The 72089-nt window shown below is 45.5% G+C and overlaps 1 protein-coding gene across 1 annotated transcript; it reads right to left on the reverse strand.

Moving 5' to 3' along the window:
* Nucleotides 1–1523: 1523 nt before the first annotated feature.
* On the reverse strand, nucleotides 1524–58606 carry LOC124613126. The gene is made up of 7 exons (XM_047141742.1): nucleotides 58520–58606; nucleotides 51999–52022; nucleotides 45503–45714; nucleotides 19413–19536; nucleotides 18435–18587; nucleotides 10015–10190; nucleotides 1524–1719 (listed from the first exon to the last, which is right to left on the reverse strand). Exons 1-7 carry the CDS (start codon nucleotides 58575–58577, stop codon nucleotides 1612–1614), a joined length of 855 nt encoding a protein of 284 aa, XP_046997698.1. The 5' UTR covers nucleotides 58578–58606; the 3' UTR covers nucleotides 1524–1611.
* Between the last annotated feature and the right edge of the window lie 13483 nt (nucleotides 58607–72089).

Genomic DNA, 72089 nt, shown 5'->3' on the forward strand with positions numbered 1-72089 from the left:
TAGTATTTTCATTTATTCTTCCATTATCGGAATAGCTTCGAAGTTTTCACACCTTGACAACAGTACATATATCAAGTTCATTTTGTTTGTCAGTGTCTTGTTTAGCGTAACCGTCTTACTGAGACGTCATACACAGCATAGCTCCATAAATAACGGAATAAAGGGGGTCCGACTTCTTTCAAGAACAGAGTTTTCTTAATCCCCAAACATGTTTCATCACGGTTGCAGCATCTCCAGTGGTTATTTCGTTTATTTTTTCTAAAATATAAAGGTACATGGAATACATGTGTATTTTACCTTTTTTTGACATGACGTAACCGGTTTGGCTGTCAAAAAAATCAGCAACAAGTCTATGTTAATACGAGCAACATTTCATCTGCAACACTTCCATCTAGAGCAACCCCTGAATTGAATTTTCCTTTCGAATACAACCTTTAAACTATATATTTCCGTAAAACCGTAGCATGTGTCCCTTCTTGCCCTTCACCATTGTTGTAGGTGACTTGTCCTGAGATGTACTTAGTTTTTATTTGGCTGCTAAATGTGTTGTTGTTATTGTTTTTATGTTTAAAGTGACCTAGTGCCACAGGTAAAATTGGGTGGTGTTGCTGATTTATAACACGATTTATTACGTTTTCTCGTGGTCAATAGCTAATTGAAGGGCTTATTTCAATAATGCTTCTGAAATTAATGAGCCAAACAAACAGAAAGGAAGGTTCATCTCTAGCAAGAAGCCATATGATTTAATATTTCTGGTATCTCAACTGCAGATTTTTCAGCGCTCCTTTAACTTTAGGACTCTGTATCTCAATATGAACAAAAATGGACTTGTACCACCATGGAAATAAGCCCTTCAATTGTGGGTGTTACCATGTTGCTGTGGCTTGCATACTCTTTTCCCTGCAATATATGTGTCAGATGCGTTGTTGTCAGTCGTTAATTTAATTATTTTATTTTAGATTGACGCCCGCTAAGTCTGAATTTGTTAAGACATATTCCCAATTTCTCTTTGTGTGTGACAGAAAGAGAGAGAGAGAGAGAGAGAGAGAGAGAGAGAGTGAGAGAGAGAGAGAGAGAGTAAGCAAATGTATTGTGTGTGGTTTGATAGTTGACTTAGAGTGTTGAATGATGTTCTGTTTAATTCATTATTATTTTCTCCGAGCACGAAATAGAGCTCAAAATTCTCTTATAATAAATTGGATAAAAACTGTAGATAACGATGATTTTCATAGAACTAGTAGCGATATGTTTTCTGTCATTGATCATAATCGCTTCCATTTTCCACGTTTCAACGATATAGAGTGTGTTCCGTTTGTAATTGCAGAGGCTTAGTAGGGCAATAAATCCATGTCTTGTTCCTTTACTTCACTGATTTCATTTGTGTTTTGGAACTGTAAGAGTTGTTCACATTCGTTAAAGAAGATTTCTGATTTCGTATTAACTAGTTCATCGTTTCCACTACCAATTTCAGTACATGTAGGTACACAAACACACACACACACACACAGGATAAAAACTCTGTCTCACATGTGAAACACGTTGTTCATTCTATATTGACATGTCATGCACTGGAACACACTTTGCAGTATCTTTTATTCAGGATGTACAGTATCAACACCCGATGGTCTTTTCGTTGTCCTTGAAGTAGACATGCAAGGAGATGACTCCCACTTTGTCGACCCAGTCCACCAGGCAGTCAGGAGAGTGTGGAACAGTCGGCTGCAACAAAAAATTGTACTAGAGAGCACATAAAAAAATGTGGATTCTGATGCAGTCTGCATGAAAGCATGACAATTCCACTATAGAACTAAAATTTTTTTCATTATTTCATTATATTCAGTCTGACCGCTGATGTGCAGAGGATAACGTGTTACTAAAGAAGACTTCGTTTGCTCTTTCACAGGGCAGATTGTATGTACTTCAGCTCAAGTGTCGACCCTAATCTGAACCTGGGTTCGAGGTTGGGGTCCAGCTGAAGTCGTGAGAGAATGTTGAGCACCCTTCAGCTGGGAAGGGCCCCAGACCGCGAGTATCTGTTGTTAACTAGCTCTCGTCCAAGTCTGTGGTGACATATTAATAGTTTTGTCCCAATGAGTGATGGTAAGTACGCTGCTACATGTGTAATAATATCAGCTGCCTTCACGCCTCCGCCTGTTAAGGTGGGCATAGCCTACGACGTGCTCCCCATTCCGTCCCCTCCAGAGCTGTCGGCGTGCACGGCGCCACTGCCGAGCAGTGCCTGCAGAGGGGCACGGCCAGGAGCGCGCGCCTGCACATCGTGCTGCTCAAGTAACTTTACACTGCACAATGTGTGCACTGTGTAACAAGTAGTGTGGAAGTGTGGATCACACACACTGAAGACTCTATAAGCATCGTATTCACTACTTTGATTGACTTCACGTAGCACACATCAATCGATAATAGCATTTTCTCAAATATGGTGTTCAAAAGTCAAACAGTAAATAGGTTTTTCAAAGAGTAAATATTTCTCCCTAATTCACGTAATACTCTTCAAATCAATTAGTATCTCGCACTACACACTTTCCAAAATAGCCTTTATTCTTCCTTAGGGTTCAAGCTATCTCCATATCAAATTTTATCGAAATAGGTTCAGCGGATTTGTCATGAAAGCGCAACAGAGTTACTTTCCCATTTATAATGTTAGTACGGATAAATCCTTCAGGTAGGATATTTCCTTTTCGGTCATCTAATTTTGGTTAAAGAAAGCCTGTACGGTGCCCCAAGCTATGCTCAAGTTACCTGTGAAATTCGCTTGATAGAAGATGGCGATTTCAAACAGAGACATGATAGTTTTATGTACTCTATGTGATCAAAAGTATCCGGACACCTGGCTGAAAATGACCTGCAAGTTCGTGGCGCCCTCCATCCGTAATGCTGGAATTCAACATGGTGTTGGCCCTCCCTTAGCCCTACTTAGGTGCTGGAAGGTATCTTTGGGAGTGCTCTGCTGAATAGAGGTACCGATGTCGGTCGGTGAGGCCTGGCACGAAGCCGGCGTTCCAAAACATCTCAAAGGTGTTCTGTAGGATTCAGGTCAGGAATCTGTGGTTCAAAATGGCTCAAATGGCTCTGAGCAGTATGGGACTTAACATCTTTGGTCATCAGTCCCCTAGAACTTAGTACTACTTAAACCTAACTAACCTAAGGACATCACACACATCCATGCCCGAGGCAGGATTCAAACCTGCGACCGTAGCGGTCACGCGGTTCCAGACTGAAGCGCCTAGAACCGCACGGCCACACCGGCTGGCTCAGGAATCTGTGTAAGCCAGTCCATTACAGGAATGTTATTGTCGTGTAACCATTCCGCCTCAGGTCGTGCATTATGAACAGGTGCTCGAGCGTGTTGGAAGATGCGATCGCCATCACCGAACTACTCTTCAACAGTGGGAAGCAAGAAGGTGCTTAAAGCATCGATGTAGGCCAGTGCTGTGACAGTGCCACGCAAAACAATAAGAGGTGCAAGGCCCCTCCACGAAAAACACGACCACACCATAACACCACCGCCTCCGAATTTTACTGTTGGTACTACACACGCTGGCAGATGACGTTCACCGGGCATTCGCCATACCCACATCCTACCATCCGATTGCCCCGTTGTGTACTGTGATTCGTCACTCCAAACAACGTGTTTCCACTGTTTAATCGTCCATTGTTTACGCTCCTTACACTAAGCGATGCATCGTGATGCGTGGCTTATGAGCAGCCGCTCGACCATGAAATCCGTTTTCTCACCTCACGGCTAACTGACATAGTACTTGCAGTGGATCCCATAGCAGTGTGGAATTCCTTTGTGATGGTCTGGATAGATGTCTGCCTATTACACATTACGACCCTCTTCAACTGTCGACGGTCTCTGTCAGTCATCATACGAGGGCGGCCTGTACGCTTTTGTGCTGTACTTGTCCCTTCACGTTTCCACTTCACTATCACATCGGAAACAGTGGGCCTAGGGATGTTTAGGAGTGTGGAAACCTCTCGTACAGACGTATGACACAAGTGACACCCAATCTCCTGACCACGTACGAAGTCCGTGAGTTCCGCAGAGCGCCCCATTCTGCTCTCTCACGACGTCTAATGACTACTGAGGTCGCTAATATGGAGTACTGGCAGTAGACGGCAGCACAATGCACCTAATATATATGTTATGGGCGTGTACGGGTACTTTTGATCACATAGTGTATTTATTATTACTCGCAGTACAGTTATTAACAAAACCCTGTAAATGCTACAGGTACAGTATATTTTTTTAACTTACTTTATTTACCATGTCACAGTAACTTAAAAACTTACCTGGGTAAATCGGATTACTAGGAAAGAGGTGTCGAACCGAATTGAGGAGAGGTGAACTGCACTGCACAAAGTGACTGAGTGACGGGACAGATTAAAAGGACAAGTCCTGATGCATCAAAGAATAATCGGTTTGATTATGAAGGGCGGTATAAAAGACCAATGTTTGAGTGCAGAGAACACATTCAAGTGTATGTATGTTGGAACAGTGATGCGCGCACGAAGAGGTTTGCGTACGGTACACTAACGGGGAGAGATGTATCAAAACTGTCTGCGGACTGAAGAGCACTGCATCTAGTGCAGGGTGCCAATTATTGAACTATATGAGAAAACCGTAACTTAATTACAAACTACGGTGTGTGCACAATTTATTCAACATGTAAACGTCACTACAGATATCTGGATTTATATTATGACGTGTTACATCTGCCTGCCATCATTTGTGATGATGTGGCGAAGACGAATAGCGGTATTCTGCATGACCCGCTGAAGTGTCGGAGTATCGGTGCAGTCGATGACGTGCTGAACGGCTGTTTTCAGCTCAGCAGTGCTGTACGCCTTGTCCTTAACATAGCCCCACAAAAGAGTGTCGCATTCGTTCAGATCCGGAGAATACGACGGCCTGTCGAGGCTCATGCCAGCGGTCTCTGGGTACACTAGAGCCAGGATGCGGTCTCCAAAGTGCTCCTCCAGGATATCAAACACTGTCCTGCTTCGATGGAGTCGAGCTCTGTCTTGCATGAACCACATCCTGTCGAAATCAGGGTCACTTTGGATGAAGGAGGTGAAATCGTCTTCCAAAACCCTCACGTACCGTTCGGTAGTCACCTCGCCATCAAGGAATATCGCACCGATTATGCCGTGACTGAACGTAGCACACCACACAGTCACACGTTGAGGGTGAAGAGACTTCTAGATCGTGAAATGCGATTCTCAGTCCCCTAAATGCGCCAATTTTCCTTATTGGCGAACCCATCCAAGTGAAAGTAGGCGTCACATCATACTAATTTCCTCCATGTCCCGCGACCAACCGTGCAGTTTCAACGTCCTAACGCAAATAGATTTTATGTCATATAGTTCAAAAACTGTCCCCTGTACATCATTGTTATCGAGTGCGAGTGAAATTTTTACCTTGAAACGATAGTTCCTAAAAGTAGAAAAGTCTCCTCTCACCTGCACTGTTTCCCTCTTGTCCTCTCTTACTGCTACCATCTCATTTATTTCTCGCCACTGCTGCTGTCGCTTCTTGCTGTTACTACTTCTCTCTTCCTCGTTGTTATTGTCAGAGATTATGTCTCTTATTATCACTGGCTCTCATCCACTGCCACTTTCTACATTTCTTCATTCCTTTCCCACTAGAACTGTCTCCTTCATTCTTTTCCTAACAGTGTACTGTAATTGTCAACTGTGTTCCACTGCTACTGTGTCCCTTTCTTTCTCTCACACTGCCATTGTTTCCTTCGCTCTTTTATACACACGACCAGAGTCTACTATCGTCCAGTATCTATTTTATTTCTTCCCACTGCAGCTCTCTCTTGCTCTCTCAGCTAATAAAAGCGTGAACACGTTCGTATGCTATAAGTTTTGGGAAAATTTATATAGGCGCTGAGAAAGGTATAATAGATACTGAGAAAGATACAGTGGAGCAGCTGGTACCCACTTCTCGGTCAGTCTTTTAAAATAGGGGCACACTAGCCTTTTTTTAGGAGTACTTTTCCGCTGGTTCCCTTATTTCCCCTTCCGCAGGAGGGCATGTGACTCATATGACAAAACTTTGTGGATCAGTAAGATTTTGATATACCACGATTGTGAAATTGAAATAACGCAAAACTAATTTTGCATCTCAGAACGGATTTTACGTGCACAAATATTTTGCGTGTGTTTCTGTACTACAGGGGGGGTGGGGTTCCCAGAGCCCTCCTGATGCTAACGGAGACACTTTACAGCGTTTTTCTGCGTGCTACGTCACTTTATAAACTATGTTCCCGCCTCACAACGGATTTTACGTGCGTATTTTACATATATAATTAGAGTAACTGTAAACGTCTCTATCTCGGAAGCGGATAAAGATATTAATAAAATTTTCGAGATTCTTTGCGATTGAGATTTTAGGAACATATCGTAAAAATTTCTGTCACTTGCTGTGCGTAGGCGTGTTCGAATCCACAACTCGATTCTGGTACCAAAAAAGGCACACAGAATTTTTTCCGTGTTTTCTAAGGAACCGCTCATAAACAAATGGGGCCTCCACAAGCCCCGTAAGATTAAACGTAGGCCACATCAAATGGAAAAAGAGCCAACTGATTTGATCCTTTTATTTAAAGAGAAATAATTGTGTGATATCATACTTTCACGCTGTACTGTAGTATGGTGACACTAAGACGATCCTCCTGTTGGGTATGCAAATGGGCCCTTGCGCAATGGCTATCCAAAACGCTTCACCCTGCCTTTATATGACTAGCAGAAACAGAAGTATGAGCCCCGGAGGAATCCAGGTTTTACCCGCGGCCTTTTGGAACATATGTGGCAGCACAAGCTGTCGCTTGCGTACCGATATCTACTCTGGTTTGTGAAACCTGTGTAGTCGATGGCGAAACTTGCATTACATTTATTTATGCAGCAACGTCATCGACTTTACGAGTATTGAAATGGATTGAAACAGTTCGAGGAGCAGCATCGAAAATTGGTCTAACGATAACATGATCTTAGTATGAAAATAGAATTCTATAGACGAAATTTACTGGTTAAGAACCGAACAGTGAAATGATAACCTTATGTAGTAGTTGAGGTTCTCAACCAAAGGGCAGCTGATGCGAAACGCCAGAGGAAATAACGAGAAAATAGCATCCAACTATTTTATGATGCATATTCATAGATAATCTAAAAAACATATTAGTCGCTTCGTCAGAGTAGTGTATCTGGTGTGTGTAGGGAGCAATCCAAGGCGCCGAGAGTCCCTATTTTAGAGCTGCCGAAGTTCAACTGTTCCACATTTTCCTGCGATAGAATCTATAAAGGATTATTCCATCTGGTCTATTATAGGGTTGAGAGAGGACATATTTTTAAAGTAGTACTGTAAAATACGTACTTGATAGAGCAAACGGAACCATAGTAGTGAAAATTGTTCATAAAATTGTAATTAGAGAATTCCTATACTTCAAAATATTGTCACGTAGAAGAAAATGTAATTAGATGAATGACGAACACTAACTTCACTTAACGAAGTTTTATTCAGCACTTGGACATACAAGAGCGCGGAGCGAACTGCTTCCGGCCAGAGCACATACCGTATAAATACAGCTACAAATGGTTCAAATGGCTCTGTGCACTACGGGACTTAACTTTTGAGGTCATCAGTCCCCTAGAACTTAGAAATAGTTAAACCTAACTAACCTATCGACATCACACACATCCATGCCCGAGGCAGGATTCGAACCTGCGACATGACGCAATGCAGTCCACGTGGATACATCGTCAAGCACAGAGACAAAAAAATAGAAAAGATAAAAGGCTATATCGTATATAAATAGAAAAATTATACTGTCGCTCATAAAACTATTTAAAGAGTCTACTTTTAATGTAATACTGTTACCCGTGGCTGGGTTCGCTTATTTAGTTTAGTTTTTGCTCGCGCGTCGAATCTTAGTTAAAAAAAAACTACAAAAAGTTTTATTTATTATCAGTTTTTTATTGCAAGATCTTAACACAATTGTATAAATAACGTTATTAGTCTTGCCACCTTTTGCAAGGACGTAAGCAGGATAGATGTGAGCACGCCATGAGAGAAATACGTTTTTTTCTAAATGCACACTGGTGCCTTTGAGTGTTTGCTGTTGGCTTTATAATTAAAAAGGCGAAACAGTTACTATAATTTGAATGAATGGAATGCACACACTTTCTCCTAATTATAATAGCACTAACAATATTTTGGCACAGATTTGTAATTTGTAACCAACACCAATCTTTAATTTCAGTTTATGAGAAGACACTCTTGACAGTTTCAAAGAGTTAAGAAATTCTTTCCTCTCCACTTCTTAAAAGTGCTTCCTTATATGTCATCCTGTCATTTGTATATACCGTATACACCGTGGCAAATCTTTGGATTTCTTGTTTTTTGAATCGTTTTGTTCCTTTTTACTTTCCCAGTACTAACTGAGATATATAGTGACTCTTTACGTAATTGAAAAGCTTTGCTGGACACAGTGCCAATATGGAAGCTGAGGAAGAAAAGTACGTAAGTGAATACTCCAGTGACAGAGTTTGCTGAGTGCAACCAAACGGGCAACATGGCAACCACCATGAGATTCACACATGTCATTGATGCTAGTGTATCAGAAAGGTTCACACCATCGTTTATATTAATAATAAGTGTCCATTTCCACCTAAATACGCAGCTACAATTTTGACGGACGTAGAGAATTTTATCTGCCTTTCTTAAGATTCAGCAGGGAATTTGTAGAAATTAGCACCATAAAGTGAAAAATGATTGGACGCCAGATGAAAGACGTACATTAAGATGGAACTCCAACTGATTTCACATTAGCTGGAATAACAATCTTGCCGGCCTGTGTGGACGATCGGTTCTAGGCACTTCAGCCTGGAACCGCGCGACCGCTACGGTCGCACGCTCGAATCTTGCCTCGGGCATGGATGTGTGTGATATCCTTAGGTTAGTTAGGTTTAAAGTAATTCTAAGTTCTAGGGGACTGATGACCTCAGATGTTAAGTCCCATAGTGCTCAGAGCCATTTGAACCATTTGCATAACTATCTTCGAGGAAACAGCTAAGAGAGTAAATCATAATGCAGCATCAGAATCTACGAAACGGTGCAACGTCCCTAGAAATTTAAACTGTTGAAAAAAAAAAAAAAGATAAATCCGCAGAAAGAAGTTGTAATCCCAAGACAGAAACAATGAGTTCATGATTTTAAAGGTCAAATGCATACATACGGACAAGAAGAAATAACTAATAAGCGATGGAAGTAGTAAGTTGTGTGACATAATTCAGCCACAGGAAGTTCAATCAACTGTATCACAAACATAATGAAATATCAACAAAGTATATAATTACTCGCTGTGATCCCATCAGTCGTTGAAATACAACTGATTTGTATATGTAATAAATTGTAGTGGGTTTATGACAGACGTCAGGCAACTGAAGACTACAACCGATTCGAAAAATCTCCGAAAATGATAAGCAATTAGCAGACAGAGGTATTTCCTTTCGTAATGTGGCAAGTCGCTGATATTAAAAACAAGTTCGGCTAGCTTTTATACTTCCAATATTAGTCGCAATTTTATTGATGTTTGAAGTTTATCGTTGATTTTGCCATCGCAGTTGCAAATTAAATTTATGTTCTTAGTAGTTTTTATCAAAATAAACGTCACACTACAAATAGCATTTTAATTCATTCTTAAAAAAGTAAGATAGCCCAAATTTGAATACATGAATAAATAACTCAATGGACAAATAAATTAATGAAAACTGAAACAGTGTGCACATATGCGAACCACAACTTAAGGACTATGAATCTTTCAGAACTGGTGATTAGAAAAAAAATGTCGTTAGCATATTTACAATGCCAATTCCAGCGGGCGATTGTAGTCATGAAGGTGTGCATTAGCCGGATGCTATCGGAGTCAGATAGAGCCAGCACCTTAGTGTGTTTTTAGTGACACTGTCGCACAGGACTGGTGCACGTACCTTGATGGCGACAGTGGGGATGGCCTCGAACCAGTTCCTCCTCTTCTTGCTGGCCTTGCCGTACGTCTGAAAGCCGACGCCGTGCAGCTTCCCGGAGCGGCCGTCCACCAGCAGGAAGTAGGGGAAGAACTGCGAGCAGTCCGACGTCTCCGTCATGTTGTAGTAGTAGTGGGTGCCTGTGGACGCGAGGAAGATTTCCTTGCGTAATGCGGGAATAACAGTTCACCACCTGCAATCTGCACTTACATCGTTCAAGAAACGTAAAGTTCATGATTTGAATGAAATTACACATGACAGAGGATATTGAATACCAGTGATGCAGAGCGAAGTCATTAAGATTCAGTTTACTGGACCAGGAGTGTAAGTGGGTTCTTCAAACCAATATAGGCCTAATCACCTTCAAAAAATGAGATCCCATGAAGCGTAGGCTATAAAGACTAATTTTAGAAAGTCACTCCCCATTCTAGAAGACCACGTTTCTCTCCAATAATAAATTCTAATTACTAAAATTATAACACAACTTTTCAGTGAATGCAGAAATGTAACCTGCAAAGTTGAAGATAATTTGCAGGCAAAAAAAAAAGACTTTTTTTCTGGCGAGCGGTTTAGTCAGAAATTATTAGTTTCTAGGTTTCCTTCCTTCAGTCAGTAAAAGGGGAACTCTTATACGATCACTTTGATATCCGTCTGTGAGTCTGTCTTTTTGTCCGACTGCTAATACCGTATTTTCCAGGAACGGGTGGAGGAATTAAGTTCAAATTTATGTCAAATATTATTAGAATAGAATTGGGGAGAAGAGGAGTTTGTGGCACAACTTGACTAGAAGAAGGGATCGGTTGGTAGGAAATGTTCTGAGGCATCAAGGGATCAACAATTTAGTACTGGAGGGCAGCGTGGAGGGTAAAAATCGTAGAGGGAGACCAAGAGATGAATACACAAGCAGATTCAGAAGGATGTAGGTTGCAGTAGGTATTGGGAGATGAAGAAGCTTGCACAGGATAGAGTAGCATGGAGAGCTGCATCAAACCAGTCTCAGGACTGGAGACCACAACAACAACAACTATTGTCTATGGTCCCTTGCCGGTATAAATAATGAAAACTCCTAAGTCAATGCAGTAAAAAGGTACGGCCATAAATGTCACATACAGGGAACCGCCAAAGAAACTGGTATAGGCATGCGTATTGAAATACAGAAAGATGTAAAACAGGTAGAATACGGCTCTGCGGACGGCAACCCTTACATATGACAACCGTCTGGCGCAGTTGTTAGATCCGTTACTGCAGCTACAATGGTAGGTTACCAAGATTTAAGTGAGCGTCAATGTGGTGTTACAGTCGGCACACGAGCGATGGGACACAGCATCTCCTAGGCAGGTATGAAGTGGGGATTTCCCCGTACGACTATTTCACGAGTGTACCGTAAATATCAGGAATCCGGTAAAACATCAAATTTTTGACATCGCTGCGGCCGGAAAAAGATCCTGCAAGAACGGGGCCAACGACGACTAAAGAGAATCGTTCAACGTGACAGAAGAGCAACCCTCCCGAAAATTGCTGCAGATTTTAATGCTGGGCCATCAACAAGTGTCAGCGTGCGAATCATTCAGGAAAAATCATCGATATGGGCATTCGGAGCCGAAGGCCCACTCGTGTACCCCTCATGACTACACGACACCAAGCTTTACGCCTTGCCTGGGTCCGTCAACACCGGCATTGGATTGTTGATGGAAACATTTTGCCTAGTTGGACGAGTGTCGTCTCAAATCGTATAGAGCGGATGAACATATACGGGTCTCCCCGGTCTCCCTAGACCGTGAATCGACGGACCCTGCATGTCAGCAGGGGTTCTGTAATGGTGTGCGGCGTGTGCAGTTGGATTGGTCTGCAACCCCTGATACGTTTAGGTATGACTCTGACAAGTGATACGTACGTAAGCGTCCTGTCTGATCACCTGCATCCACTCATGTCCATTGTGCATTCCGATGGACTTCGGCAGTTACAGAAGAACAAAGCGACATCGCACACGACCAGAATTACTACAGGGTGCCTCCAGGAACACTCTTCTGAGTTTAAAAACTTCCGCTGGCCACCAAGTGAACACTATCGAGCATATCTGGGATGACTTCCAACGTGCTGTTCAGAAGAGATCTCCACGCCTCGTACTCTTACAGATTTAAGGGCAGCCCTGCAGGATTCATGGTGTCAGTTCCCTCCAGCACTAATTGAGACATTAGTCGACACAACGCCACGTCGAGTTGCGGCACTGTTGCGTGCTCGCGGGGGCTCTGTACGATATTAGGCAGGTGCACCAGTTTCTTTAGGTTCTCAGTGTATTTTGATACTCGCTCATCAAAACCTACACCTGGACTACCTATCAGTATGTTACCCTGGTGGTCTGGCGGTTATAATTCTGCCTTGGGCGCCGAGCGAGGAGGTCGTTGCTTACATAACTTCTTCGCCTCAGCGTCGCAGTTCTTGGGAGTTATTAGCTTCGTGGCGTTTCTGTCTGTGTGTGTGTGGACATCGTCACTATACCGTCCCGTCCTTCGCTGGGTGTGTATCTGACACCGGCCTAATCTGCTCCTGTATGTTCCGCATGGCATACAAGTGTGTTCCACTTAAAGGTACTGTGAGTTCTTGATTTCATAACATGTAGCCCGGATCCTTAGAAATCCATGTCTGGTTACCTGATGCTTTTCATGTTAGCTCGGACCAAGTGCATACCACATACTCTGGCTCGAATGCCACGATACTTGGTGTGCTTTGGGCACTATTTGTTTCACAGCGTTCCTTTTTCTTTTATGTTTCCCAGCTCTCTGATGTTTTCGTCTGTAGAAACTTCAAGTAAGTTAATTGTTTTTCTTTCCTAACTTGAGACTTGTGCTTAATAAAATAGGTAACCCCTTCACAAACAGAATACCCTAGGAAAAAGGAGCTCTTACATCTTCTCCGTCGATGGGTGGACAAGTGTGGATAACAGGACGGAGACCACAGTGGCTCTTCCGCAACGACGCCCTTCCGTCAGCCGCCTCAGGGAGACCACTGCCAGCTACCCTGCGCCAACATCGTTTCACTGCCACCGTCGCTGCACTCCAGTTGCGATCTCGCTCCACAGGGATACTATTAATTATTTTAAAATGTTTGTTGTTTCCAGTTATTTATCTTCAATAATAGAATAGAAAAACTATGGATCCTTCCGACTAATCATATGGAATCGTTGTCGCAAGTCGTTGTGTCCACTGCCGAGCGTCGTGACCCGACGAACCAAGTGTTTTCAGCCTGGACACTTCCCACCTTCTCTTAGAAGTTGCTGAACGGGCAGATCGAAGATCTACTTGATTTGATCCAACCACGTGCACGCTTCTCTTCAGCTTGGTCTCTTGCCTTCACCTTCCCCTCCGTGATTATTTTTTGTGAGTTTTCTCCACGAGAAGAAAGGTACCTGAAGATAATGAGTTGCTCAATAACGGATACATACTCTCTTCTTTCTGTGCGTGTTCTGTCTTCTTACCTCATCTTCACAGCTTCCTATCTCGAACATGGTTGACTCGAGATAGATGGAAGAACGCATGATTTCCACTTCCTTTGACCTTAGTGCAAGTCGAACCTGTGCTCCTCGAACAATTACCATAGTTTCAACTTGCTGAGATTGAGGTCCAATCCATGTGATAGACTAATGTCGTTTACTTTTGTTAGCAAATCAGCAAGTTTGTCTTCGCTGCCAGCTAAAAGCACAGTGTCATCGGACAATCGGAGTTTGTTAATACACTACTGGCCATTAAAATTGCTACACCAAGAAGAAATGCAGATGATAAACGGGTATTCATTGGACAAATATATTATACTAGAACTGACATCTTATTACATTTTCACTCCATTTGGGTGCATAGATCCTGAGAAATCAGTACCCAGAACAATCACCTCTGGCCGTAATAACGGCCTTGATACGCCTGGGCATTGAGTCAAACAGAGCATGGATGGCGTGTACAGGTACAGCTGACCATCCAGCTTCAACACGATACCACAGTTCATCAAGAGTAGTGACGGGCGCATTTGTGACGAGCCAGTTGCTCGGCCATCATTGACCAGACGTTTTCAATTGGTGAGAGATCTGGAGAATGTGCTGGCCAGGGCAGCAGTCGAACATTTTCTGTATCCAGAAACGCCCGTGCATGACCTGCAACATGCGGTCGTGCATTATCCTGCTGAAATGTAGGGTTTCGCAGGGATCGAATGAAGGGTAGAGCCAGTGGTCGTAACACATCTGAAATGTAACGTCCACTGTTGAAAGTGCCGTCAATGCGAACAAGAGGTGACCGAGACGTGTAACCAATGGCACTCCATACCATCACGCCGGATGATACGCCAGTATGGCGATGACGAATACACGCTTCCAGTGTGCTTTCACCTCGATGTCGCCAAACACGGATGCGACCATCATGATGCTGTAAACAGAACCTGTATTCATCCGAAAAAATGACGTTTTGCCATTCATGCACCCAGGTTCGTCTTTGAGTACACCATCGCACGCGCTCCTGTCTGTGATGCAGCGTCAAGGGTAACCGCAGCCATGGTCTCCGAGCTGATAGTCCATGCTGCTGCAAACGTCGTCGAACTGTTCGAGCAGATGGTTGTTGTCTTGCAAACCTTCCCATCTGTTGACTCAGGGATCGAGACGTGGCTGCACGATCCGTTAGAGCCATGTGGATAAGATGCCTGTCATCTCGACTGTTAGTGATACGAGGCCGAGGCCTGAACCCACCGATTCCATATTCTGCTAAGAGTCATTGGATCTCGACCAACGCGAGCAGCAATGTCGCCAAACGATAAACCGCAATCGCGATAGGCTACAATCCAACCTTTATCAAATTCGGAAAAGTGATGGTACGCATTTCTGCTCCTTACACGAGGCATCATAACAACGTTTCACCAGGCAACACCGGTCAACTGCTGTTTGTGTATGAGAAATCGGTTGGAAACTTTCCTCATGTCAGGACGTTGTAGGTGTCGCCACCGGCGCCAACCTTGTGTGAATGCTCTGAAAAGCTAATCATCTGCATATCACAGCATCTTCTTCCTGTCGGTTAAATTTCGCGTCTGTAGCACGTCATCTTCGTGGTGTAGCAATTTTAGCTGCCAGTAGTATAGCTCTTCCACAAGTTGAGTCTCTGTAGTCCAACCTTCAAGAGCCTTACTAATGAAGTGTTCTGCATGGACGGTGCACAGTTGGGAGGTAACAGCACAATACTATCTCACCCCCTTTTTTTTTCACTGAAGTAATCAAAAATACCAGCACTTGTCTTCACAACGACGAAGTTATTGAATAGAATTGCGGTGGGACACCAAAGTCTGAAAGCAGCTGCCACAACTTTGCTCAGACAGACGCTTTCCTACAGTCAAGCAACCAGATGCAGACAAACTCCCGCGATTTGTCTATTTTTTAATGTACGTTGAAAATCTATTCGCGAGTTCCGTTTTACTTCAACAAAACCTGCTAGTTCTTTGGATATGAGTGGCTGAATGTATGGCGTCAAACGCTGGTTCAACATTTAGGGCAAAATTTTGCATGCGTGGAATATGAGAGCAATACTTTTGTAGTTCGAGAAGTTTCTAATTGACCTTTTCTTGTGTAGGTGGACAAAGAGAGACTTTGACTTCTGGCCTCTTCGCAGTTTCCCACATTCTTGTACACATCTAATGCAGCACCTTCCTTTGGTCATGTCACCAGATATAATGTCTAGAGCAGTGAATATTGGACTGCGTTCTCTATTTCGAGGCGTAAGCCTGTATCTTCCAGTGTAGGTCGTTCAACTACTGGACTTCCCATACTGTTGTTGATCCCAGAACACAACTTTCCAGGGGAGTGTTTCCATCTCGGAATCATGCCCAATACGTTACATTTATTTATGTGATATGAGTTGCTGCACCAAGCCCCCGTCCTCTGCTGACTCTCCAGCTACACTTTTGTGGCACTGCGACTCTGTTACACGCAACAGCATAATTCGCGAACAGGCTTAGGAGCACCTGTGACCTTCAACTGGAACATTTATACAATATGGTAAAAAAGTATCGCACCACTTGCAGATCTGTGAAGGTTTGTGGGCTTACTTTCAAGGTGAGTGGGCAATGAAAGAAAAGGTCTTACGAAAATGAAAAGTAGCTTTTTTCTCAAAGACAAACAAAAGAATAACCAAAACAATTACAGTCTAGTCGAAAGCGACCATCATTACGAATCTGCCGCCTCGATCCACTGCTCGGAAATCCTTCGGCATGTTGGCTGAGGCGTTGCGCTTCAAGCTGCCCCTGACTTATATCCCACCGACCATTATCGTATGGTAGCGAAACTTGGTAGATATTGTAATTAATTACTGTGGAACTGATTTATGCTGGGAAACAAAATTATTTTCAGTTTTGGCCAACATGTGCAAATCTGGCCTGCGAATGCAAGAAAGATGTATATAAATGTTTGCATGTGTAATGGATAAGGAACGGGACATGGTCAGTTGAGGTCAAACAAGTGAGTAAGGCATAACGTTGATATGATTAACTGGCGCTTACACAATTTGTTCGATGTAAGCACCGGAGGCTTCGACGAGATGCTGCATGTGGGAACGACTTGATCAACAGTTGCTCGTTGCAGTTCCGGTGGGCTCTGAACAACGCCTTTCTGTGTACTGTACTTCAGATCAGGTAGAGCGTATCCCTGGTACACGCTTTCTTTCAGATACCCCAGAGGAAAACGTCACAGGGATTCAGATCAGGCGATGTCGCAGGCCATGCACCTAGAAAACCTCTGGAGATAGGATGTGCGTGGAAGATAGCTTGAAGCAGATCTTTCACTGGGCAATTGACATGAGGTGGCCCATCTTGCATGAAGACAGGGGTTTGCACACAGCTGCACTCTTCCATATCAGGAATCACGTGCAGTACAAGGAGGTCTCGATAACGTGCAGACGTCATGGTACACTTGTGAGACTCTCTGGGTGTAGACTCCTGTACCAGAAATGGATCGAGAGTAAAGCTGACTGTGAATCTACACACACAATCAGATACAGCGAGTGCAGTGGCTCTTTCTCCACAACACACGGTTTAACAGTACCTCTAATTCGGCAGTTGTGTGAATTTACTGCACCCTGTTGTGTAATATGTACCTCGTCACCCCGTAGGATATTGCCAGGCCATATTTCATCAACTCTGATCCACGCCAGAAATCGAAGACCAAATTCAGACCGTTGCTACGATTATGAGGTTTCAGTTGCTGCGCCGTCTGGATCGTTTGCGCATGCCAGTGCAAAATAGACAGCAAAACTTTCCGTATTGTTGACCGTGGGATGGACAACTCTCGTCACACTGCATGTACTACCTGCAGAAGTGCTGCACGGTCAGTTACAGCAACAACGAGTTCATCAATAACTTCCATTGGGGGTGGAACGCCTTCCTCTTCCAGGTGACACACCAAGCTCACCTGTGGTTTCGAATTTGATCGTCATCTTCTTTAAACCAGTTAATGACATCAGGTCTCTCTGCAGACCATTCAGTCGGCGGTACTCTCTCATTGCATCACTGTAATTACTGCCTTTCGCATACAACAGCTTCACTGACAGCGCAGCGTCTTTCTTCTCGATAGCCATACTGTTCGTCCAAGTTATGGCTTGTCAAGTGATAGCGTGGATGTCTTACCGTCATACAGACAGTGTACAGTGTCAAATTTGCAACTGGTGTCCACAACTGGAACTAATTTGTTTTCCAGCACAAAGTGGTTCCGCATGAATGGAGTAGCACCTCTACCAAGTTTGACTGCCATATGTTAATTGCAGCCCACACTGGACCTCCGATAGAAGCTGCACTTTAATTATAGCGATCCGGCATTAACTTTGCTGATATATTCAATGGTATATGTGAATAGCGTCTGTAAAATGTGTTGCAAATAGTCAGTAGTAACAAATTAATTGGTCATAACTGGTGCTGGAGTTCTGCTGCATGAAGAGCAAAAATGTAGTGAGCGATAATCCTTTTGCCCTTCTTTTCTCGTTGCGGATGGGTGGGGGAGAGGGGGGCTAGACGACGAAAAGTCTTGAAATTATGTATAAAATTTACTGGAAGTCGCTAAGAGTACTCATTCTTAGGTGTTGGCTGAATACAGTTTGGGTAATCTGCAGAACATGAGTTACGCTGCCTCATAATATATGGACTTTAATATTTGACTTTTAACGTTATACCTTTAACGTCAGGTTATAAGAAATTACGTGAAGTACTGAAAATCAAATTTTTGCTGTCCTGTAAGCCGCTAGATATGCAACCTGCAACGCAAGCTCTTGTAGCTTTTGCTCTCTCTCTCTCTCTCTTTGCAGTCTATAATTGGCAAGTAGTTGCAGATCCCAGCTGAGGCTGTCCACGGCGAGCGCAGGCGCCACACTCACCCATGGTGGGGATGCACGCCTGCTCGGTGTACGGCGTGTCGCTCTCGATCTTCGCCTGCTCGATGGGGATCTCCAGACGCCCGTTCTTGCCTTCGAACCAGAGACCGCTGCCCAGTCCGTTCTTCCACGTGCTGCGCCCTTCGTTCAGTTCATCTGTACAACATGGGAGTCTGCTGTTACTGCATAGCTGACGACATTATAATAAATTATTATGTTGCAAGCATGAATTCTACATCTAAGTGCGCAGTCCTCAACTAGTGCCCTGTTAGGAGTGTAGAGCATTCCATCTGTGGATTTCTGTCGAGTGTTCGAGTCACCAGACGTTTGTTACATAGTGATACTGCTAAAGTCACTAACAACCACCTAGTGCTTATGCTTACTACAATGATACATTTGGAAACTGTCATCAGTAGACTAGGAATCAAGATTTTTTTCATTTTGTTCTGTTCATATCCGCTTCATTTGACATTCTGCAAATAAGTTGAAAACAAATAAGAGCAAATTTCTTGCAGGTAGTACATTTTATTGGAGAAACTGAAAACGACACATAAGCTATCTTCTACGAAATGATATCGATATTATTGCTCATCATTTAGGATTCATTAACAGAACTCCCATGGTTCTAAGAAAATACTGAAAAGTAACTGGTGTGGTGTGAACAGGGGGAGAAACTAGTGATCCAACCCCTCCCCTCTTCCTTTTCTGTGCTGACGAAACAGTTGCGGTTAATTACTACATACTTTATACCGTTTGATGATGTTCAGAATGAATAACTTGTATTTTTATATATTATGATGAGGCTTTTAACGGATTAATTATCATATCTGAAGATGGCAACAAATTTACGAAACCTATAATGTGAATATCGTAGTAATTAGGCGATCGTGGCATAATGGGATAGTTACAGTAGCTCTCGATTGTCGAAGAGAGTAACTCAACTTTCGTAATTTGTAGAATTTCAGAAGAGAGATTGCGTACCTTCCGACACCCAGTAGACACGGGTCCTGTAGATGGGGACACCAAAGCGCTCCATTTTGACGTACATCTCCTGCGAGTCCCAGTCGTAATCCACGTCCAGGCCGGACACATCGTCCACCAAAACCTGCAAAACATGATGCCTGTGTGGAGCGAAGTGCACCCTCCCAGTCGACGGAGCGCAGTTGGTCACGTGATACTGTACAACTCATTCCTAAGAAAATGAACGTTCTACTACACAATGAACTACTCAGATTGTCAGGTAGAAAATTATAAAAAGTCTGCAGTTCTACAGTTTTATTAAATAAACTGCAGATGAACTGTTGGTGTCACTGGCGCTTCTTACTGATTTTCCATTGGCAATATCGCATTTTATGAGTTGAAGCAAATCCAAACAGTAAAAATAGTATATTTTTTGGATATCCGGACACATGTTTCGGAATGGAGGGTCTTTGTCTATGTGTAATCAGGAAGTAGCGGTAAAAAAGCGGCTAATTCTAGGCTTTGCTAGTATCACAACCAGTCTGCACAACTTCCCCTGCGATTAAAAAAGTAATTTTCATCCGACTTCGTATGCAGAAAAAATATTTCAGTGTACACTGTTATGGCACTCCCTGGCAGACAAAAAGGAAGACTCGTACATTCTCAGACTTCGGTATATTTTTTCTTGCAGTTGCGCTAGGCTAGAAATGTATGGGACAGAGATTTGATGTTTAGAAGGGCAGCAGACAGGCACTGTCAGTCCGAAGCTTTGAACAGGACTGTCCCCACCGCTGTATCGATAGAGCTTTGAGGGTGAAAAACAAGCGTAAAGGTTCTGGGCTCGGTCTGCCATACTACACTGCTGGCCATTAAAATTGCTACACCACGAAGATGACGCGCTACAGACTCGAAATTAAACTGACAAGAAGGAGATGGCTCTGAGCACTATGGGACTTAACTTCTGAGGTCATCAGTCCCCTAGAACTTAGAACTACTTAAACCTAACCAACCTAAGGACATCACACACATCCATGCCCGAAGCAGGATTCGAACCTGCGACCGTAGCGGTCGCGCGGTTCCGGACTGAAGCGCCTAGAACCGCTCGGCCACTCTGGCCGCAGGAAGAAGATGCTGTGATATGTAAATGATTAGCTTTTCAGAGCACTCACACAATGTGCTGACTTGAGGAAAGTTTCCTACCGATTTCACATACACAAACAGCAGTTGACCGGCGTTGCCTGGTGAAACGTTGTTGTGGAGAAGGAGATTAGTGTTTAACGTCCCGTCGACAACGAGGTCATTAGAGACGGAGCACAAGCTCGGATTAGGGAAGGATGGGGAAGGAAATCGGACGTGCCCTTTCAGAGGAACCATCCCGGCATTTGCCTGAAGCGATCTAGGGAAATCACGGAAAACCTAAATCAGGATGGCTGGAGACGGAATTGAACCGTCGTCCTCCCGAATGCGAGTCCAGTGTGCTAACCACTGCGCCACCTCGCTCGGTTGAAACGTTGTTGTGATGCCTCGTGTAAGGAGGAGCAATGAATACCATCACGTTTCCGACTTTGATAAAGGTCAGATTGTAGACTATCGCGATTGCGGTTTATCGTATCGCGACAGTGCTGCTCGCATTGGTCGAGATCCAATAACTGTTAGCAGAATATGGAATTGGTGGGTTCAAGAGGGTAATACGGAACGCCGTGCTGGATCCCAACCGCCTCGTATCACTAGTAGTCGAGATGACGGGCATCTTATCCGCATGGCTGTCACGGATCGTGCAGCCACGTCTCGATCCCTGAGTCAACAGATGGGGACGTTTACAAGACAAGAACCATCTGCACGAACAGTTCGACGATGTTTCCAGCAGCGTGGACTATCAGCTCGGAGACCATGGGTACGGTTACCCTTGACGCTGCATCACAGACCTGAGCAGCTGCGATGGTGTACTCAACGACGAACCTGGGTGCACGAATGGCAAAATGTCATTTTTTCGGATGAATGCAGGTTCTGTTTACAGCATCATGATGGTCGCATCCGTGTTTGGCGACATCGCGGTGAACGCACATGGGAAGCGTGTATTCGTCATCGCCATACTGGCGTATCACCCGGCGTGATGGTATGAGGTGCCATTGGTTACACGTCTCGGTCACCTCTTGTTCGCATTGACGGTACTTTGAACAGTGGACGTTACTTTTCAGACGTGTTACGACCAGTGGCTCTACCCTTCATTCAATCCCCGTGAAAGCCTACATTTCAGCAGGATAGTGGACGACCGCATGTTGCAGGTCCTGTACGGGCCTTCCTGGATACAGAAAATGTTCGACTGCTGCCCAGGCCAGCGCATTCACCAGATCTCTCAGCAACTGAAAACGTCTGGTCAATGGTGGCCGAGCAACTGGCTCGTCACAATGCGTCAGTCACTACTCTTGATGAACTCTGGTATCGTGTTGAAGCTGTACACGCAATCCAAGGTCTGTTTGACTCAATGCCCAGGTGTATCAAGCCCGTTACCACGGCTAGAGGTGGAGATACTGATTTCTCAGGATCTGTGCACCCAAATTGCGTGAAAATGTAATCACATGTCAGTTCTAGTATGGTATATCTGTCCAATGAATATCCGTTTATCATCTGCATTTCTTCTTGGTGTAGCAGTTTTAATGGCCAGTAGTGTAATTAGATCCGAAATTTCCCAACATGGCTAGAATAAATAGCCGGTGAAGAGAAACTGCCACACTCGGAGGTCCGGACGCGATTCCACATCCAGATTCAAGAAGTTTCTCTGGCAAAATTAGGATGTGCCCGTTTTGAAAGGAGCCGGCAACACTGTCACATCATGCAGCGCACGGGAATGGTCAGAGGAATGCGTGCCACCCTGCGCTGCCCACCGGTCGCCATCGTGGGTGGCTCTCTGAGTGAGGGGAGGGGCCCAACGCGCTGTCCCAGCAAAGGACCGCTTCGAGGGCCGAGCGGGAAGGTTCTTGTTTACTTCACTCGCCACAGCGTCGCTTGTGTGGAGTTTTCATCGTTAGTGTTATTCTGTCTGCCGAGTGAGTCGTTGCGCCTCCGCTCCGCCTTACTGTCTGTTTGTGTTCCTCTACTTGCAGCGGCGTCGACTGCTCCGCAATGGCTATGAAGGCTCCAACGTGCATTCCACGAAAAGGTACTGTGAGCTTTACTTTCTGTAAAACAACGCGACACGTGCAGCCCGGGTCTCTAGAAATCCACGATTGGCTTGTCGATGCATTTCATGTGAACTCTGATCAGGTCCACACCGCTTATTTTGATACAGACGAGTACTTGTTTTAAGTGAAATTTATGGATCTCCTTCACGTTAAAAGATTACTGTCGCGACATGGTTCTCACGTCCCGTTCAAGCATCGCGATAATTCCGTCAGTATGGTGTCACTCACAGATGCTGAAATTGAATATACCAATGTTCGAGTGTTCAACCTCCCGCCAGAAGATAATGACAACCTTCTAAAGAACGCATTGACATATTATGGTACTTTGAAAAACGTCCGTCGTGAACTCTGGTCTACTCAACACAGATTACAGTGTTACAGTGGAATTCGTTCTGTGGAAAATCAAGTGGAACGCAGTATTCAATCACATTTACAGGTGTGTGGTTACCGCGTCCCTGTCATGTATACTGGTCAAGAGGGATCCTGCGATAGCTCCCGCCCGTGGTACGGTGAGTGGTGAAGATGTTATCTCCAGCGTCCCCCCCCTCCCCCGACTCACTGTGTGTCGAGAGGGAACGGAGTCCCCCCCCCCCCCCCCCGCCCCCCCTTAGTCTGTGACGATGCAGTGCTCTCCTGCTGCTTCGTCTTCAGCCGCCGACGGTTTCCTGAATTTTCTGACCACTGCAACTCCTGAGGGAATAAAATTAGCGGCCAAGTATCGTCTGTTGCATTGGCAGTTCCACAGAATGCTTCCGCCTTATTGTCTGGAAGTGTATTACATGCCCCTAGTCCTGGGGGACAGGAAGCTGTGCCTATGATCCCTCTCAAACCTCCGTCTACAGAGGCCGCCATGGCTCGTAGCCGACAGAAGCAGCGCATAATCCTGACCGTGCGGTGGCACGTAAGAAATCTAAGAAACAAGGTTGCGATGGCGGCGGTCGTGGACCCCCGATGTCTGACTCATCTGTGGATTCCGCAGTGGATCTTGGCCCTCAGCTGTCTACTTAATTCTGTTCGGATGTTTCGTACATCGCTGTATAGCCTACACGTTCCTTTCCTTAAATGTTAATCGTGTGGAATCAGAATTACGATTGGCTTCGCTGCGTCAGTTCATGTTTGATTCATGTGCGTATATAGTCTTCTTATAGGAGGTGTTATTTAGGCATTTCTCCTTACCTGGTTTTCGTGTGATCTTTAATGTAGCACCTGAATATTCTCCGTGACCGCCTTATTCTTTCGCGAAGGCATTCCTATTGCTGAGGTGGAAATCTTGGATTCTGGCAGGGGCATAGGTTGTCAACCTTTTAGTCTTACTTTGGTTCTTTTATATGCTCCTTCTGACACTGGTCGCGCAGCGGATTGTTCGCGTTTTTATCTGTTGCGTCAGAGTCCTCCGGGTATTCTGTTGGGTGGCGATTCTAACTGCGTGTTGCGTCCTGCAGATCAATCTCCAGATTTTAATTTCTGTCGTCAATTACATGAATTGGTCCACTCTTTACGCTTGCAAGACGTCTGGATATGTAAATACTCGTTAAATTTACCCACTTTACTACGCCTTCTAGTAGCAGGTTGGATAGGTTACACAGGTTTTACTTATCAGACTACCTGCGCGATTGTACACTTAATGCTGAAATCATCCCAGCTTCCTTTACGGATCACTGTGCTGTGACTACAACTCTCAAACTAGAACGGCAACCAGTCAGATTGTTTCGCACTCCGTGGATGTTAAACGTCGCGCTCCTAGCTGACCCCTCTCTCGATGACGTGATGCGAACCGTGTGGGAGCGTACTCTACAGTCCACTAGGAAGTACTCTTCCATACTTGATGGGTGCACACAGCTGGCAAAACCGAGGCTCAGGCAAACTTCGGGACTTTCGGAGAACTTACGAATATTATTATTCAATCGTGCGTGAACTTTATGATGCAACGGATCACGCCCCTTTGCGAATTGCGAAGTTAGGCGTGTAAAGGCAAAATTGTTGACCTTGAAAAGAATACAAATGGAAGTGTTGAAAATGCGATCATTGGTGACAGAACAACTGACATCCTTACATCATTTGCTTCGGCATCAGTCAGGGTTCCTCCGAACCATAATCCGTGGGTAGTGGCCATTCACTGCAGTAGTATCTCTTGAGCGGCCTGTGCGAGGCATGTCATCGACACTTCCTGTCTCTCTGTATCTCCTCCATGTCCGAACAACATGGCTTTGGTTCACACCGAGACGCCTGGACACTTCACTTGTTGAGAGCCCTTTCTGGCACAAAGATACAATGCGGAGGCGGTCCAACCGCGCTATTGACCGTGTAGGCATGTTCAACTACAGACAACGCGAGCCGTGTACCTCCTTCCTGGTGGAATAAGTGGAACTGATCAGCTGTCTGACCAGGCGCTGCTCATGGGTGGTTGTTTACATCTTTGGGCGGGTTTAGTGACGTCTCTGAACAGTCAAAAGGACTGTGACTATAACACTATATCCACAGTCAACGTCTATCTTGAAGATTTCTGGGAACCGGGGCGATGCAAAACTTTTTTAATGTGTGCATTACGTGATGACTGACTATGGACATAATAGTACCAAGTCACTCTGTTAATTAAAAAGAAAGAGTAGACTGATGGGACATCGAAACAACATCCAATATGGTGCTATGGTTCGAATCCTTGTCAGGTGTTTCTTTAATATTTTTTAGACATCTGTTCCCTAGTTCTCGTCGTGTGTAAGTAGGACATCATTTTGTCACCCCGGATCCCAGGGGACTCACCACTCTTTGGTGAGCCGGCCGGAGTGGCCGATCCACTCTAGGCGCTTCAGTCTGGAACCGTGCGACCGCTACGGTCGCAGGTTCGAATCCTTCCTCGGGCATGGATGTGTGTGCTGTTCTTAGGTTGGTTAGGTTTAAGTAGTTCTAAGTTCTAGGGGACTGATGACCTCAGATGTCAAGTCCCATAGTACTCAGAGCCATTTGAACCACTCTTTGGTGAGTACGTGCTTGGTTGCTACAAGGTCCCAGGCTTTGCAAAGCTTCTTCCCTTTCAATGCTGCACGACTATCCTCCTGGTATTCTTTTCCACTTCCTTGGGGACCAAGTCATCTTCTTAGTGATACTGAACGCCTTGGCAAAAATGTGTACGGATTCGTCGCGTCCACCCATCTTTCTTTCCCTGCCCTTCCTTTTCTTACTATTCCTCCTCTTTGGCGTTTGACGTCTCTCGCTTTGCTTTTCTTCTTTTTCCCCCCTGTGCATTTTTAAAGACCAGTCCACTGTGAAACGTAAAAGTTGACTGGATAACCCGTAATTCCCAGCCCTGGGTCGACAAGTAGGGCTCATACGACCCCTGGTAAAGGCCATGTCTAGGGAGTGGTGACTGCATGAGCTGGTACCTTTCTCTGTGCCGATTGGTACCTCTGACTGGAGTCTGGCAGGTGTCACCTGAGGTGTGAACATTCATCTCAGGCTGGTGAGCTGTTCCTGATGGGGTTCCCCAGCAGGTATGAGCAGGTATTATGGGACATGAGTTCCTCATCTCAAAAACGTAAATGGACTGAGGCGAAAGAATCGACTCCTCTCCCGGCTGCACCCAAATACCTCATGCTGTCACACACGGAAGGTGGTCACAGTTTCACGATAGGTAATCCATTTGTTATTCAGAAGGGTGTAGATGCAGTTGCCAGTCCTGTGAAATCCTGCTCTTGGTTGCGTTGTGGGAACTTCCTTTTGCAGACGGAAAGTGCTTTTCAAGCACAGAAACTACTTTACGCAACACTATCCTGTTAAAGCAGAGATCCACTGCACTCTGAATTCCTCCGGTGGTGTCATATAATCTCCACTGCTTCATGACCTGTCCGAGGCTGAAATAACGGCCTCTTTCACTGACCAGGGAATTACTGAAATTCACTGGATCATGAAGAGGGTTGGTAAAGAATTTCTACCAACCCACATTCTATTCCTCACATTTGACCATGTGGTACATCCATCAAAAATTGAGGCTGGTTATGAAGCTAATACTGTCAGATCATATATCCCAATTCTCATGCGTTGCTATAAATATCAGCATTACAACCACACCTGTGAATCTTGTGAGAATGCAGCCAAATACATAAACTGTGGCAGGGACGCTCATGAGGGTGTGTGTCCACTGTATCAAATGCAAGAGTTATCATGCTGGTTCCTCCTGTGACTGTCCAACCTAAATGAGAGAGCTGTTCAGGAGATCCAGAGGAAGGAAAAGATTCCTACTCACATTGCTCAAAAATAGTGGCTAACCACAAACCTTGTAAACCACTCTCTGGCAATTACGGTATATTTCTCGTTTCACCTCCGCCTATGAAGGACATGGCCCTTCAAACTTGCAACTTCCAGTTCAGTGCCATGGTTGTGAAATAGACCAGCTCCAAGATCACACCCTCATCTTCACCTGCTACAGGTCCACACCATACCAATCAACCTTTTCCTGCGCCAGCGAAATCGCATGCCTCGCAATCAGAAGCTCGGAAATCGAAAAAGGAGTATAACCGCAATGACTTTTTCCACACACCCAGCCAGCCAACGTCTGGGTATGCGCCTGACAAACTCCAAGGTTCGAAGCAGCCAAACAAAGCAAACGATCTTCCCTTTCTCCACCTCAGCGTTCTTCTTTAGCAGCGTCACCACGCGATACACTCACCCAGCTGACCTCCTTTTCACTGGGATGCACTGCCAAGAGTCTGCTGGCCAACCAAAGGTGAATACTGATATCTCTATCGAACTAACCAGGATTCTCCAGCCTCTGAACCTGGTCAGTATCCATGTTCAGATTCTGCACTCAGCAACCACCTTATTTGACCCATCTCGTGTCATCGGGTATGGTTACTCTCCAATGGGACATTCACGGAATCAGATAGAATAGGATTGAATTACAGCTCCTCCTACCATGATACTGTCTAGTTGATTTCTGCCTCCAGGAAACAAAATTACGCCCTCACGATCGCTTCCACCTCCGACACTTCTGTCCATTTTGTCCCTCCCCCTGAAGTGGGGACTCAGGCTCATGGGGGAGCCATTTGCTCACTCAAAACGACGTCTATAGTAACACTATTTTCTTACACACCCAGCTTAAGGCTATTGTTATCTGTGTTTCCCTTCCCAGTTTCACCTTCTCTTACTCCATCTACTCACCCTCCGCTTCCACTGTCACCAGGGCAGACTCATTTGGAACTTATTGCTCAACTTCCTCCTTCCTTTTTTGCTGCTATCCCTCTTCAATGCCCACCATCCCCTTTGGGGCTCTCCACGGCCCTGTCAGAGTGGCTCTCCTAGTAGATAAGACCCAACTCAATCTAAACTGTTTGAACACGGCTACACCCACATTTCTTTCCAATTCCACAGATTTCTTTTCCCACTTGAACCTTTTGATCAGTACTGCTCAGCTTGTTTGTCGTCCCGAATGATCCGTTTCCTCCGACACACGCTCGACTGACCATATCCCCTGCGTCATTCGTTTGCTGATGCCCATCGCATTTGTGTGTCCAACCAACTGGTGGCGTTCCAAAGCTGACTGCCAGCTCTACTCCTCACTGGCCGATTTCGATGAACATCATTTCCCCTGCACTGATGAGCAGGTAGAATACCTTACAAACACTATCCTTACTGTCTCGTAATGTTTCATACCTCGCGCTTCTTCCTTGCCGTGACGTGCACCCGTCCCCTGTTGGAACGAGGCTTTCCGCGACGCAATCAGCGCGTAGAGACGAGCTTTCCGCGTTTTTAAACTCCACGACGGCGAATTGTATCGGTTATAAACAGCTATGTGTTCAGTGTCGCCGCATTTTTATGGATAGAAAAACAGTTAGTTCGCTTTCTTTTCAAAGCTCTTTTAACAGTTTTACTCCCTCTTCTGTTGTTTCGGGTAATCTCTGTCGGCTTTCAGGAAACGCGGTTCATTCCCCAGTTCCTGGTCTGACCGTAGCGAACAATGTCATTGTAGACCCTCTTGATATCCTCAACACTTTGAGCCAATGTTTTGCATACCTTTCGAGTTCCAACCACTACCATCCTGCCTTCCTTTTTCTGAAACAGGCGGCTGAGGCAATGTTTCTTCTCCCAGGATCGTGAATATTACAATACTACTTTTACTATGAGGGAGCTTAAACATGCACTCTCTTCGTCCTAAACATCAGCTCCAGGACTGGACGACGTTCACATTATGATGTTGCAACACCTATCTCCCGAGGGCCTTCGCCTTCTCCTCCATGAATATAACTGCATTTGGCCAAATGGCACATTTCTCAGTTGCTAGCATGAGACCATCGTCATTCCCATACTTAAAGGTGGTAAGGAAAAAGACCTTCCTTCCCGCTATTGCCCAATTTCCTACACCAGTAGCGTCTGCAGGGGTAGGTCGCTTTCGTTTGCTGCTTCGACACCTATTCGCCTTGGCCACGCGGGGTAGCCACGCGGTCTGAGGCGCCTCGTCACGGTTCGTACGGCTCCCGCCATCGGAGGTTCGAGTCCTTCCTGGGATATGAGTGTGTGTGTTGTCCTTAGCGTAAGTAAGTTTAAGATAGATTAAGTAGTGCGTAAGCTTAGGGACCGATGACCTCAATAGTTTGGTCCCATAAGACACTACAACAAATTTCCATTTTTTACATTCCCCATGTGTGCGAGCTCTTCATTGCTCTGGATTCGTGCCAAGGTATGTGTCCATTTTGGAGCCTATTCGCTTCCTAAGGAACCTACTCCTGGCTTGGTGTATCGCAGCAAGTTTCTCGCACTTCACACGCAACTTGGGGACAGTGTTCTCGTCTCCATCAAAGGTTCCAAAACCGACCATGGCGTCGGGTGTGCCTTTGTACTTAGCGATGATTCTTTTCAATATTGGTTTCTTGCCCAGTGCTCAACTTTTATTCCAGAGCTCTACACCCTTTATCAGACGACCCAGTACACCCAGCGACATGGGCTTCCAAATTGTGTCATCTACTCAGATTCTCTCAGTGCCCTTCAAAGCTTCCAGTGCTGTTCTCAGTCCACCACCTAGTGCAACGGATCCAAGAATCCATGCATTCGCTTACTGTGGGAGGGAGCCAATTTGGTGTTCCTGTGCATTCCTGGTCACGTCGGCATGCCAGGGAATGGTGCTACTGATGCTGTTGCAATGGCTGCAGCTGTCCTCCCTCTGCCTGTTAGTTGTTCTGTTCCCTCAGGTGACTTTGTCACTGTCTGTCAGCATGTAGTATCAGTTTGGAGTGCACAATGGTCTTCTCTCCAGGGGAACAAACTCTGGGACATTACGCCTCTCCCAATAGCATCGTCGACTTCCTCTCGGCCCTCACATCGTGAGCAGGTCATTCTATCCTGACCGCGTATGGGACACTGTCGTTTTAGTCACCGCCATTTATTAAGTGGCGACCCTGCACCAATCTGTGCCTACTGCCCTCAACCCTTGACAGCCCGTCACTTTCTGATCCCATGTTCATTTTTTAATTGTTCACGTTTACGTCTATGGTTGCCGTCTACTTTGACAGATGTTTTAGCCGATGACACACGTTCTGTCTATCGTATCTTACGTTCTATTCGCCGCAGCGGCATGGCGAAGCAAACGTGATACCCTCCATAGGCAGCTACGCCATCTCAACGGTATTTTGAGAAAATTTCCCTAGGAACGTCCTGGTCCATAGCTGTTCTTCTTTTAAACTTGCTTGACTGAGTTTTTGCTTTTTTCCTCTCGGTTTTTATTTAGTAGCGGTTTTTCCTTACATTACGATACAGGAGCTTACGACCTTGGCAGTTTTCCGCCCTAAAGCACCAACCACCACATCATTTTGTCACATGACAATAGGCTATCACATGACAATGTGACCCATTAAACTGCCCGCATGTGTCTACAAACCATGCAGCGCACAACCATAACTGGTTCTGTCCAGTTCATGTAGGTCGGCTTCACGATGGGACACACCAGAGGATGAATCTCCCCAGGGGGCTCACCGCTCTTTGGTGAGTACGTGCTTGACGACCACAGTGCCCCAGCCCTCGCAGCAGCTCCTCTCTTTCTGTGCTACTTGTCTCCTCCTGTCCTTTTCCTCTCTGTTGGGGACATGTCTCGTGCCTCCATGGTCTGCTTGTAGGAATATTCTCCCTTGTACTACTCTTTCCCTGTAGTGCTCTTTCCTCGTTTTGCTCCTTCCCTGTTTAGCTCTCTCCCTGTTCACTTTTTCCATGTTCCGCTCTTTCCTTGTTCCTTTCTTTCCTTGTTCTGCTCTCTTTTTCCTCCGCTGCAGCGTTTGAGGAAATCCTTTCTTTCTTCCTTTCATTCTTATCTTTTTTCTCCTCCCTGTGTGTGCCTGATGGCCACCCACGCATAGCAGGACACTGGGTAACGGGTAATTCCCAGCCATGAGTTGGCACGTAGGGCTCGCACGTACCCCCTGGTACCAGCCAGGCCCACGGAGGTGTGATTACCTGAGCTGTTACCTTCCTCCTCTTGATAGGTCCCTCCGTCAGCCATTATGGAGGTATGACCTAAGGTGCGGACAATCACCTGAGGCGGGGGCCTCCCCTGTGAAGGGCCCCTGGCTGGAAGGAGCGCGCCATCAGAGACGCTGGCAATCATGGGGGATTTCTTCCCAATGACTGATTTTCCTTCTGTTTCTCTGAGTGTTTCACATAAAATAATGCGGAATGAGGCTCCTGCCTCAATGTCTCTTCCTGTAGCGCCTCGATATCCAGTAGTCTCACATTTAGACGAAAACAAGACTTTTGCTACTGTTAATCCATTTGTTATACAGAAAGGCGTGGATGGCATCGCCGGCCCTATGAAGTCATGCTCTCGTCTCCGCAATGGAACTCTGCTTTTGGAAATTGATAGTACTCTCCAGGCCCAGAAACTACTCAAGGCCCAAATCCTCCCCGAATATCCTATATAAGTGGATTCTCAGGACACTTAACTCGTCCCACAGTGTATCTACACCCAGCTGTTGGATGGTATGACGGAGGACGAAATAACTAATTATCTATCAGATAAGGCATTGCTGCTATTCCTGCTCATGGTGAGGTCACGATGCTTCTACTAGATTATGTTTGTCATCGTCCTATCCCCTTGCACACCCACTTGCAAGCAGTTGCTGCCGATGTTTTCCTTCCCGAATTTAGATTTCCCTTCTGCACCATCTATATCCCTTCGGCTTCTGCTGTCACTAGAGCGGACCTGGTTCAGCTTGTTGCTCAGCTCCCTCCACCCTTTCTGCTCCTCGGTGACACCAATACCCATCATCGTCTTTGGGGCTCGCCTGTCACCTGTCCGAGAGGTTCTCTTTTAGAGGACCTTCTTAATCATTTTGATCTTGTGTGCCTTAACACCGGCGAAGCCACGTCTCTCTCTGATTCCACGCACACTTATTCCCACTTAGACCTCTCGATCTGCTCTGCCCAGCTCGCGCGACGTCTCGAGTGGTGTGCTCCTTCCGATACTTACTCGAGTGACCACTTACCTTGTGTGACTCGCCTGTACAGTCATACCCCGCCACAAGGGCCCTCACATTGGAAATTCTTTCTTGCTGACTGGAGGCTCTATTCATACTTGGCAGTCTTTGACGAACGGCCGTTTCCCAGCTGTGATGATCAGATCGAACTCCTCGTGGACGTTATTCTCTCGGCTGCCTAATCCTCTATCCTACTTCTCCTCCCGGTCCCTCGGTGGACTGTAGAGTGCGGCAGTGCGATTCGTGCACGACGACGTGCGCTTCGTGTCTTTCACCGTCATCCTACGTTAACGAACTGCAACCGCTACAAGCAACTACGTGCGCAGTGCCGTCGCACTATTAAGGAAAGCAAGTAAGCGTGCCGGGTTTCCTTCACTAGCTCGTTCGACAGATTTCTCTCTCTTTTGGGGTGGCCTGCGCTGGCTTTCCGGGACTATCGCCCACTCCCGGATTTCTGGGCTGACTGTGGCGGGAAACGTCGTAATCGACCCTGTTGATGTTTTCACCGCTTTGGGGCGTTACTTTGCGGAGGTTTCAAGCTCCACCCACTACCATCCAGCCTTCCTTCTTCCTAAACAGGCGGTGGAGGCTCGTGCAATCTCTTTTCTCTCTTTGAACCAAGAATGCTACACTACTCTTTTTACTATGAGGGAGCTCGAGCGTGCTCTCTCCTCATCCAGGTCTTCTACTCCTGGGCCCGATACAATCCACGTCCTCATGCTGCAGAATCTTCCTCCTGCGGGAAAACTCTTTCTTCTCGATACCTACAACCGTACCTACAACCGTATTTGGAATGACGGTGTATTTCCCATGTTTTGGCGTATAATTACTATTGTTCCCCTGCCTAAGCCTGGTAAAGACAAATCTCTTCCTCCCAGTTATCGCCCAATTTCCCTTACCAGCAGCGTTTGTAAGGTGATGGAATGCATGATCAATGATTAATTAGTGAGGTGGCTGGAGTCACACCACCTTCTCACTAATGCTCAGTGTGGGTTACGAAAGTGCCGCTCAACGGTTGAACATCTCGTCATCCTGTCGACGTTCATCATGAATAATTTTCTGCAAAAGCTTGAAACAGTGGCCATGTTCTTTGTATCTGGAGAAAGCCTATCATACTTGTTGGTGGACGGGCATTCTACGTACTATGCATACATGGAACCTTCACGGTCGTCTTCCCATATTCATCTGCGAATTTTGAACAGACTAAGTTTTCCGGGTATGTGTGGGTTCCTCCTTATCCCACACTTTTTCGCAGGTGAACGCGGTGCCTCAGGGATCCGTACTGAGTGTCGTCCTCTTCGCCATAGCCATCAACCCTATTATGGACTGCCCTGCAGCTACCATTTCCGGCTCTCTTTTCGTTGACGACTTCGCTGTTTATTGCAGCTTCCAGCGGACGTGTCTCCTGCAACGCTGTCTTCAACGTTGTCTGGACCGTCTCTATTCGTGGAGCGTCACAAATTGTTTCCGCTTTTCTGCTACCATATCAGTTTGCGTCAACTTCTCGCAGTACAAGGTGTTTCTTCCACCGTCCTTACGACTGCGCCATATCCTCTCCCGTTCATGGATACAACGAAATTCTTAGAGCTTACGTTCGATACCAAACTTAGTTGGTCTCCCCACGTGTCCTACCTGTCTGCACGCTGCACCTAGTCCCGCCATGTCCTTCAGGTATTGAGTGGCACCTCTTAAGGAGCTGACTGGACTGTCCTCCTCCACGTCTATCGATCTCTGGTCCGCTCTAAGTTGGATTATGGATGCACTGTCTACTCATGTGCACAGCCGTCTATCTTACGTCGTCTAAATACAATCCATCATTTGGGGATCCGTCTTGCCACTGGTGCCTTCCGTACTAGCCCAGTTGAGAGTCTACATGCAGAAGCTGGTGAACTACCACTGTCATACCGGCGCGACATTCTACTCAGTAGGTATGCGTGTCGGCTTTCTTAAATGCCAGGCCACCCAACCTCTGACCTTTTTCTTATGACATTCTTGACCGCCAATACGAGATGTACGTTCCTTCTCTGCAGCCTTCCGGCCTCCGCTTTCGTCACCAGCTTCAGCAGCTGCAGTTCACACTTCCCGCCACTTTCCGAATGGGTGAGAGCCCTTCACCACTTTGGCTTCAATCACAGGTTTGTGTTCATTTTGACCTCAGCTCATTCCCGAAGGATTCAACTCCAGAGCTGACGTATTGCTGCAAATTTCTCAAACTTCACTCACAACTTGCCGATAGCATATTTTTGTACACTGATGGTTTCAAGTCCGCCACGGTGTTGGCTGTGCTTTTGTCGTTGGGGCTGATAAGTTTCAATGCCGGATTCTCGAGAAGTGCACAATTTTTATTGCAGAGCTTTTTGCCCTCTGTCAGGCTTTTCACTTCATCTGCAGGCACCAACTCGCTCGCTGTGTGATCTGCTCTGACTCCCTCAGTGCCCTTCAGAGTCTAGATGATCCTGATCCAGCCCACCCCATCGTTCGACGGATCCATGACTGCCTCCATTTGTTCCCAGATGGGGGAGCCAAAGTGATGTTCCTGTGGGTTCCTGTCCGTGTTGGTATGCCTGGGAATGATGCTGCTGATGCTGCAGCTAAGACCGCAGTCCATCTCGGTCGGCCTGCCTATTACTCTGTTCCCTCGCAAGATATTTGTAATTTTCTGTATCGGCATATCACGTCACTTTGGCATGACCGTTGGTGCTCCCTTCATGGGAAGAAACTCAGAGAAGTCAAACCTTTCCCAACAGCTGGTCGACTTTCTCCCGGCCGTCTCGCTGTGAAGAAGTAATGTTAACCCGGTTGCGAATAGGGCACTGCCGCTTTAGTCACCGCCACTTGTTGAGTGGCGACCCTGCACCCAGCTGTCCTTTCTGTAGCCAGCCATTAACAGTCAGACATTTCCTGATCCTCTGCCCCTATTTTAGCCACTTACATCTCAGGGTCGGGCTGCCGCCCGCTTTGCCGGGCATTTTAGCGGATGACGTGCGAGCTGTGGCTCGCATTTTAAATTTTTTAAAAAGCAAAAGAGATTTGATTTTTCCCTGGTGACTCCGGTGTCTTGTCGACTCTTTTAGATACTCTTCCGTATCGTCTTGACGTTTTCGATTTGTTTTTTCTTCCTTTCTGTATTGGTCCTCGAAACGGTTTTTCCTTTGCGGTGCCACAAAAAAAAAAAAAAAAAAAAACAGAGGATGAATATGCCGATATCATTTTAGTGGTGGGCACTTCTGGTAGCCAAGTTGCTGCTGCTGCTGCTGCTGCTCCTCGTGCACATGCTGTGCGGTACCCTCAAAGGTGCCATCCTGATAAGAATACTTTTGTTGCCTGGGGCAACCAGTAATCTTCGTCCACAGGTAATGGACAAGGGTCGTCCAAGGATTAGACGTACTCCACATACAGAGGACGTGCTTCTTGTAACCATTCACGAATCACAACAGCGAAGTATCCATGATATTGCAAGGCAGTTCCAGATGTCTCAATACTGGTGTTGAAGTATTGCACAGTGAAGAACTGCATCCATATCGTTACATGTTAACTCAACACCACACCCCAGGGGGTCCACAACTATTTTGTGGATATGTGTGTAGTGAGCATGGGACCTCGAGCTGGTGTGGCCCTCTTTCCTTTCCGGGCTGCATACCTTCCTTTTCCACATCCTTCCCCATCCCCCATCTCCCCCCCCCCCTCACCACCGCCTCTTCCCTTCCCTTTCTCCCCCTTTGGGAGTTTGTTTAGTGCCTATGCCCAGAGACAGACGCTTCAAACTGCAAAACAGTCTCTCTTCTTTGCTTTCTCTGCTGGCAAGTCTCTGTCCTTCCTTTGTCCTTCTCTTTTCCTTACTTCTTCTCTTTACCCTCTTCTCCACTGCGGTGTTTGACACCTCTCTTCTTTTCTTTCCTTTCCTTTTCTTTGTTCCTCCCTTTCTCTTTTTTCCTCCCTGTGCATGTCTGAAGGCCGACCCACGCATTCCCACGCATAGTCGGTGACGGGGTAACGCCTAATTCCTCGCCCCGGGTACACAGATAGGAAACGTACGTACCCCCCTGGTAATGGCCAGGCCCAGGGAGGGGTGATTATCCGAGCTGGTATCTTCTGAAAGTGCCGACTGGTCGCTCCATCTGTTTCTCAGGAGGTGTGAACTGAGGTGTGAACAATCATCTAAGGCGGGAGTGCCCTCAGAGAGGGCCCCCACGAGGAAGGAGCGCGCCATTGAAGACGCCGGTAATCATGGGGGATACTTCCACAAAGGTTTCCTCATCGCCTACTATGTCTGCTCACAAGCGAATGTTAAATGAGTCTCAGCCACAGACAGTTCTTCCATCGTTGCCACAGTTCCTTGTTGTATCTCGGTCTGACGAAGGTCAAGACTTCTCCACAGTCAACCTGCAATTGCGTCGACACCTTTCTGAATACAGAAAGGTGTCGACGCAGTTGCAGGTCCTGTAAAGTCTTGTTCCGATTACGAAATGGCACCTTGTTGTTAGAAACAGTCAGTGCCCTCCAGGCACAAAAATTGCTGCGTACTTCACTGCTACACACCTTCTCTGTCCGGGTGGAAGCGCACTGCACTTTAATTTCATCACGTGGGGTCGTTTATACACGCTCCCTCGACGGATTGTCCGACGAGGAAATTCAAAACTACCTGTCTGACCAGGGCGTCACGGCTGTTCATCGAGTCTTGAAAAGGGTTGACAAGAACATCGTTCCAACCCATACTGTCTTCTTGACATTTGACATAGTTCAACTACCATCGAACATAAAAGTGGGCTATGAGATAATTTCCGTTCGCCGTTACATCCCAAACCCTACGTGTTGCAATCGGTGTCAGCGGTTCAATCATACCAGCCAGTCCTGTTCCCATCCGGCCAAATGTGTTACATGTGGCAAGGATGCCCATGAGAGTGCTTGTCCACCTCCATCCCCTCATTGCATCAACGTATGGATGACCACGCGGCTTCCTCTTGAGATTGCCCCATTTTCAAAGACGAAAAGCTCATCCAGGAAATCAGAGTGAAGGAAAAGGTGTCGACCTTTGCTGCTCGAAAGTTATTCGCCAGTCGAAAGCCCACTGTTCCTCATGCAGGTAAATACAGCACTGTCCTTGCGTCTCCTCGGCCTACAAAGGAGGCAGCCACGCAGACTTGTGATTTCACCTTCAGTGCCACAGTCGTCAGATCGGCCAGTGCAAAGATCGCCCTTTCAACCTCGCCACTATCACCTGCTCACTGTATGGCTCACCCTTCATTGGGTTCTGCTAAATCACGAGCCCCAAAATCAGACACCCAGACTTCCAAAAAAGAGCCTACTCGTGAAGATTTTTTACGTACCCCGACTTCACAACCATCGATTCCTCCCTCATCTCAACGTCCTGTTTCCAAGAAGGCTAAAAAGAAACCCAGCTCTCTCCTTCTCCGCCACGGCGTGTCTCATCTACAGTGCCACCTAGCGGTAACCGCCCTCGGCCGTCTTCTGTGTCGCCAACGCGCACTGCTGGCGGCCGATCAACCGGCCGATCGCTGATGGCAGGAGCTGCTCCCGAATAACCTATGGATCAGGATCTTCTGCCTTCAGCTAAATGCCGTTCCATGCTGTCGGCCACCGACTCTGAGCAGTCGTTGAGTTGAGGGCAACCTTGGTCACATTCTTCCCTTTTCTATCCACCCTATGTCCATTATCCATTGGAATATCCGCGGCATTCGAGCCAATGGGGATGAATTGTCGATCCTCTTACGATCCTACTCGCTGGTCATCTTCTGTCTCCAGGAAACAATGCTGCGTCCCCACGATCGCTTTGTTTTCCCTCATTTTCAGTCAGTCCGATTTGATCTCCCCTCTGTTGATGGCACTCCAGCACATGGAGGACTCATAATTCTTCTCCGTGATACTGTCCATTACGAGCCAATCCCCTTAAACAGTTCCTTACAAGCTGTTGCTGTCCTTTTCTGGATACACCTTCTCTCTTTGTACTGTATACATTCCATCTTCCACACCAATGGCAAGAGCTGATCTCCTTCATCTTCTTGGTCAGCTTCCGCCCCCCCCCCCCCCAACCCATTTGCTGGTTGGGGACTTCAATGCCCACCAACTACTTTGGGGATCTCCGCGTCCTTGGCCGCGCGGCTTACTATTGATAGACGTCTTCCACCAAGGGGATCTTGTTTGCCTCAACTCTGGGGACCCTACATTTTTGTCTGCCTCCATGACAAATTTCTCTCATTTGGACTTTTCGGTCGGTACTGTTCCACTTGAATGGTTCGCTCTTGCTGATACACACTCGAGTGACCACTTTCCATGTCCTTAGATTGTAGCCACAACTGCCATATATGCGCCCGAGAGGCTGGAAGTTTTCCAAAGCCGACTGGACACTTTTTTCATCTCTAGCGACATTCGATGACCGTCACTACCCTAGCGTCGACGATGAGGTCACTCATATTACAGAAGTTATTCTTACAGCTGCGGAACGTTCAATACCTTGCACCTCCGATTTGCCCCGGCGCCCCCCAGTTCCTTGGTGGAACGAGGCATGCCGTGACGCAATACGTGAGCGGCGACGTGCTCTTCGCGTTTTCCGCCACCATCCTACTTTGGTCAACTGTATGCGCTATAAGCAGTTCCGTGCGCGATGCCATCGTGTCATCCGCTATTGCAAGAAGGCAAGCTGGGACTTCTTTACTAGCTCATTATCACCTTCCCTCCCTCCTCGGAAGTTTGGAGTCGGATTCGACGGTTATCTGGCGCGCCTAGTTCCTCCCCGGTCTCTGGGCTCACTACCACGCATGATACCTTAGTGGACCCCATCGCAATTTCTAACTCATTGGGTCAAAAATTTGCTGAGATTTCGAGCTCTTCAAATTACCCACTAGCTTTTCTCCCGAAGAAACTTGCTTTCTCCTCTCAAAATCGCGAAAGCTATAATACTGTTTTCTCCATTCGGAAACTCCAACACGCACTCTCTTCTTCTCGCTCTTCCGCCCCCGGACCGGATGGTATCCACATCCAAATGTTGGTGCATTTATCATAACATGGTCTGCGCTACCTCCTTCGCCTTTATAATCGAATTTGGGCAGACAGTACTTTTCCCAGAAGATGGCGGGAAGCTATCGTCGTTCCTGTTCCGAAACCTGGAGAGGACAAACATCTTCCCTCTAGCTATCGCCCCATTTCTCGCACGAGTAGAATATGTAACGTTTTGGAGCGTATGGTGAATTGCCGTTTAGCCTGGTGGCTGGAGTCCTGAAGTCTTTTAACACTTGCCCAATGCGGTTTCCGAAAGCATCGTTCTGCCGTTGACCATCTTGTTGCTCTCTCCACTTATATCATGAATAGTTTTCACAGGAAACGCCAAACAGTAGCAATATTTTTTGATCTGGACAGAGCATACGATACCTGTTGGGGGACAGGCATCCTCAGAACATTGTTCTCTTGGGGCTTTCGAGGTCGGCTGCCCCTTTTGCTTCGTGAATTTATGGCAGAGCGCACACTTAAAGTGCAGGTGAACACTACTTTCTCCCACGAAAGGGGGTACCCTAGAGCTCGTGCTAAGTGTTGTACTGTTTGTCATTGCTATAAATCCAACTATGGATTGTCTCCTTCCCGATGTCTCGGGCTCCCTGTTTGTGGACGATTTTGCGATCTACTACAGCTCTCAACGGAGCAGCCTTCTTGAACGACAAGGATGACTCGATCGCCTCCACTCTTGGAGCATCGAAACCGGCTTCCCCTTTTCTCCCAGTAAGACCGTTTGTTGTCAATTTTTGGTGTCGTACGGAGTTTCTTCTGACTTTCTTACATCTAGGCCCTGTCAACGTTCCGTTCGCGGACGTCGCTAAATTCTTGGGTCTTATGTTTGACAGAAAACTGTGCTGGTCCTCCCACGTTTTCTATCTTTCACCTCGCTGTCTGCAACCCCTCAACACACTCCTTGTCCTGAATGGTACCTCCTGGGGAGCGGACCGAGTGGTCCTTCTCCGCCTCTATCGCACCTTAGTGCGGTCGAAATTGGACTATGGAAGCACAGGTTACTCCTCTGCTCGGCCGTCTATTCTTCGGCGTCTCGACTCTGTACACCACCGTGGATTACGTTTAGCGTCTGGAGCTTTTTACACCAGCCCTGTGGAAAGCCTTTATGCTGAGACTGCTGATCCTCCGCTGTCCGATCGGCGTGCTGTCCTTCTGAGTCGTTATGCTAGCCATCTGTCTTCCATGCCTGCTAATCCGATATTTTTTGCGACGCCTCCTTGGATTTAGGGTATGCAGGCCGCCCTTCCTCCCTACTACCACCGGGAGTCCGCTTTCGTCAAATGCTACGTTCTATTTCCTTCTACTTTCCTAAAACTTACTCGACAACTTGGGGTACAGCACCGCCTTGGCTCCGGCCCCGGACCTGCCTGCTTCGTGACCTTTGTCAGTTTCCCAAGGATGGTACACCTTCTCTTGTTTATCGTCGGGCATTTGCTGCTCTATGCGCACATATGAAGGATGCCACATTTATTTACTCTAATGGCTCTAAAACATCATTTGGTGTTGGGAGTGCCTATATTGTTGGCGACCCCCCTAATTGATTTCGTCTTCCCGACCGGTTTTTACTGAGGAGCTTTACGCTGTTTCTAGGGTGCCCAATACATCCGTCGCCATCAGCGGATACAGTATATTATATGCTCAGATTCTCTCAGCTCTCTCCTCAGTCTCCAAGCTATCTACCCTGTCCACCCGATTCAGGACTGCCTCCACTTGCTCCACTTGGGGGGCGTCTCTGTGGCGTTCCTCTGGATCCCAGGACATGTTGGTATCTGTGGAAATGAGGCGGCCGATATAGCGGCCAAGGCTGCAGTCTCTCTTCTTCAGCCTGCTGTTCGCATGGTTCCCTTCGCCGATCTACGGAGTGTTTTATGTCGTCGTGTTGCTCTTTTACAGCACGAATATTGGTCGACACTTCCCAATAATAAATTGCGGAATGTGAAAGCTCTTCTCTGTGCTTGGACCTCTTCCTCACGAACTCGTCGTCGGGAGGAGGTAATTTTAACTGGACTCCGGATAGGGCACTGTATTTTAGCCATCGACGTCTTTTAAGCGGCGATTCTCCACCACTCTGTCCCCACTGCTCTCAACTGTGGAGGGTGAGACACCTTTTACTTGAGTGCCCCTATTTTACTCCGTTAAGCGCCCGTCTACAGCTGTCGCCTGATATATCTTCCATTTTAGCAGATGACACGAGCTCAGCTGATCGCGTTCATGAGTTTATCAGTGTTAGTGAGATGACGTCAGTCATTTGAAGCTCATTTTGGTGACAAGCTACCCCCCTTCTATTGTGGTTTTCCCACTTTTTTGAGTTTCTCTCCCATTGCTGCTGGTTTCCAGTTTGGTTTCTTTACATTTTCCTAAGTCACAGACCGGGCGCTAATAACAGTAGCAGTTTTGCGCCCTAAAACCATTAAAAAAATCTCAACACCAGCGGCCAGAGGACTGCATTTAGCGAGTACAGTTTTATGAATGGCTTTTTCACCAAGCAAAAGATAACGTGATATGGACTGACGAATCTAGCTTCACTTGTGAAATAATTTGTCAACCTCCACAACATCCATTTTTGTTTGGAACACAATCCACATGTCAACAGTGAACATGACTTTGAGGCACACTTTGGCATAAAACTGTGGGCTGGAATCATAGGAGGAGTACTTTTAGGCCCTTACCTATTGCCAGGCAATTTGTATGCGCGCCTGTATCGTACGTTTCTTTGCAATACTTTGCCTGAAGCATTAGAAAATGGTTTCAGCATGGTGGTACACCTCCACACTTTGGAATGAATGTGCAAGTCTTTTTATACAAAGCGTTTCCAGGAAATGGATGGGACATGAAGATCCAATGTTCTGGCACATTATTGGTGGGAACACTTAAAGGAACAAGTTTATAGTATTCCACATACGTATATACAAAATCTAACAGATCACATGCATGCTGCTTCAGCACCAGTGAATGCAGGTGTATTGCGTAGGGTCCAGAAAAATATGATGCAGAAAATGGCGAAGTGCTTGCAGATGCAAGGTGGTCGCTTTGAACATCTTCTCTAAAGTGAACATTGCACGTATGTGTACGTACTGGCTCTAAGAAGGGATGCCCGGACATCTGATGTACAAAATGGAATTATCGTGCATAGCATATGCGCAACTAGGTGTAGCCTATCTATTATGTTTTTGTACCTTTTATTATTATCATCGTATGCATCAATTACAGTAATACACATTTAGCAAAACAAACCTCACTGGATACAGAAGATGTTACTGTATCCACTAACTTTTCTATTGGCTTTATTTGTGTCGTGGACGAAACGTAATGGTCGTTTATGTCTGTAAGAAGTTCATGTTATGTGTTAATATTTAAATAAAGGTAACAGTAACAGAAAGCCGGCCGAAGTGGCCGTGCGGTTAAAGGCGCTGCAGTCTGGAACCGCAAGACCGTTACGGTCGCAGGTTCGAATCCTGCCTCGGGCATGGATGTTTGTGATGTCCTTAGGTTAGTTAGGTTTAACTAGTTCTAAGTTCTAGGGGACTAATGACCTCAGCAGTTGAGTCCCATAGTGCTCAGAGACATTTGAACCATTTTTTAGTAACAGAAAGCAGTACGCAAGGTAACTGTGGACCAAATAAAATTGCCCCAGATGACTGAAGGGAGCCAAGACGTCTCCTAACATAACTGATGGGTCGAGAGAGGCTGGTTCCATCATGATCAGTAATGAGGTCGTAAGGCGCAATGGGCATCTATGCCACAGCTTTACGTGGGCGCTGATGTAGAAGACCACCGCCCTGTTATAGATGCTGACGAGGCTGAAATGCCTTCTGTCCTTGGGTGGAGTGAGGGACTTGTATCTAATTTTAAACAACATCCCTTTTCTGACAAAGAAGCTCTAATGGTCATAACACTAAAAGCCTGTCCCAGGGATTGTGTGACGTGTGGAAGCCATGGTGCTAAGTACAAGTCGGCATAATGTGCTCACAGCAAAATATTTAAAGACCATAAGGGTTGATCCACTATGCTGGCCCATAGGCGTCTATAGTTCAGTGTTATCGTGTGTAGGATGTTGGGTGTGAAGTCTAGTTCTAGGCATCATAGAGCGTTGGTAAGCAGAGAGGGGCAACGCTCCCTTGTGACAAACCTGACCCTATAAGCAGCTTTAGTGACTTGTCGATGTTGAGTTTACTTTCTGATGCTGTTGCGTATATTACAACCTAGGACATGACATCTCTTATGTCATCGGCTCCACGGATGATGAACACCACATCATCAGCATACACCATGGACTGGTAAACTCATCAGCCAAATTGGAGTCCTGTTACTCGTTGACTCAGGCTACACAACAAAAGGTTCCAAGGTCAAAGCATAAAGAACCATAGGAACAGAACAGCCCTTGTGCACGAAATGGTTGATGTGAAAGGTATCTGTCAGGCAGCCACTGACAAGTGCCCATGATGGTGCCACCTGTAGAAGGTGCATTATTGCATCAGTGAAGGCACCCGGATATCGCATCGTGCGTAGCACTGCAGTGACATAGGTGTGGTTGACACAATCATCTGCCCGACTAAAATCCAGTGAGGTCAGCATGCATGGCTGGCGCTGGATCCATGCTAGGAAGATTAAATTCCTGTATTGGCACAGAGCAGATCTGATATTGTATTGACCTCCTAGGGAAGTTTGGGCTGTGGAATGATTGAACATTGTATTCGGTTTTCCACCAGCTGTGTGAAAATTGTCGCGTCACTGTTAAGCATTATCAAAGGCTGGTAGTCTCGCATTCAGATTCCACCTTTATGTTTGTGTATTGACACTACCAGACCTTCAAAGAAAGCCTCAGGTGACAGATTATGGGGGACAGCAATTCTCTTCAGATCTCAGTCGAACATGGTGTCAACGGCCATTGGGAAGTCCTGTAAAATTCCAATGGGAATTTTTAAGTTGCAAGTTGATGGATCGAAAGCCGTTCCTGAGACGTACTGTCATGAGCTCACGACCTCATAGTGGATCTGTGTAGCTGAAGGATCAGCAGTGCGACGATCTTTACCTTGGCGCTGTTGATCAGCATCTGGTGATCTGGTGAGGGAGGCATAGCGGAACACTCTCGAAGGATGGTATAATATCTGATATTGCTGCATCCCTACCATACACCATCATTATCCGCCAGGAAGCTGGCTTTGTACATTTGATTCATTAAGTTAATGCTGATCTGAAGTGAATATGATGGCCAACCACTTGGTGCCATGTGGTCTCCACTCCGACCCTGCACACTTGTGAGGCGATGTGGTTAGTGTCCTGCTTCCAGCGGAGTTGACTGCTCCATATGCAGAAGGGACAGCAGTATCACAGATATGTGCTATGTGGTCAGTGAGGGCCATAGTGGCCTACTTCCACACGTCTTATAACTGCCATTAGGATATGTGTGATGTAAAACCAATCTGCTTCAAGAGCTACTGATAAGGTGGTGGAATCCAGGGGGGTCAACAGCTGCTAATCAGTGGCCCCCAGTCCTTGGAAGTTCCGCAGGATCCAGTCTCCAACGAGCCAGTTCGGCTGAACGTTACTCCCACATACTTGTATAAACTTGTGGGTCTTTCACAAGCCTGGAAGTGGTATTGACGCGAGGTCTCCGCGGAGTGACTGATGTTTTTGTTCCATGTGTTTTATTTAGTCACGACTTTAGATATTGTGTAGAATAATAACCGCTACCAATGACCGCAGAATGTGGTTTTATGTGGCACACGACCGGTTTCGGGCTTGTGCCCATGGTCAAGTGGTTTACATTCATGTACATGTTTCCACACTCATTGTCAGAAACGACTATTTGAATCAAAAACAAACAGTGATCTCAGTGGAAAGATGCACGTGAATAAAAGCCAGTTGAAGATGGGCACAAGCCCGAAACTGGTCGTGTGTTAAATAAAATCACCTCCTATTGTAAATGGTAGCGGTTATTATTCTACCCATCAAAAGAAACAGTCACGGAATTCTACTACATCGATTACGGATGAAGTTAGATTTTAAATAATATTGTGAAATAATGAATATTACCATAAGTTCGTTAGAGTAGTACTTATTAGATAATCATCAACATCGCTACAATCACCCGTTTCACATCAACTACTTAACAAACGCCTCCTATAAACTCTTCCATGCAATTAGGTCCCCAGAGAAACGCATCCATGTTGCTGCTGCTTTTCTAATGTGATCCGCTCAACTTCTATTAGGTCATTCATTGTCTTTGTCTTGTCTACTGTCTTGGACTCAAGCAACGTATTTCCTCTATGAGTCTGCCATCGACTTTAAGGACGCCATGTCAGGCATTCCAAGTGCCGGCTGTCGCAGTCGAAGTCTGAGGCAGCCGTGAGGAGATGCGCGCTATGGTCGCTGTCCGCCTCCACGTCAGAGCCCCCGGTGCCGGGTACTACATGTCTCAGACGACAGAGGGAGAACGAGGCAAGGCAGTACTCACGCTGACGTCGATTCCGGCGGCGATGCCGTTGGCGTCGTAGAGCATGCAGACTCGAGGGTCGTCCGCCATGCAGTAGGTGGTCACGTTGGAGGTGACGCCGGAGTCCACGGCAGCCACCCAGCCGTCGGACGTCGCGTCGCTCACCGTCTTGGGCATGTCGAAGAACGACGCCAGGTGGAAGATGTCCACGAGGCCCAGGACGGACCACCTCACTAGCGAACAAGTAGGCGCAGATCAGGCCTACTGAAGCCAGGGGGATAGGATGTTCTAGTCCTACCTATGTGCCAGCGCACGTGCTTTTATGTGTGTGTGTGTGTGGGGGGGGGGGGGGGGGGGCGATGGAGTGTCTCACGTCTTACCCTGTACATGCCCCAGGACAGCTACTTAACTGTATGGAAAGTTCAAGAAAGTGTCGAAGTTATTGTATATATATGCCTCTTAATTTCTGTCTCTTGAATGGTGCACTCTTAACAGTGTCACGAATTTGATATCACAGGTGATGTCCTTTCATTTTGCGTCTCAGGAGCTGCACTGTTGGTTGAAAAGACGAGAACGAGTCGTCTATAGTTTGAATCTTGTATAATTTCAGAGTAAAGGTGCACGGAAGACAAAAGAGTATGCAGAGGTTCGAATAGCAAATGCCGTTTGCAACGCTAGATAAGCTTCTGTGAGCAACTATGAGTGACGTCGTAATCTGTCAGCAGCTCTCACACCCCTTGTTAGTGGAGAGTTTCGTGTTTGATACCAAAGTAGGTAGAGGCTCGACGAACACCGCTTAGAAAGAGGTAGAAAATGTAGCTCGTATGGGCATGAAAGGTTATACGTAACCCTAGCAGCCACTCGAAAGAAATCTCTTATTCCATTATTGTTTTTTCCTAGTGAATTACCAATGTTTTCTCTTTTCGAGTGTGTTTCTTGCCTCCTAATGACCTTCTTGCACCACAGAATTTCGCAGGGAATCTTGCTGCGCTGGTTGACCATCTAATACGTTTCGTGTTCTCCACGGCTTAGAATCAGTGTTGTCAGCAACACCCAACGAGAGGCTGACGGTGACTCTACTGCAGACATAAATCATACGAAGAATGATGATGGAAAACGTTCTAAGTGCCAAATGTGAGATTATCAGGCGAATGAAAAATGGTTCTATCTCTGTATGTACCTAACTGATTTGTATCTAAAATATTGAAAAGATATATTGATGCCACAGAATTATGCTGATTATCGGATCACCGCACAAGAGATGAGACGAAGCACAAAATAAATACTTTACTAAGAACGTTCTTTGTGCCATACCAGGAAGCGAACTGATTTTAACTGCTAATAAGAAAGTTTCTCCAAATTGTTTCTTGTAAAGAAGAAAACCACTAACGGCCTCTGTTAATAAGGCTATTTATTTCCACAAATAGTTTCGAAATAATAGATTCATCTTCAGACGGCTGTTCGCATTTGCTGTCGTTTACATTAATTTTTTAATTTTTTTCCAACAATTTATGTAAAGAACAGCAGATGTAATGTAAAAGTCAACAGCCGTCTGGAGATGAACGTGTCGTTTCTGTACAGGTTACGGTGCTGTTTGTGGACAGAAACAGCATTACAGTATTAACAGTGGTCGTTTCCTGTTTTCTTCTTTGCAAGAATCAATTTGTATTTTATGCACAGCCACGATCTGATAAACGTCAGTTTTCGACAAAACAGCGCGTAGGAAGTTTTCGTTATGAGTGCCGTTAATATTGAGGCAATACGTTTCATTTTTGATAATGCAGAATTGGGTTTTTAATAATTAGAACTGTAACCAACAAAAACAGGTTCTCATATTTTTCTGTCCTTGGAACTGCAAAGGGAAGCACAGCTTGACACAGAAAGCCATGCTCCATCTACTGACGCATGTTTGTCAGACTTTCTCCACCGTGTGGAAAACTGGATCAAGTTTAGCGACACACAACAGAGTGTCAGGAACACAGAAGCACTGGATATGCGGTCTAAGATGAAAATGGCACTGAGAGCGTTTTTCATTTCCGCTCTTCATGTATTTCTCATGTGCTCTAAATATGAAGATTATAGGAATGACACAATCCATCAAGCAGAGATATAAAAATTTCCTCGTAGTATTCCCGGCTATGTCGTTACATGCAAGATAGTATACAAATTCATCATAACGCGTCACCTTAGGGTGTTCTTTGTAGTCCTAGTACGCTACTCAGTTTAATACAAACCTAATTATAAATAACAAATATTTGAAGTTGAGACGTGAACTGAGAAGAGAATTTGCAACACACACACACACACATATATATATATATATATATATATATATATATATATATATGGTGTCTCACCTAACTCTGCCACCTCAAGTATGTCTGGAACAACAATAGGTATTCAAAAACAGTTTTCACCAGCGTGAACGTACGGTAGGGGCTTAGGAAACCAGATACTACGCGAAATTTTAAAACTAAAAAAATACAGTTTTGAAAACATACTTGTGTGTTTTTAAATGGACACCCCGTATTATTTCGTAGGCAATTAGTACCATGAAAAATAACAAATATAATGGAGTTGGTTGCATCGCAATACGTCAATTACATCCCGAGAAACCGCAATAAATGAAGCACACAACTAGGGTACATCCTGAGACTCAAGTGTGCACCTCACGCTGCCGGTAATCGTGACGTGATCGACTTACTACGTCAGTGGAGTGTTGGTATTGTATGACAACACATCATTGGCACATTTTTCATTGATGGCACTCCCAAAGGGGGATAGCCTAACCCCCTTCTTGAGCTGTACGTGACTTCAACTACCTCTAATAATGTGTCAAACAATGCGGTATCAGAATGATGGGTGTCCTACTGATAATGTTTATTGTTGCGAAATGACAACTAGAGGTACAATTAATTAGTGGTAACACACATGGTTTCCCGTTTCTAAACCTCATAAATTCACAAATGTGTGGCTTGTAAAGGATAGCAACGGCGTCACAATTTCTTACGTAATGTGTCGCATGTAATATTGTGCTCAAAGCCTGTATCCTGCGGTAAACATACCAATATCACCACAGCACGCTCTACTTTCAGTGTACAAGTGTCTCCTAATTTGGTCGGCTGAACTACTTTCATACTGTAACGTAATCAAAATACGTTCCCACATTAAAACTTCTTTTCTTGTGGCTTGTTAAATTTGCCGTCATCTAGTCGACATGTCGGCCTTCAGTAATGAGGGGAAACTAGATATTATTTTAATGTATGGCGAATGTCACAGAAATGCAACCGCAGCTGTGACACTGTACGCTGAACGCTATCCAGACGGCGGTGTCCGTCATGTAGATGCACTGGCGACATCTGCAAGACACCCACGGAAACAGGAGGCTGGTCTCCCACAAAACGTCGACGTACAACGCCAGCGACTGGCAATGGAAACGAAACTGCTGTTCTGGCTGCTGTAGCGCACAGTCCTCAGGTGGGTGTACGAGAAACTGCACGAGGTGCAGGAATGAGCCACAGTCGTGTATGCAGAATCCTGTATCGGCGTCGGTTTCATCCGTTCCATATCTCACTGCACCAAGAACTGTACGGGAATGACTTTGAATCCCGCACTGCATTCCGTCGTTTTGCACTTCAGCAGTTGCATGGTAATCCAGTATTCCTAAGCAATACGTTGTTTACGGACGAGACTTCATTTACAAATCATGGTAACCTGAAACTGCGGAACATGTACTACTGGTCCGTGCAAAATTCCCACTGGATTCGTCAAGTTGCTCGTCAACGACGGTGGAGTGTCAGTGTTTGGTGCGGTATCATTGATAATTATATTCTAGGCCCCTATTTTTACAGTGAAACATTGAATTGACAGCGATATGCATCATTTCTTCGACATACACTAGCGCTTCTCATGGAGGATCTATTATTGGAAACTCGTCTATTAGTGTGGTTCCATCATGATGGATGTCCCGCACACAATGCAAAAGTTTCCAGAGACGTTCTAGATGCGACATTTCCAAATAGCTGGATGGGGCATGGAGGTACTGTGCGATGGCCAGCACGGTCCCCCGACTTGACGCCATTGGACTTCTCTCTCTGGGGAGCAGTGAGAGACAGAGTGTATCAAGAACCCCCAACGACAGTAGAGGACATGCGACATCGTATTACTGCGGGTGTGCCGCAGTATCAGCTGTAGAAACTCTACAATCTGTGGAACACTCTCTCGTTACCCGTAGCCAAACATGTATTGATGCAAACGGAGGGCACTTCGAACATATGTTGACGTAACACAGTGTCATTGGTCAAGATGTGGGTGTATTTTCTATGCTGCACAACAATACAGTTTCTGTGGGCTACAGGGCGATAGTAAATGTGCTTAGCAAAGTGAATTCAGGTGTGTTATTTCTAATTGTAGCTCTAGTTATCATTTCGCTAGAATAAACATATATTTACAATTTGAAAAACGTAACTTTGCATTGGACGTGTTACTTGTTTATTTTTCTGGATTGTGCATACCTTCCCATTGTGTGGGCCCCTGACACAGGCAGCGTGAGGTGCACGCTTGAATCTCAGGACGTGCGCTAGCTGTTCGCTTCATTTATTTCAAGCGTTACATTTGCTTCGCGATTTCTCGGGATGTAATTGACGTATTGCTATGCAACCAACGCCACTATGTTTGTGATTTTTCGTGGTATTGATTGCATACGAAATAATAGGGGGTGTCCATTTAAAAATACACAACATTGTGTTGAAAATAGTATTTGTTTACGTTTTAATATTTCGCATGGCATTTGGTTTCCTGCCGTACGTTCATGCTGGTGAGAACCGTTACGCGCAACACTACGCGCCATTGGATTCAGAGAGCAAATGTATCGATAAAAAAAAATTGCTCTACTGCTAACAAGGGAACATCCCCATCGCACCCCCCTCAGATTTAGTTATAAGTTGGCACAGTGGATAGGCCTTGAAAAACTGAACACAGATCGATCGAGAAAACAGGAAGAAGTTGTGTGGAACTATGAAAAAATAAGCAAAATATACAAACTGGGTCGTCCATGCCTAACATAGGCAATATTAAGGGCAATGTGAGCCGAGGAGCGCCGTGGTCCCGTGGTTAGCGCGAACAGCTGCGGAACGAGAGGCCTTTAGTTCGAATCTGCCCTCGGCTGAAAATTTTGCTTTCTTTATTTTCGCAAAGTTATGATCTGTCCGTTCGTTCATTGACGTCTCTGTTCACTGCAATAAGTTTAGTGTCTGTGTTTTGCGACAGCACCGCAAAACCGTGCGATTAGTTGACGAAAGGACGTGTCTCTCCAATGGGAACCGAAAACATTTGATCGCAAGGTCATAGGTCAACCGATTCCTCCACAGGAAAACACGTCTGATGTATTCTATACGACACTGGTGACAGCATGTGCCTCACATGACAGGAATATGTTGTCGACTCACCTAACTAGTATACTTGGCGAATGGGTAAAAAGATTCTTCTACCTTGCCCGATTTAGGTTTTCTTGTGGATGTAATAATCACTCCAAAAAAAGTGATGAAAACATAAGGGTTTGTCACATAAACTGAAAATAAAAAGTTAAAATTTTCGGTCGAGGGAAGATTTGAACCAAAGACCTCTAGTTCCGCAGCTGTTCGCCCTAACCACGGGACCACGGCTCTCCTCGTCTCACACTGCCCTTAACATTGCATATATTGCACATGGACGACCCAGTTTGTATATTTTGCTTATTTTTTCATAGTTCCACACAATTTCTTCCTCTTTTCTCGATCGATCTGTGTTCAGTTTTTCAAGGCCTATCCACTGTGCCAACTTATAACTAAATCTGAGGGGGGTGCGATGGGGAGGTTCCCTTGTAAGTACTGGTTTCACTCCAGGCAGATGTCAGTGGAGGTCATTTTTTTCCAGTATTTGTTCTACAGACCAGTAGTTATTTTGGAAACATCACTGGACATATTACGTTGACACATTTCAATGTTTCATAAATTTAATAGAGAATCACTCAACTGAACTTTCATAAGTTTGTTTCCAATAGTGCAATAAATTCATTCCATATGTGCAGTTCGACAAATATTCTTGCTGTTCTGTTTCTCCCACAAAGGAATAAGCTGCGTGTTCAAGGACCAGAACTCGACAGTATGTAAGAATTATTGATAAGTGGATGATATTCCAATTGGTTGCGTAAGAGTACTATTAAAATATATGTTTTCCTTATATTCCCACCGGTGTGGTAATATTTGTGATTTGTTGTAAGAACAGCCTTACATTTTTAGATAATCATCTTCCTTTTTGTTTGTTCTAAGGAGGAAAATGTGATACGGGAAAATCAAAGCGTTACTTTAGGTAACGAAAGTATTTGTACTATGCATCAGGCTAGAGTGTTATAGTGAACGTTAGGAGAATGCGTGCTTAGGCTCACCTTTTCAGGAACACAGTTTACCTTCAGACGGTGTCCCTGATGCAAGTTTATTCTAACTTACGCAAATGCATTACTCGGACATGGTTATCTCACCTCTCAATCCGTCCCACGACGATTCTGAAACAGATATGGAAAAGCCATAAGGATTAGATATTTTAAATTTCAAGTGAGTCGTAGCAGCGCCTGCTGCTCCTAATGAGTACACTACAGCTAAAATATATTACGTTTACATGAAGAGACATGGCTTGGACATATATCATTTGTTACTGTGCCTTACATGGAGATCAGTTAAATCTCGGACTATTTATAAGGCTATCTTCAGGAAGCCTTATAAAGAAGAAGAAGGGAAGATCAGTTTGAACTCCGTAGAAATGTTGGAACACGTGAGGCAATACTAACCTTACGACTTATCTTAGAAGAAAGATTAAGAAAAGGCAAACCTACGTTTCTAGCATTTGTAGACTTAGAGAGAAAGCTTTCGACAATGTTAACTGGAATATTCTCTTTCAAATTCTGAAGGTGGCAGGGGTAAAATACAGGGAGCGAAAGGCTATTTACAATTTGTACAGAAACCAGATGGCAGTTATAAGAGTCGAGGGGCATGAAAGGGAAGCAGTGGTTGGGAAAGGAGTGAGACAGGGTTGTAGCCTCTCCCCGATGTTATTCAATCTGTATATTGAGCAAGCAGTAAAGGAAACAAAAGAAAAATTCGGAGTAGGTATTAAAATTCATGGAGAAGAAGTAAAAACTTTGAGGTTCGCCGATGACATTGTAATTCTGTCAGAGACAGCAAAGGACTTGGAAGAGCAGTTGAACGGAATGGACAGTATCTTGAAAGGAGGATATAAGATGAACATCAACAAAAGCAAAGCGAGGATGATGGAATGTAGTCAAATTAAATCGGGTGATGCTGAGGGGATTAGATTAGGAAATGAGACACTTAAAGTAGTAAAGGAGTTTTGCTATTTAGGGAGTAAAATAACTGATGATGGTCGAAGTAGAGAGGATATAAAATGTAGACTGGCAATGGCAAGAAAAGCCTTTCTGAAGAAGAGAAATTTGTTAACATCGAGTATAGATTTAAGTGTCAGGAAGTCGTTTCTGAAAGTATTTGTACGGAGTGTAGCCATGTATGGAAGTGAAACATGGACGATAACCAGTTTGGACAAGAAGAGAATAGAAGCTTTCGAAATGTGGTGCTACAGAAGAATGCTAAAGATAAGGTGGGTAGATCACGTAGCTAATGAGGAGGTATTGAATAGGATTGGGGAGAAGAGAAGTTTGTGGCACAACTTGACTAGAAGAAGGGATCGGTTGGTAGGACATGTTTTGAGGCATCAAGGGATCACAAATTTAGCATTGGAGGGCAGCGTGGAGGGTAAAAATCGTAGAGGGAGACCAAGAGATCAATACACTAAGCAGATTGAGAAGGATGTATGTTGCAGTAGGTACTGGGAGATGAAGAAGCTTGCACAGGATAGAGTAGCATGGAGAGCTGCATCAAACCAGTCTCAGGACTGAAGACCACAACAACAACATCTTCAGGAAATATCATCTACAACCGTAATGAGATACATTTTATACTTTTTATTCATATCTTCTCTTGTTTACTCTTGCCGGAGTAGTTCCTTGACCCATCGTCTTACAAGGGCGCAGAAGTTCGTAATCCACAGAGCAGACTTATTTAAGTAACAAGCGCTATGGTTTGATGGTGGACTTGTAAAACTGACGTCTGGCGGTGATTATACGCTGAGAGGCGTTTCAGTGTGTTGGGTAGGGAGCGCATCCATCACCGCTGTGAGTGAAAACTCTGATCTTGTACTCATTATCACTGTGACGGCCAAGACAAGTGGCATGCGTTCTACGTCCAACGTAAAATTTTTGCATCAGTCTCTTGTCTGATTTTAGGAGACCAGACGGAGAACGCGTTAGACACCGCCGTCTCAGACAGGCTGCTTAAATTTGCGAGCGCAACGACTTGATTCACTAACTTCAATGCTAATTAACTGCGTAAAGGCGCAGGGTATCGAGTGTTTCTCTTAACAATTGTTTCTCAGCACGACCTACCCTGCAACACATTTACAAGCTTCTCGAACTGTTTCTGACCACCTCGTATATTACTGCAAGGTACACTGGTTAAGTCAAGGGACATGCCCGGAACGATTCTTCGATTTAAAATCCGCTGTTACAGACCTCGTATTTTACGAACTTGACTGCACACTCCTTACCATAAGACATTGCCAGGTGAGAACCTTATTTCTGACTTCATGGAAATTCATTTGAAAAGGAAGTCTCTGATGAAAAACAACATATATTTCTCTTTCACTGGTGTTACAGAAGACCCGATGTTTGATGAATTCGTTGTAGCCTTGAAGGAGTCACAAGGATGGTTTTCTTAAATTTTGTCGACACTGTCACTCTTACATCCGTTTTCGAGACCGTTTGCCATTTCAGTTGAAAGCACACCTGTACATCTGCACATGTAACTGATTGATCTACAGTGTAATTTCTGTTTTAAAGACAAATGCTTTTAAATTGAAGCCGGCCGCGGTGGCCGAGCGGTTCTAGGCGCTTCAGTCTGGAACCGCGCGACTGCTACAGACGCAGGTTCGAATCCTACCTCGGGCATGGATGTGTGTGTTGTCCTTAGGTTAGTTAGGTTTAACTAGTTCTAAGTTCTAGGGGACTGATGAAAAATGGTTCAAATGGCTCTGAGCACTATGGGACTCAACTGCTGAGGTCATTAGTCCCCTAGAACTTAGAACTAGTTAAACCTAACTAACCTAAGGAGATCACACACATCCATGCCCGAGGCAGGATTCGAACCTGCGACCGTAGCGGTCTCGCGGTTCCAGACTGCAGCGCCAGAACCGCGCGGCCACTTAGGCCGGCCAGGGGACTGATGACCTCAGATGTTAAGTCCCATAGTGCTCAGAGCCATTTGAACCATTTTTTAAATTAATACTGTCCATGATGTCTACATTGTTTGGTTACGGCTGTAACAACGTATGTGTGTGAAAGATTTTTTTTTTTCGAGTATGAAACTAAATAAGTCACAATTACGTGACAATCCGAGCGTGAATATCTGTGAAATTGTCTGTCTCTGTCCGTATGCTAACAGTGTGTACCAGACAAAAATTGTATTATGTCTTCAGCGCCCCAAAAGTAATTAAATAACACTGAAAATTTATTTTCCTTGTAATCTATGTTATTGAGAAACTAGGAAAACAAGTTGAACGCAATGTGACAGCATTTCCATTTAAATGCGGTGCTTTAGCAGTTTATCCTTCTTCCCCATACTTCAGCTCAGACAGTGTGCTATGGAGGAAGGGGGGGGGGGGGGGGTTCACGTATGCAGCCAGGCAAGAACAAGAAAGTGAGCACTGCCAATGCTCTGAAGTTTTGGCTGCCCCTGTTCTGAGACACAAATGAAGTGGCAAAACGTTGGATACAGAGGCAGCATTGTGGAAAACTGTTATACATAGCTATGTACCTATGTATATCTTAACATTCTGACTTCTCTTCTGTACTGTACCGCTGAAGTTGGCCATAAGGCGCTGTGGCATCATAAATTTTAAAATATCCTATTATGCAGTGAATGCTGGCATTTTAGCTACCATTAAGTTACTGAAATTCGAATACAGCCACACTTGTAAAATTACGTGTATATATTACATTACACATGTCAACTCCCATACAACATAAAACAGCTGTACGAAGCGCCATTGACCAGTCAGGCAGATTAAGTTTAGGAACACTAGCTACGGTTTGTACAGTGCACGGTCAGAAGCAGACACCAATACACAGCAGTTATTAGGTATATGAATGGAAGCACAGTTTTGAATGAGTGTCATGAAGCAGCAGTTGGTTCCCTAAATACTATGATATCCAAATCCGTGAAAAATAAGCACAAAATAACTAAAAAGAAAAGGAGCAAAAGTTCGCTCGATGCCTTTCTAGGGAACAGTTTCCATTCCTTCGAAACTAACTAAATAACCGTAGACCAATTGTAACTTAAACTCAAAGAAATAGTATAGATAGCAGTTGAGAGATATTTTCCAAATGAATTAATGGTTCAAATTGCTCCGAGCACTATGGGAGTTAACAGCTGTGGTCATCAGTCCCCTAGAACTTAGAACTACTTAAACCTAACTAACCAAACGACGCCACACACATCCATACCCGAGGCAGGATTCGAACCTGCGACCGTAGCGGTCGCGCGGTTCCAGACGTCAGCAACAGTGCCTAGGTGAGCACGTACTTCGAGAGGAATTTCTCAGGTACCAAGTATGAAAGGGATGTCGCCACCTCATGTGTGCTGGACTTGAACTGGCACCTGTGTGGCAGTTGACTTTCGCGTCACTTTGCGGGGTTGTCAGCACCCTCATGTGCTGCCTAGTGGACAGGGGACAGCATGTAGTGTCTGCTTACATTGTTTGGGTGTCTGTTGCGTTATTTTGCAAGCGGGTCTGTGGGCTCCGTTATGCATTATTTGGATAGTTTACGAGTTGATTTCATGTGTGCACATCTGTGTACTACGATATTTTGGAGGAGTTTACATGTCTGTACTGTAATTATTTTGGTAATTTAGGAGCTGTTTGCGTGTCTGCAGAGCGTTTTTAGGAGTGGTTTACAGATCTGTCGTTATGATTAGTAGTACACAGGATTTTCAAAGTTAATATCTTCTTGAGTGATGTTACCAGTATCGTAAATATGGAAAAATATAAAAGATTATTCTTGTGACAGATAAAATGTGAAATATCGGCCACAATATAAAATTTTGAGATGGATTTGACATATAACATACCAAAGATTTGTACATTCTACGAAATTTGCTTAGGCATAGAAGTAGAGACTAAATATACAAATACGGCACAAACCATTCAAATTAATGAGGAGTGTAGTAACGTTTCAAAAGAATGTTTGTGATGTATAAGAAAATACAATCATTCTTAGAACGGAAAAATAATGATTTGATTGGATTTTTGTGGAACAGGTTCACTGTGCCACATATACGACGCCGCCACATTAATGTGATCGCCGTCTACGATCGACGCCAATACTCATAACCACTCACTGCCGGGAGATGGCAGTACTAGCAGTGGAGGGTATTTGAGGCGTGTCGGACGGACGCTGAAAACAGTGCAGTCGTTGCAGTAATGCGGAAGTGGAGCGCGTCGTATCTGACGTTCACAAGGGCACGCTCGCTAGCTCTGGGGCCAACTGGAGGTGTATTTGCAAAACAAGTGTGTAAAATGTTGCCGTACCACCATAGTTAAAGCACACCCTGCATGACAAATTGGCCATATTCAAAACCGGCGTTGAGGTAAGTCTGATGCACCGTGGTCCACGTATGGCAAGGGTGTACGACGGCTGAGGAGATGTGATCAGGCGAATACACGAGCAATTCTTGAGCAACTGACTGCCCAGGTGCACCAAGGGGCTACCAACAGCGTCTGCTCAACGACTGTTCAGAGAAGGTAGCTGTGTGTGGGCCTTGCAGCGCACACCTGGTTCACGCACCTGTGCTGACTGCTGCACATCACACGTGAAGGCTGGAACTTTCACGGCAATACCGCAGATGCACGTCCACTGAGTGGTGACATACGGCCTTTCCAAATGGATCAAGTTTTACGCTCCATCGGGCAGACGGAAAAGGCGCTGCAACAATCGTCAGAAGGGTCGATACCGGAGAAGGGAGGATTGTGTACTGAGGATACATTCGTGGCATTCCCTGGGTGATCTGGGCCATTCTGGGAGGCACAATGGATCAATACAAGTACACATGTATCCTTGGGGAGCATGTCCACCCCTACATGCAACGTGTTTTTCCTGTGGACGATAGTATCTCCCAGCAGGACAATTCAACGTGTCAAAAGGCTCGCAGTGAACGCGCGTAGTCCGAAGATCAGCAGGATGAGTTTAGCATATCCCCCCCTCCCCCCTACCCTTAACCCCGGCCTCCAAATTTTTCCGGATCTGAACCCAATTGAGAATATGTTGGACCACTTCGATCGGGCTGCACACGCCATGGATCTTCAGATGAGAAGTCAAACACAGCTGGCCACAGAAATGGAGTCAGTGTGGATCCAGATCTGTGTCGGTACCCTCCAGAACTCAATCGCTCTCTCCCTGCACTTCTCAAAAAATTGTTCAAATGGCTCTGAGCACTATGGGACTTAACATCTGAGGTCATCAGTCCCCTAGACTTAGAACTACTTAAACCTAACTAACCTAAGGACATCACACACATCCATGCCTGAGGCAGGATTCGAACCTGCGACAGTAGCGGTCGCGCGATTCCAGACTGAAGCGCCTAGAACCGCTCGTCCACAGCGGCCGGCTGCACGTCTCACAGCCGTCCGCGGAGCAAGAGATGCTTATTCCCTCTTTTGGAAGGTGGTCGCATTAGCGTGACTACACAGTGTATAAAAACACACCGTCCCATTTGATCACTCACAGCCTTCTATATGTCCACCCTACGGTCCATAGTATTTTACTCCAGGTAGCACTAGGCAGATATATAGATGTCCAAAATCTCAAAGCAGTTTATTGCTTCACTGGGACGTGCGTGTGTCACGTTAAGCACGAAATGCGCAAGAAGGAAATCTCACCTGTGGCGCAGGCAGCTGAGAAGCAGCCGACGAGGAGCAGAAGTTTGAAGGCGGCCATGGTGACGAGGGCAGAGTTGCGCTGCGCCGGCTCCTCGCGCCTTTATACCAGCGGCCTGAGGCAGTGGGCGCTGCAGTGTGTGTGTGTGTGTGTGTGCACAACTGCAGCATCAGATGCAGGGCTCCACGTGCCGGAGAGCGCCCAGCCACAGCTGCACCTGCCAGCTGATACCTGCTGCTGCTGCTGCTGCTGCAGAAGAGAGCAGCTGCACGAGTGCTGCGTCACAGAATATGCTATTTGCGAGACACCTCTTTCTGCCCTCAGTCCCTCACAACAATCAGCCTCTTGAGAGTCTATTTTCCTCAGTAAAACTATCAAATGAGAGACTTTGCTGTATCACAAGATGACAGAATGGATTGCGAATTTGGCTGAATTACTCCTGCGATTCGCCCGCAAATAGTAATAGACTAATTTTTTGCTTATCTGTTGGTTGTCGCAAGAAACGTCACCAAAAATACACAACGAAAGTACAACTTCGTCTCAAACGTACGCCACTTTATTATTGTGTCAAATTTCAAATAACTGTGCTATTACTCCGTGTGCAGTATCCCATGGTTTAGTAATTTTTTTTTTTTTTTCATTTCAGGTAGGATTTGCAGATTGCACGAATTTCGTCATACACACATCTCATTTTGAACACAACGACCTTAACTCCTCGATGGGTGGGTTAATGATGTCTGAATTTATTTTTAAAAAAAGTCAGAAAACGTTGTCCAAGAATCAACAAACATTGTGCGAAAAGATTTACTTTGATTATTTCATTAGTTTTTACAAAACAGAAACGTTAGAATGGCTTATAAAATGGTTCAAATGGCTCTGAGCACTATGGGACTTAACATCTATGGTCATCAGTCCCCTACAACTTAGAACTACTTAAACCTAACTAACCTAAGGACATCACACAACACCCAGCCATCACGAAGCAGAGAAAATCCCTGACCCCGCCGGGAATCGAACCCGGGAACCCGGGCGTGGGAAGCGAGAATGCTACCACACGACCACGAGATGCGGGCAGAATGGCTTATACGGGTATTGTAGACTGACGGAGAAACATAGAGCGTCAAACAGGCCAGGTCAACGAACAGCCCCGCGTCCCGTGAGAAAACAATGCATGACGTATTGCGTGGGCTTCCGGCATCCTCGGCTCCATTCATCTCTAAAGTCCAGAAAAGGACAACTGAAGATGACACACCTGAGGTGAGAGGTCTGCTGTTCGAACGATATCCCCGTGGACAACACGGCAGCGAACATTCTGACAGCAACAATGACATTAGCGGCGAATTGTAGCTACGATTTCAATTGGAATGTAAGATATCGAAGCAGATGTTTCAATACAGCAATTTCGACCTTTAATTTGTCATCAACTACCTTAAAATACTTTATACCCGAAGTTTTACTCGAATTCGATAAATACATGATTTTTTATCCGCCATATTGGACCCGCCATTTTCCAGGTTGTAATTGCATTTACGAGATAGTCAGCAACGACAATCTGCTCTCCTGGAATGTGTTTGATACCTGTCGAGAACGGCGCGGTAAATTCAGCTTGACGTACCTGGCGGAGTGACTTGAGCTCAGTAACACGTTTGAAAATGGCAACCAGGGGTTTGTGATCTGTGTAAATCTTGGCCCTCCAACCATGACCGGAAGTAAATGGCCAAGAGTTCCCTGTCGAAAGTACTCCAACACTTCTGTTTCTCCTACAGGTTCTTAGAAAAATGAGCCACAGGCTGTCATGTGGACGAAACCATTTGCTGTGACACAGCTCCCACGGCGGTCTGACTCCTAACCACCATCGAGGCGATGATGGCCCCAGGGACAGGGTGAGCAAGCAGTGTGGCGTCCGCTAAAGCTATATTCAAAGCCTCGTAAGTTTTAGTAGTCTCCAGATTACGGGGGACTTTCCTGCTACCTGACGTGTTCCTGACCTTAAGCAATTCATTAACAGGGGCTTGTTCAAAAAAATGATTCAAATGGCTCTGAGCACTAAGAGACTCAACTGCTGAGGTCATTAGTCCCCTAGAACTTAGAACTAGTTAAACCTAACTAACCTAAGGACATCACAAACATCCATGCCCGAGGCAGGATTCGAACCTGCGACCGTAGCGGTCTTGCGGTTCCAGACTGCAGCGCCTTTAACCGCACGGCCACTTCGGCCGGCAACAGGGGCTTGTGTCTCAGCTACATCTACATCTACATGATTACTCTACAATTCACATTTAAGTGCTTGGCAGAGGGTTCATAGAACCACAATCATACTATCTCCCTACCATTCCACTCATGAACAACGCGCGGGAAAAACGAACACCTAAACCTTTCTGTTAGAGCTCTGATTTCTCTTATTTTATTTTGATGATCATTCCTACCTATGTAGGTTGGGCTCAACAAAATATTTTCGCATTCGGAAGAGAAAGTTGGTGACTGAAATTTCGTAAATAGATCTCGCCGCGACGAAAAACGTCTTTGCTTCAATGACTTCCATCCCAACTCGCGTATCATATCTGCCACACTCTCTCCCCTGTTACGTGATAATACAAAACGAGCTGCCCTTTTTTGCACCCTTTCGATGTCCTCCGTCAATCCCACCTGGTAAGGATCCCACACCGCGCAGCAATATTCTAACAGAGGACGAACGAGTGTAGAGTAAGCTGTCTCTTTAGTGGACTTGTTGCATCTTCTAAGTGTCCTGCCAATGAAAAGCAACCTTTGGCTCGCCTTCCCCACAATATTATCTATGTGGTCTTTCCAACTGAATGGAACCGCAAGACCGCTACGGTCGCAGGTTCGAATCCTGCCTCGGGCGTGGATGTTTGTCATGTCCTTAGGTTAGTTAGGTTTAACTAGTTCTAAGTTCTAGGGGACTAATGACCCCAGCAGTTGAGTCCCATAGTGCTCAGAGCCATTTTTCCAACTGAAGTTGTTCGTAATTTTAACACCCAGGTACTTAGTTGAATTGACAGCCTTGAGAATTGTACTATTTATCGAGTAATCGAATTCCAGCGGATTTCTTTTGGAACTCATGTGGATCACCTCACACTTTTCGTTATTTTGCGTCAACTGCCACCTGCTACACCATACACCAATCTTTTCTAAATCACTTTGCAACTAATACTGGTCTTCCGATGACCTTACGAGACGGTAAATTACAGCATCATCTGCGAACAACCTAAGAGAACTGCTCAGATTGTCACCCAGGTCATTTAGATAGATCAGGAACAGCAGAGGTCCCAGGACGCTTCCCTGGGGAACACCTGATATCACTTCAGTTTTACTCGATGATTTGCCGTCTATTACTACGAACTGCGACCTTCCTGACAGGAAATCACGAATCCAGTCGCCCAACTGAGACGATAACCCATAGGCCCGCAGCTTGATTAGAAGTCGCTTGTGACGAACGGTGTCAAAAGCTTTCCGGAAATCTAGAAATACGGAATCAACTTGAGATCCCCTGTCGAAAGCGGCCATTACTTCGTGCGAATAAAGAACTAAATGTGGTAAATGTCGGCGGAAGTAACTGAGCATTCCAAGAAATCGGCGGAGTTTTTCAAGGCTCTAGGAAGTGGCTTCCGCATTATATCTGCTACCTTAAATGGAGAAATGCCAGACTGTGTGATAATGTAGCCAAGGAACTGAATATTCTGTTTTCCAGAGACACGCTTGTCTACATTTATCGCGATTCCATACTTGTCCAATCTTGACAGTACCGCACGCAAATATTTGATGTCTCTGCCATTGTGTGAGAAAATACCAGTATGTCTTCAACACAACAGAAAATGAAAGGCAGCTCACGCAATGCTTAATCCACAAAACGCTGCCAAGTGTGGGCCGCGTTTCGTAGGCCGAAAGGCATTACATCGCGTTGGAAAAGACCAAATGACGTTGTCACAGCTGTCTTATGTTTGTCCCGATCAGCCATCGGAACCTGTGCGAAAGACTTGTCACAATCAATGATACCAAGGAAACTAGCACCACTCAAATTATTGTTGAAGTCAGACACATTGGGAACTGGGCATCTGTCAGGGATAGCATGAGACACCTGTAATCCACACAAATACGCCACGATGCGTTTTTCTTTTTTTGTCATTTGCAACGGCGATACCCAAGCATTGTGTGATCTGGAGACCGTCCCATCCGAAATCATTTCATCAGACGCATTTTTAGCGGCTTGTAATTTTCCAGGAGGTGAGGTAAGCGCTTAGGCCAACTAGCCAACGGTGGGCCAGGAGTAATGCTTATGTGGTGCGTGGCAGGGAGCCTCACTTTGCTGTGGGCCACAACAGGACCTGTCAGTGCTGGCAACTCTCGCTGAGGCAGCTGACAGAGGTCGCTGGCCGCTGGCGGCGAGTCCAAGGAGGGGGCGCAGAGGGAGGAGAAGTGGACAAGCCCGTTCTCCAAGTGCCGTTCACGTGTTGCGACCTTCAGTTTCAAATCGGTGTTTCCTTCACGTAGTGTAGCAACATTCTGTACTTCCTTGGCATACAAGGATTTTTGCGTCGAGTCACGCATATTCCACCTGTAATGCAGCAAGCTCGGAATTGTCACGTGGCGGAAAACTCGTCGTCAAATGTCAACTTTAAGGTCTTTTTGCCAGACGATGGAACATGTGGATTGTTTGGCGCCGTCAGAATCGAAACTGCAAGTGGATAGGTGGACTGTTGGCAGTCATCTTCCTCTCGTGGAACAACACTAATCTCAGAGCGAGAACCCACGAGAAATTGAAATTTCGATTCCCCCGAAGGGGGCAGGCTGGCAGCGCGCTCTGAACAACGCATACGATTGATGGGTCAAAATGTCGTCCAGTTGTTCAATAACACTCAAGTCCAGTTGAGAAATGATCAAACTAAATCTGTCAGTATCCGTTGCAATGCCGTGCAGCCTGAAAATGGCTTCCACTTGCGTAAACCAAAGTTGTGCTCGTGTGAACCAGAAAGGCGGAATTTTAATGCTTGAAAATCTGTTAACGTTGGTGCCGTTGTCGATGTGTGCAGGAGAAGCAGACGCCTGTACAACACCAGAAGCGGGCGGCGAAACTGGATCTTGTGTTTTCACGTCTGCCGGATTTATTTGTGAATGGAGTACAGCACGACGGAGGAAATGAGAAAAATCCATTCACTACGGGGTCACCATCTGGGTGGGGAACAATATCCAATGATCCTCTAACACACACATTCTGAAGTGAGCACCTTTATTATTCACAGTTTTCCATGTTCAGAGAATAACTTTACAAACTTTTTGGTGAACAAACATTAGACAAAGAACCAAAGAGATTACAATCGTCCATACCGGTGCATCTCATGCTTCATAAGTTCACAATCGATCTTCGATTTATGTGTGCATCCGCCACAGCTCTAACTGCTTGAATTTTCTGCTCGTTGCCACTTCGTGGGATGTGTGTGGGAGGAAGCAAAGAGTTGTCCTACTTTCCCGTAATATTCAGTAGTAAAGCTCTACTTGATGCACAAATCCACTCTGAAACGGCTACCACTGAAGTTTTCTGAGCATGTACGTAACACTCTCACGTCGACTAAACTATTCCGTGTCGAAACCCGCCGCTCCTAGTTATATTTATCTATTCCATCAGTCCTACTTGATAAGGGTCGCAACTTGATGAACAATACTCAAAAATCGGCCGGACAAGGCCTTGTAGGCCATCTTCTTTGTGAATGAACTATATTTCCTTAAGATTCTTCGTAATGGATACGTTTGGCTTACGTCCCCCATTGATTTCTACGGATATTTCACGCACTGTTGCTAGTCTGTCAACACTGCCAGCTTTACGCAAGCACCGCTGCCCTCCGTCATTAAGCGAAGGCCGTCGACCACTGCGCTGTCCGTGGTGAGAGGTAATGCGTGAAGTTTGGCGTTCTCGGAACCCTCTTGATACTTGGATCTCGGAATATAAAACTGTCTAACGATTTCCGAAATAGAATGTCCCATGCTTCTAGCTGCAACTATCATTCCGCGTTCAGAGTCTGTCAATTCCCGTCGTGGGACTATAATTACGTCGTAAACCTTTTCACATGAATCACCTGAGTGCAAATGACAGCTCCGCGAGCAATGTCCTTTTTCACTTTGTGTACGAGATACTACCGCCGTCTGTACATGTGCATCACCTAAGCGTATTTGATTTATGTTGTCATTGCATTTAAGGTGTGTCTGGATAGCTACTCTTAGATATTGTACGGTTGTTACAGTTCCAGCAGTTTCGCATCGACAGTTGATTTTACAGTAGTGGCTCTCTTTTCCTATGTATGCGCAATATGTTACATTTATTTACTTATTTACGTTCAGGGTCAATCTTCAATGGCTGCGTCATTCATAAATTTTCTGCATATCGTTCTGCAAATCGCTACTGTCTTCTGGCGTTGCTATTTTCTCACGGGGCAACCGCATCATGTGCGAACACCCTTAAAGAGACATCGACCAGTTCTAATAGGTCATTTGTATACGGTGTAAACAGTAGCAGTCGCGTCGCACGTCCTCGGGGTACTCCGCAATTTACACTTACACCTGTCTATTTTGTTCCGTTAAGAGCGACGTGTTGAGTTCTATCTGCAAGGAAGTCTGGAATGCAGCCGCAAATCTGGTTCTCTACTTGGTAAGCTCGTATACCTTCTTTCACTAAACGGTAGTGCCGAACAGTTTTAGATGCCCTGCTGGAGTCAAAGAATACGTCATCAACCTCGGTGCCGTTGTCTACAGCTCTAAGAATCTCATCGAAGAACAGAGCGAGCTGGGTTTCGCATGATTTCTGTTTCCGGAATCCGTGCAGATTTTTATGGAAGGGATTTTCCCTCCCCAAAAACGTGAGATTTCTTAAGCATAAAACATATTCCCCAATTCTACAACAGATTGACGTCAACGATGTGGGCCTACAATTACAAGCATCTGTCCTTCGCCTTGAAAACGGGAACGACCTGTGCTTTTGTCCCGTCGCTAGGTATCTTTCGTCGCTCCAACAATCTACGACAGAGGAAAGGAAGAAGGCTGAGCAACAGTCCAGTATTCACGTAGTCGGACGTGGGAAACAGCCTACAACCCACGTCCAGCCAGGCTGGCGCGCACACAGGCCCTCAATAATCCGCCATGGAGTGGGTCAACTTGCTTCAAAACCTGGCCATAGTAGTGAAACTGATCGTTTTCTCAAGGGAATATATTCGCGTAAAGATCTCGGTGACGTCGGATGTGCTTATTTCGGGCTTCTTGCGCATCTTCAGATACACGACCAATCAACAAAGGAGCAGCTTCTATTATGGAATCCCTTCACTTCAAATGTATGTGCACTAATGTCGGTATTTGGCATTATTACAGAATATTATGCATTAGTGCGTATTAAATATCTACCGTGTGGCACTGCCGCACGGTAGAAAAATGATCATCCACTAAATACGCGCAGATATGCACACACAAATACGGTTGAACTCGTCAACTACGGTGAGCCGACAAAAGTCAGGAGGTACCGGTACCTCCTAATATCGCGTCGGACCCCTCTCTGCCTTCGAAGTGCAGCAAGTCGACGTGGTGTCGACTGAGAAAGTCGCTGGAAGTCCTCTGCAGAGATATTGGCTTGTGCTGCCTCTACAGCCGCCCATACATTTGTGGAAGTGTTGCCGGTGCAGGCTTCTTTGCACGAGCTGATCTCTCCATTGTTGTTGTTGTTGTTGTGGTCTTCAGTCCTGAGACTGGTTTGATGCAGCTCTCCATGCTACTCTATCCCGTGCAAGCTTCTTCATCTCCCAGTACCTACTGCAACCTACATCCTTCTGAATCTGCTTAGTGTATTCATCTCTTGGTCTCCCTCTCCGATTTTTACCCTCCACGGTGCCCTCCAATGCTAAATTTGTGATCCCTTGATGCCTCAAAACATGTTCTACCAACCGATCCCTTCTTCTAGTCAAGTTGTGCCACAAACTTCTCTTCTCCCCAATCCTATTCAATACCTCCTCATTAGTTATGTGATCTACCCACCTTATCTTCAGCATTCTTCTGTAGCACCACATTTCGAAAGCTTCTATTCTCTTCTTGTTCAAACTAGTTATCGTCCATGTTTCACTTCCATACATGGCTACACTCCATACAAATACTTTCAGAAATGACTTACTGACACTTAAGTCTATACTCGATGTTAACAAATTTCTCTTCTTCAGAAACGCTTTCCTTGCCATTGCCAGTCTACATATTATATCCTCTCTACTTCGACCGTCATCAGTTATTTTACTCCCTAAATAGCAAAACTCCTTTACTACTTTAAGTGTCTCATTTCCTAATCTAATTCCCTCAGCATCACCCGACTTAATTTGACTACATTCCATTATCCTCGTTTTGCTTTTGTTGATGTTCATCTTATATCCTCCTTTCAAGACACTGTCCATTCCGTTCAACTGCTCTTCCAAGTCCTTTGCTGTCTCTGACGGAATTACAATGTCATCGGCGAACCTCAAAGTTTTTACTTCTTCTCCATGAATTTTAATACCTACTCCGAATTTTTCTTTTGTTTCCTTTACTGCTTGCTCAATATACAGATTGAATAACATCGGGGAGAGGCTACAACCCTGTCTCACTCCTTTCCCAACCACTGCTTCCCTTTCATGCCCCTCGACTCTTATAACTGCCATCTGGTTTCTGGACAAATTGTAAATAGCCCTTCGGTCCCTGTATTTTACCCCTGCCACCTTCAGAATTGAAAGAGAGTATTCCAGTTAACATTGTCAAAAGCTTTCTCTAAGTCTACAAATGCTAGAAACGTAGGTTTGCCTTTTCTTAATCTTTCTTCTAAGATAAGTCGCAAGGTTAGTATTGCCTCACGTGTTCCAACATTTCTACGGAATCGAAACTGATCTTCCCCGAGGTCCGCTTCTACCAGTTTTTCCATTATGTCACATAAATGCTCCATGGGATTCATAGCCGGCCGGAGTGGCCGTGCGGTTCTAGGCGCTACAGTCTCGAACCGCGAGACCGCTACGGTCGCAGGTTCGAATTCTGCCTCGGGCATGGATGTGTGTGATGTTCTTAGGTTAGTTAGGTTTCAGTAGTTCTAAGTTCTAGGGGACTGATGACCTCAGAAGTTAAGTCCCATAGTGCTCAGAGCCATTTGAACCATCTCGGGATTCATCTTCGGTCGATCTGTGTGGCGAAATCATTCGCTCAATTTGTCCAGAACGTTCTTCTAACCAGTCACCGACCATTGTGGCTCGGTGACATTGCACAGTGTCATCCATGCGAATTCCATCGTTGTTTGGAAACATCAAATCCATGAATGGCTGCAAATGGTCTCCAAGTAGTCTGATATAACCATTTACAGTCAATGATCTGTTCAGTTGGACCAGAGGACCCAGCCCATTCTATGTCAACATAAACCACACCATTCTGCAGGCACCTCTTGCTTATACAGTGCGTTGTTACCAACTTGGATCCATGGATTCGTGGAGTGTGCGCCACACTCGAATCGTACCATCAGGTCTGACCAAATGAAATCGGGACTCATAGGACCAAGTCACGATTTTCCAGTCGTCTAGGAAAAAAAGCTGAGTCATGGAAAAAATTAGATAGTAAAGGGAAGCTGACAGATCCTGTAATAGAATTAATTCAGAACTGTTCTGGTCTAGCAATCAGACAAATTACAAATGAGGCGGAAGCTATGAGGAAATTCATATGGGCACTTTTACCGACATTGCCTCTACAAAATGATCACCCTGCTCAAGGATTGTGTCTACATGGCGTAATCAGTTGGCGTCAGTATAATAGGAGAAAAACAATTCCAAGGATCGTCACAGCATGGCAGAAGTTGTAATAGGAAAAATAAAAACCAATTTTCAGGTGTCTATCCGCAGACGTGTGGCAAGAGACACTCTCCCAAAAACAGTGTTTGTGTGTATTAAAATATTTCATTTTGATTTATCTGATGCTGTGGTATCATTTAACCAATATAAAACTGAAAATTTCCTGGGTCTTTAGATAATGGAATTTCCTGCTGCCTGCTGCCTGCTGCCTGCTACAGGGCGAGTGCCACCTCGGCCTCAGATCAGGTCGGCTTACGAACTGCAAGTGACGAGACCAGGAGAGGCAGCGCTGCAGGCGGCCGCGTGCTGTCAGCAGAGGCAAGCGGGTCGGTCGCCTGCTGCCATTATTAACGCCAAATTTCACCGCACTGTCCTTATGAATACGCTTGTCCTACGTCCCACATTGAGTTTTGCGGTTATTTCACGCAGTGTTAATTGTCTGTTAGCACTGACAACTATACACAAACATCTCTGCGTTGTCCGTTGTGAGAGTAATGCCTGAAATTTAGTATTCTCGGCACACTCTTGACAATGTGGATATCGCCTGCTGCCATTATTAACGCCAAATTTCACCGCACTGTCCTTATGAATACGCTTGTCCTACGTCCCACATTGAGTTTTGCGGTTATTTCACGCAGTGTTAATTGTCTGTTAGCACTGACAACTATACACAAACATCTCTGCGTTGTCCGTTGTGAGAGTAATGCCTGAAATTTAGTATTCTCGGCACACTCTTGACAATGTGGATATCGAAATATCGAGCTCCCTGACGATTCCGAAATGGAATGTCTCATGCGTCTGGCTCCAACTACCATTCCACTTCAAAAGTCTGTGAATTCTCGTCGTGCGGCCATAATCACGTCGGAACCACCTGAGTACAAATGGCAGTTCCAGCAGTAGCCTGCCATGTTATACCTTGCGTAGGCGATACTACCGCTTTCCGTAAATCTGCATATCCCGTGACTTTTGTCGCCTCACTGTACACTATTAATGTAGTAGGAGGGCCATTTACAAAACTGGAGCCATGCAGAGAAAATTTTGTAGCCAACGGTTTCGGATAATACGGGTAATAATTTAGTTTCAAGTCGATATACGGCATTACACCGATTAAAAATATCGTAATCAAATTTTCTCGAGTGCCGTCCGTCTTATTAAATCTTGTCCACTCGTCAAGATCTTTGTTATGTAGACATATCAAAAAACGTTTTGTATCACCTCGGCTGCTACGGTCGCAGGTTCGAATCCTGCCTCGGGCATGGATGTGTGTGATGTCCTTCGGTTAGTTAGGTTTAACTAGTTCTAAGTTCTAGGGGACTAATGACCACAGAAGTTGATTCCCATAGTGCCCAGAGCCATTTGAACCATTTTATCACCTCGGTTCCGAGAGTTCCGGAACCTGCACAGAAAACTGGATTAGAGATCAACATGAACACCATTTCCGCCCATTTTATTGTTCATGAAAACCACGCATTGCATGTTGTACCACCATACAGCGAGACCTTCAGAGGTGGTGCTCCAGATTGCTGTACACACCGGTACCTCTAACACCCAGTAGCACGTCCTCTTGCACTGATGCATGCCTGTATTCGTCATGTAATACTATCCACAAGTTCATCAAGCACTGTTGGTCGAGATTGTGCCACTCCTCAATGGAGATTCGTCGTAAATCTGTCAGAGTGGTTGGTGGGTCACGTCGTCCATAAACAGCCCATTTTAATCTATCCCAGGCACGTTTGGTAAGGTTATGTCTGGAGAACTTACTGGCCGCTCTAGTAGAGCGATGTCGTTATCCTGAAGGAAGTCATTCGCACGATAGGGGAGCCATTTGTCGTCCATGAAGACGAATGCCTCGCGAATATGCTACCGATACGGTTGCACTTTCACTTAGAGGATGTCATTCACGTATCGTACAGCCGTTACGGTCCGTGTCATGACCACCAGTGGCGTACTCCGGCCCCACATAATGCCACCGCAAAACAGCAGGGAACCTCCACCTTGCTGCTGGACAGTGTGTCCGTTCAGCCTGACCGGATGCCTCCAAACACTTCTGGTTGAAGGCAGATGCGACGCTCATCGGTAAAGAGAACGTGATGCCAATCCTGTGTGGTCCGTTCGGCATGTTGTTGGGCCCATCTGTACCGCGCTGCATGGTGTCGTGCTTGCAAAGATGGACCTCCCCATGGACGTCGGGAGTGAACCTGTGCATCGTGCAGCCCATTGCGCGCAGTTTGAGTCGTATCACGACGCCCAGTGGCTGCACGAAAAGCATTATTCAACATGGTGGCATTGCTGTCAGGGTTCCCCAGAGCCACAGTCCGTAGGTAGCAGTCATCCACTGCAGTAGTAGCTCTTGGGCGACCAGAGGAAGGCATGTCATCGACACTTCCTGTCTCTCTCTATCTTCTCCATGTCCGAATAACATCGCCCTGGTTCACTCCGAGACGCCTGGACACATCCCTTGTTAAGAGCCCTTCCTGGCACAAAGTAACAATGGTGACGCGATCCAACCGCAGTATTCACCGTCTAGGCATGGTTGAACTACAGACAACACGAGCCGTGTACCTCCTTCCTGGTGGAATGACTGGAACTGATCGGCTGTCGGACCCCCCTCCGTCTAATAGGCGCTGCTCAAGCATGGTTGTTTACATCTTTGGGCGGGTTTAGTGACATCTCTGAACAGTCAAAGGAACTGTGACTGTGATACAATATCCACAGCCATCGTCAATATTTAGGAGTTCTGAGAACCGAGGTGATTCAAAACTTATTTTGTTGTGTGTATTAAACAGGCTGTACAAAGAATATCTGAAAAATTTGTCTTTGTCCGATTCAGTATTTACCGGCACCTGTTAAATTGTGACTGGAATGCCTCCGAGGCATTGAAAAAATGTGCACCAATACTACCTGTTCAAGATTTCGTGGACCGTATGTCGGAGAGCACCTTTTCCTCATCTGTTCTGTCCAGCTGCCCTCCTGACTTCAACAGGAGGTGGCTGGAACACTGAAATTTGTGGTAGACTGTCACTTGGGATAATGAATGGGCTGCGTACAAAGAATGGCTTCGCTGGTTACGCAGTCAATTGGTTTCTTGCTGTATGGGCTATCTGTATGGTTAATAGTAACGATATGGAACTCGTGATTTTGCATTCAGATTACACGAACATTTCTAACACCATTTAATGTTTTTAAAATACAGATGCTTAGTACTTCCGCCTACAAATTACGAAAACAAAATTCGTCTAAGGAAGAGAAGAGGTTGTCGAAGAGAAAATTTTTCACTTTGTTCTGAAATTTAATTTTGCAATAAGACATTGTAAGAAATTCGCTAAGTGATCAAAAATTTTAGTAGCAGCATTGTGCGCTCTTTTTTGTGCCAAAGAGAACCTTAATGCGGAGTAAAGAATGTCACGTGTTTCTTCCGGTATTGTAATTACGTACATCATTATTCCTTTGATTCAAAAACTATTCTTGACAGAATTAATATACTGTGAATTAGTAGTCAAAATGCCAAAAATGCCTAACTCTTTAAAAATATGTCTACAAGATAACAGGGGGGGGGGTTACCCACATTAATCTTACAGCGCGTTTTTAGAAAGAATTTTTGAGAAAGAATTTAAAAAAAAAACTTAACTTTCGCGTACGAAACTTTACTTCTAAATTATCGATATAGCTAGTCACCTCACTACATTTCCCACCACTTCGTTTTTGCCATTAAGTGTAACAACGATGGCAAATT

This window comes from Schistocerca americana, chromosome 4 (genome assembly GCF_021461395.2).
Source record: "Schistocerca americana isolate TAMUIC-IGC-003095 chromosome 4, iqSchAmer2.1, whole genome shotgun sequence".
NCBI lineage: Eukaryota > Metazoa > Arthropoda > Insecta > Orthoptera > Acrididae > Schistocerca > Schistocerca americana.

Bases quoted from the DNA above. Each gene is read 5' to 3' on its own strand.
- LOC124613126 (XM_047141742.1), bottom strand. From the start codon at position 58,577: ATGGCCGCCTTCAAACTTCTGCTCCTCGTCGGCTGCTTCTCAGCTGCC. The intron at 45,715-51,998 runs GTGAGATAACCA...CTTGTTCGCTAG, and splicing joins GTCGTGGGACGGATTGAGAG to TGAGGTGGTCCGTCCTGGGC. The intron at 1,720-10,014 runs GTACGTGCACCA...TTTTTGTTGCAG, and splicing joins TCCCCACTGTCGCCATCAAG to CCGACTGTTCCACACTCTCC.